The 72089-nt window shown below is 44.3% G+C and overlaps 1 long non-coding RNA gene across 1 annotated transcript; it reads right to left on the reverse strand.

Moving 5' to 3' along the window:
* Window positions 1-22708: 22708 nt before the first annotated feature.
* LOC119315158 lies at window positions 22709-23294 on the reverse strand. The gene is made up of 2 exons (XR_005152602.1): window positions 23158-23294; window positions 22709-22981 (listed from the first exon to the last, which is right to left on the reverse strand). It is a non-coding gene; the product is annotated as an uncharacterized LOC119315158 (long non-coding RNA).
* Window positions 23295-72089: the final 48795 nt, after the last annotated feature.

The raw sequence follows: 72089 nt of genomic DNA on the forward strand, positions 1-72089 counted from the left end.
CAACGACACATGCATGTATAATTTTTCTAGCCATTTTGGTGAACTTGAGCATGTATTTGTAGTTCAGATTTGAATTATGGCATTAAATGTCTAGGAAACTCAATTATTGCATAAAAAGGCCAAACGAACCCTGAATAAGTTTAAATTTTAGCATGGATATCATGTAGTTCCATGTTGCCCGTAGAAGAAAATACAAGGCAAAAAGAGGCCGTGATTACGTTTTGACAACAAGGGGAACATGTTTCCTTATCAGAACCACAAGGCTTCTTGTTGAGAGAAGCTCCGATTTGTAAGAGGTTCGTAATAAAGCTTGGCCCAAATGGGACAATGTTTTTACCACGACATATATGTGCCATGACGTGACACCATGCCTTCGAAAGAGATTGTCCATTTTGCACATGAAGTGCATCCAGTTTTTGCCTTAACCCTCTCAACTTTTTAGAACATGCTATGAGGGTGAAATGATGATATATAGCATGGCAACTTTCAACCATTAGTTCATTTGAAGTGCTTTTCAATTTCAGGGTCATTTAGCTCAAAAAATCAGCAAATGCATGAAAAATACCAAATGAAGTCAGGAAGGGTTAAAAATTGATGACGTGGCTTTGAATGGTGCGTTTTGAACACACAAAAAGTCTGGAGTTCAAATAAGTTCAAAAAAGTGAAATCCCTTTGTAACAGATGAGTTTTCATTCAAAACCCTGATACTTCGAAAGAGATTGTCCATTCTGCACATGAAGTGCATCCAGTTTTTGCCGTAATCCTCTCAACTTTTTAGAACATGCTATGTGGGTGAAATGATGATACCGTGCCAACTTTCAACCTTTTCAGAGTTCATTTGAGGTTTGTATTAAAGCTTGGCCCAAATTGGACAATGCTTTTACCATGACATATATGTGCCATGACATGACACCATGCCAACTTTCATGACGTGACACCATGCCAACTTTCATGTATAATTTTTCTAGCCATTTTGGTGAACTGGAGCATGTATTTGAAGTTCAGATTTGAATTATGGACATTAAATGCCTAGGAAACTCAATTAGTGTATAAAAAGGCCAATCAAAAGTCGTGTGCCTACCAAACCGTGGCCGATGCCGCCCGCGATCTGAGTCGTGTGTTCTGATTAGCCAGAATCCAAACCCCACGAATTGTACGTCTGCACCGTTGGATGCTCCCAGATCGAACGGCAACCCTCAGCCCTTTCGACAGCACATGCAGTACATGGGTAAGCACTGTGTGCACGTGTCGTCTAGCTCACTCTTCCTTCTCTTGTATGTTTTCTAAACAGGCTACCGTTTCCCACAACCCCTCTCATTGGTTTCCCACCTCTTCTCCCATTGGTTTCCCGCTACCAGTGTCAGTGCTCATTGAAGGCTAGGCGGCGACACACCATCCATCGCACACAGTTTCTAAAAGAACAAATGTGTGTGATAGGAGGGAGTAGGTCCCATAGGGTGACCAGCGTGAGCAAAATTATGCAGGTACTGGCTTAGCCGTGTGTGATGCAAGTGCGTTGTAAAATCAGCACGACTACGCAAGCGCGAGCAAGTGGTGGACGTACTGGTTTAACCGTGTGCAATGCAAGTGCGCTGCGAAAACACCACGACTGCGCAAGCGCGAGCAAAATGGCGCAGGTACTGGCTTAACCATGTGCGATGCAAGTGCGCTATGAAATCACCGCGACTGCGCGATCTTGGCCACTCCCGCCCCGCATCAATTCCTTTACCCAAATTTTAGTAGGCGTCGTACTTCAACCGTCGCCCACACTCCTCCAGCACCAACCTTATAGTAAAATTGCAGTAGCCAAGGCATTTGAACCGTCACCCTCCCTCGTCCACCACCATCTCCGCCCACCATTTCTAAAATTTTCAGTAGCCGCAGTGTATCCTCAAACACCACAACCCCCCTCCCCACCACAGTCCCCCCACCCGCCCCTCCCCCTGGAACCCTATCTCACGGTCGTCGCCGGCTCAGCCGCCGCTGCCAACCCATGCTGGTCTGCCTGTTCCTCCTAGCTTAAATAATAAAGTTCAGGTTACCCAGCGATTCCCATACCGTCACCCCACTCCGTTGAGTTTTTAGATGAGGCCTGCGGTGTCCCTCCCCGCCAGATCCACATCCCCTGCTCCAGAATCTCAGAGACTAAGCTTGACCAGATATCCCGGGGAGCCCGACGAGCATTCAGCCAAGAAGTGGTTTATCATGGCCTCTCTGGCAGACGTTGGCGAGGTGGCCGTCATTCGCCCCAACCTGTCAATCCCGGGGCAACACGTCATCGTGGAAGACGGCAAAGACGTTGACTATGTTGCCATGTCGAAGGCTTCATGTCAGCGGGCTTGCGTATTACTGTATCTCGGAAAAGCTGGCTACAACATCAAGCTCGTCGACAGCGACGGCTTCACGCGGGCCATATCACAAGTTAGGTGGTCCATCCCCAACCCCTCTGGTTCAACCGCCGCTGATCTCTTCGACGGCCCTGCCGCTGATCTCCTCCGCCAAGCGGTCAAGGATTTTCGATCCTTATACGGCATCGAGCCTATTTTGTCATTTCTGAAGGACACGTTCTACGACGGTGGGTTGGAATGCTCATTGCCAAGTCAGATCTCATCAACCACGACCACGAGGAGGGCACCAACAAAGGTTCTTCCACCATGGGTCTGTGCTCTTCCAAATGAAAGGATCCGGTCCATGACATGTGAGTCAACATCCTTTTGTGGTAGTAGCATTTGTCGTGAGGTGCTATAACTGTGCCCTATTTAATTATTTCAGTTATGCAAAAATGTATTGTTCAATAGGCTGTGTGAAGTTTAAGTATGAATTGTCCACTTCAGTTTCACGAATGGCTATTTGGTTGTTTATAGTGAGTAGATGCCTTGTTTATCTGTGTTAGGTTGTTAGGTTGGTTGTAGTGAGCATTTTTCAGTTATTGAGACGATGCCTTGTTTATTTGTATTTTGTCTTAGTTTGGTTGCAGTGAGCATTTGTCCAGTTATCAAGCATATGCCTTGCTTATCTGCAATTTGGTTGTTAGGTTGCTTTTTTTAGCATTTGTCCAGTTTTCAAGCAGTTGCCTTGTTTATCTGTATTTGCTTGTTAGGTTGGTTGCAGTGAGCATTTGTCCATTTTTCAAGAATATGCCCTATTTATCTATATTTGCTTGTTAGGTTGGTTCCAGTGAGACTCTGTCCAGTTTTCAATGGCTATATTTGGTTGTTATACTGACCATTTATGCCTTATTTATTTCAGTCATTCACAATGTGTTGTTCATCATGTGCAAGTCGGAACTGTGCCGCTCGACAGCATCAATACCAGCTTGAACGACTATATTTGGTTCCAGTTATGTCTAGTGTAGTTAACATTTAACACATGCCCTTTATTTCAGTTTTACACATTTATCCAGTGATGTTTAAGCATTACCTATGTTCTATTCATTTTCAACAATACCAGTTTGAATTGCAATATTTGATGGATGTTAAGCCTGTTGTCGGTAACATTGCCTTCCATTTTATATATGCTTTAACAGCATGCTGAAACCAACACATTCAAGCTATCATTTGGAGATGATATTTTTTACCTTTGCAATATTTGTTTGATGTTAAGGTTGCCGTACTTATCATGCCTTTCCACTACTTATGCAAGACAACAATGGGAGTGGCCACCATTTTCCACCGAGGTTAGCTTCATCCCTCGGCTTGTACTCCCCCGTCGTTCCATAATGTAGTGCATATAGATCCATGCCTGGACACTTGTTAGCTTCTAATATTGACTTGTTGCTTGTAGGTACATATGCCCTTGGCAAGGATCCATGCATCGACCCTTTTTGCGTATGGGGCAATGAGATATTCATGAACAAGCATCAAGTGAGGAAACTGATAAGGATTATTAGCAAAAAGATATGAATGGTGGCAAGGAAATTATTTGTTATGCTCTATCCAACACAACAGTGAGCTGTAGGATGGTAACTACAAACTCTGCACCCTCCTCTTTTTACTTCCCATAATGAGTTGTTAGACAACAATGTCTGAATCTTTTTCGTTCGCGGTGGTTCCCAAAGCAGTTCACTCAAGATTACCTCGCAAAGTACATGATTGGTGGACACACAATGAAGGTTAAAGTATTTCATCCAGACTACAATGAGCATCAAGAAGTCGTAATGAAGACAGTGAAGGATGGACGGGCAACCATCACAAGGGGTTGGCGTAGAGTCGTGCACGCATTACGCATGGAGGAGAGCACAATATAGGCATTCCGCTTCAGCTTCCCCGGAACCAGAATTTCGTTCGCCTATCTCTATACAGTCTTTAATACAACTGTGGTCCATCATTCTTTACTTGGTGCTTCTGTAGTTATTCAGTATATATACTTGTGCATCAAATTATGCATTCGTGGTTTAACCTATATTTGTAATAAACCTGGTTGGATATGAAATAAGTGATTGCCTACTTTCAAATTCAAAAAAGTGATTTTTTTAATTAGGGATTAATTCAGGAGCAATTAGGGATTGGTTAGGGATTACACTGCACACGCTTTGCAAAAGCGAAACATCTGCGATAGACGTGGATATCAGACACGTTTCTAGGATCCACTACGTGTGCGATCAATCTCCATCGCACACACGATCAGCCAGGAAAAAATGTGTGCGATCAATCTGCACTGCACACACGATCCGACAAGAAAAAACGTGTGCGATTAACAACAGCATCGCACATAGTTCTTTCTTATTAAATGTTTGCAATAGTCACCTTACCACACAAGCTTCGACATTATTGACTGTTTGTGATGTTGTGCGCATCGCAAACGTTTGGTGCTTCTTGGATTAACTGTGTTGGTTGTACATACTAATGAAAACATATTCCTCGGATGGAATGTGTGGAATGTACATACGAATGGAAACGTTTAGCGGGGGCTGACTGTGTGGGATGTACTTACGACCGGAAATGATTTCTCCTGTATTATTGTTTTTTAGCACTACTATACATATAACCGCATTTTCTTGCTCGCCGATCGCACACGACCTCATTTTCCCGAGCATGTGTGCCAGGAGGGCATATCCCCGACGGTTTCTGGGTCATGTGGGAAGGGCCCCCCTATCGCCTACACTCACTTGGCGACGGTTCCAAATGCTATCGTGGAAAGGGGTTTAAAACCGTTTGTATAGCACCGATGCGTACCAATGGCTTCACCGAGGTCTTTCATTGAAAAACTTTTATTCATGTATCCTTTTATGCTATCCAGAAATTTTATATCATTTCCAATCAACAATATGCCATCCACATAAATATCAGAAATGCTACAGAGCTCCCACTTCACTTTCTTGTAAATACAAGCTTCACCATAAGTCTGTATAAAACCATATGCTTTGATCACCTTATCAAAGTGTATATTCCAACTCCGAGATGCTTGCACTAGTCCATAGATGGATCGCTGGAGCTCGCCCACTTAGTTAGCACCTTCAGGATTGACAAAACCTTCTGGTTGCATGATATACAACTCTTCTTTAAGAAACCCATTAAGGAATGCAGTTTTGACGTCCATTTGCCAGATTTCATAATCATAAAATGCGGCAATTGCTAACATGATTCGGACAGACTTAAGCATTGTTACGTGTGAGGAAGTCTCATCGTAGTCAACTCCTTGAACTTTTCGAAAACCTTTTGTGACAAGTCGAGCTTTATAGACAGTAACATTACCATCAGCATCAGTCTTCTTCTTAAAGATCCATTTATTCTCTATGGGTTGCCGATCATCCGGCAAATCTACCAAAGTCTATATTTTATTCTCATACATGGAACCTATCTCAGATTTCATGGCCTCAAGCCATTTATCGAAATCTGAGCTTATCATAGCTTCTTCATAGTTCTTAGGTTCATCATGGTCAAGTAACATGACTTCCAGAACAGGATTGCCATACCACTCTGGTGACCGTGCTCTGGTTGACCTACGAGGTTCTGCAGTAACTTGATCTGAAGTTTCATGATCATTCTCATTAGCTTCCTCTCTAGTTGGTGTAGGCATCACGGGAATGGATTTCTCAGATGAGCTAATTTCCAAATTGAGAGAAGGTATAATTACCTCATCAAGTTCTACTTTCCGCCCACTCACTTCTTTCGAGAGAAACTCCTTCTCTAGAAAGGTTCCATTCTTGGTAACAAAGATATTGCCTTCGGATATGTGGTAGAAGGTGTACCTAATTGTTTCCTTAGGGTATCCTATGAAGACGCACTTCTCCGATTTGGGTTCGAGCTTATCAGGCTGAAGCCTTCTGACATAGGCATCGCATCCCCAAATTTTAAGAAACGACAACTTAGGTTTATTGCCAAACCATAGTCCATACGGTGTCGTCTCAACAGATTTAGACGGTGCCCTATTTAACGTGAATGTAGCTGTCTCTAATGCATGACCCCAAAACAATAATGGTAAATCAGTAAGAGACATCATAGATTGCACCATATCTAATAAAGTACGGTTACGACATTCAGACACACCATTACGCTGTGGTGTTCTAGGTGGCGTGAGTTGCGAAACTATTCCACATTGTTTTAAATGAAGGCCAAACTCGTAACTCAAATATTCACCTCCGTGATCAGATCATAGAAACTTTATTTTCTTGTTACAATGATTCTCTACTTCACTTTGAAATTCATTGAACTTTTCAAATGTTTCAGACTTGTGTTTCATTAAGTAGATATACCCATATCTGCTCAAATCATCTATGAAGGTCACAAAATAATGATACCTGCCACGAGCCTCAACACTCATCGGACCGCATTCATCAGTATGTATTATTTCCAATATGTCATTGGCTCGTTCCATTGTTCCAGAGAATGGAGTTTTAGTCATCTTGCCCATGATGCATGGTTCGCAAGTATCAAATGATTCATAATCAAGTGATTCCAAAATCCCATCAGCATGGAGTTTCTTCATGCGCTTTACACAAATATGACCTAAATGGCAGTGCCACAAGTATGTTGCACTATCATTATCAACTTTGCATCTTTTGGCATCAATATTATAAATATATGTATCACTATGATTGAGATTCAATAAACCATTAACATTGGGTGTATGACCATAGAAGGTTTTATTCATGTAAAGAGAACAACAATTATTCTCTGACTTAAATGAATAACCGTATTGCAATAAACATGATCCAATCATATTCATGCTCAACGCAAACACCAAATAAAATTTATTTTGGTTCAACACTAATCCCGAAGGTAGAGGGAGTATGTGATGGTGATCTTATCAACCTTGGAATCACTTCCAACACACATTGTCACCTCACCCTTAACTAGTCTCTATTCATTTTGCAACTCCTGTTTCGAGTTACTAATCTTAGCAACTGAACCGGTATCAAATACCCTGGGGTTACTATGAACACTTGTAAAGTACACATCAATAACATGTATATCAAATATACCTTTGTTCACTTTGCCATCCTTCTTATCCGCCAAGTATTTGGGGTATTTCCGCTTCCAGTGATCATTCCCTTTGCAGTGGAAGCACTCAGTTTTAGGCCTAGGTCCAGCTTTGTGCTTCTTCACGGGAGTGACAACTTGCTTGCCATTCTTCTTGAAGTTCCCTTTCTTTCCCTTGCCCTTTTTCTTGAAACTAGTGGTCTTGTTAACCATCAACACTTGATTCTCTTTCTTGAGTTCTACCTTCGCCGATTTCAGCATCGCGAAAAGCTCGACAATCATTTTCATCATCCCTTGCATATTATAGTTCATCACAGGGATCTAGTAGTTTGGTGATAGTGACTAGAGAACTCTGTCAATCACTATCTTATCTAGAAGATTAACTTGCACTTGATTCAAGCGATTGTAGTGCCCAGACATTCTGAGCACATGCTCACTAGCTGAGCTATTCTCCTCCATCTTGTAGGCAAAGTACTTGCCAGAGGTCTCATACCTCTCGACATGGGCATGAGCCTGAAATACCAATTTCAGGTCTTCGAACATCTCATATGCTCCGTGGCGTTCAAAACATCTTTGAAGTCCCGATTCTAAGCCGTAAAGCGTGGCGCACTAAAATATTAAGTAGTTATCATATCGAGATTGCCAAATGTTCATAACGTCTGCATCTACTCCTGCAATAGGTCTGTCACCTAGCGGTGCATCAAGGACATAATTCTTCTATGCAGCAATGAGGATAATCTTCAGATCACGGACCCAGTCCGCATCATTGCTACTATCATCTTTCAACTTAGTTTTCTCTAGGAACATATCAAAAAATAAACGGGGAGCTACAACGCGAGCTATTGATCTACAACATAATTAGCAAATACTATCTGGACTAAGTTCATGATAAATTAAGTTCAATTAATCATATTACTTAAGAACTCCCACTTAGATAGACATCTCTCAAGTCATCTAAATGATACGTGATCCAAATCAACTAAACCATGTCCGATCATCACGTGAGATGGAGTAGTCATCAGTGGTGAATATCTCTATGTGGATCATATCTACTATATGATTCACGTTCGACCTTTCGGTCTCCAGTGTTCCGAGGCCATGTCTGTACATGCTAGGCTCGTCAGGTTTAACCCAAGTATTCCGCATGTGCAAAATTGGCTTGCACCCGTTCCATGTGAACGTAGAGCCTATCACACCCGATCATCACGTGGTGTCTTAGCACGAAGAACTTTCGCAACGGTTCATACTCGGGAGAACACTTATACCTCGAAATTTAGTTAAGAGATCATCTTATAATGCTACCGCCGTACTAAGCAAAATAAGATGCATAAAGATAAACATCACATGCAATCAAAATATGTGACATGATATGGCCGTCATCATCTTGTGCTTTTGATCTCCATCTCCAAAGCAGCGTCATGATCTCCATCGTCACTAGCTCGACACCTTGATCTTCATCGTAGCGTCGTGGTCGTCTCACCAACTATTGCTTCTACAACTATCGCTACTGCTTAGTGATAAAGTAAAGCAATTACATGACGTTTGCATTTCAAACAATAAAGCGACAACCATAAGGCCCCTGTCAGTTGTTGATAACTTCTACAAAACATGATCATCTCATACAACAACGTATATCACATCATGTCTTGACCATATCACATGACAACATGCCCTGCAAAAACAAGTTAGACGTCCTCTACTTTGTTGTTGCAAGTTTTACGTGGCTGCTACGGGCTTCTAGCAAGAACCGTTCTTACCTACAGCAGAATACCACAATGGTGATTTATCAAGTTTGCTGTTTTAACCTTCAACAAGGACCGGCCATAGTCAAATTCAATTCAACTAAATTTGGAGAAACAGACACCCACCAGCCACCTTTATGCAAAACTAGTTGCATGTCTGTAGGTGGAACCGGTCTCATGAACGTGGTCATGTAAGGTTGGTCTGGGCCGCTTCATCTAAAAATAGTGCCGAATCAAAATAAGACATTGGTGGTAAGCAGTATGACGATCACCGCCCACAACTCTTTTGTGTTCTAACCGTGCATATCATCTATGCATAGACCTGACTCGGATACCACTGTTGGGAAATGTAGCATGCAATTTTCAAAAAAATTCATACGCTCATGCAAGATCTATCTAGGAGATTCACAGCAATTAGAGGGGGGGAGTGTGTCTACATAGCCTCGTAGACTGAAAGCGGAAGCGTTTTACAATGCAGTTGATGTAGTCGAACTTCTTCTCATTCCGACCGATCAAGCACCGAACGTACGACACCTCCGAGTTCTACACACATTCAGCTCGATGACGTCCCTCAAACTCTTGATCTAGCAAAGTGTTGAGGGAGAGTTGCGTCAGGACGACGGCATGGTGACGGTGATCGTGAAGTGATCCACCCAGGGCTTCGCTTAAGCACACGTGAATATGACCGGAGGCGTAAACTGTGGAGGGGGGCGCCACACATGGCTAGGAATCAATATTGTGTGTTCTAGGCGCCTCCCCCCTTCATATATATAGGTGGGAGGGAGAGGGGGCAGCCAAGGGGGCACCCAAGTAGGAGGAATCCTACTTGGGGCCCTAATCCTATTCGCCCCCTTACCATAATTCCCTAAGGGGAAGGAAGCAGGAGAGGGAGAGAAGGAAAGGGGAGGCCGAATCCCTCCTCTTCCTTTCTCTCTTCTCCTCTTTCCTCCCCCTCTATTTCTGCCTACATGGGGCGCACCAGCCCCTTAGGGGCTGGTCCGTCCCACTCTTGGCCCATTAGGCCCATGTAGTTGCCGGGGCGATGCCCGGAACCCCTTCCGGTGACCCGATACGTACCCGGTACCACGGAACACTTCCGGTGTCCGAAAACTTGTGAAAGCTAAAGGCGGGTGAGTTTATTTAGAAATTAGGACGAACCGTGTGCGATAGACCAGCTAGCTAGAAATATAAAAACAAACTACCTGCCGTGAGCGTTGCAAAAATCGGCAGTTCCACCACTTTTCCTTATTATTATTATCATACACGCATATTCTTATTGGACCGTGCGCGATCTTGGGCACTCCCGCCCCGCATCAATGCATTTACCCAAATTTTAGTAGCTGCCGTACTTCAACCGTCGCCCACACTCCTCCAGCACCGACCTTATAGTAAAATTGCAGTAGCCGAGGCATTTGAACCATCGCCCTCCCTCGTCCACCACCATCTCCACCCACCATTACTAAAATTTTCAGTAGCCGCGACGTATCCTCAAAGACCACAATCCCCACCAGAGTCCCCCCACCCGCCCCCTCCCCCCTCGAACCCTAGCTCGCGGCCGCTGCCGGCGCCGCCGCCAACACATGCTGGTCTGCCCATTCCTCCTAGCTTAGATAATAAAGTTCAGGTTACTCAGCGATTCCCATACCGTCTCCCCACTCCCCTGAGTTTTTAGACGAGGCCTGCGGTGTCCCTTCCTGCCAGATCCACATCCCCTGCTCCAGAACGTCACAACCTAAGCTCGACCACGTATCCCGGGTAGCCCGATGAGTGTTCGGCCAAGAAGAGAGTTATCATGGCCTCTCCGGCGGATGTTGGCGAGGTGGCTGCCGTTCGCCCTGACTTATCGATCCCGGAGCAACACGTCACCGCAGAAGCCGGTGAATACGTTGACTATGTTGCCATGTCGAAGGCTTCATGTCAGCCGGCTTGCGTATTACTGTATCTCGGGAAAGCTGGCTACGACATCAAGCTCGTCGACAGCGATGGCTTCATGCGGGCCATGTCACAGGTTGCGTGGTCCATCCCCAACCTCTCTGGTTCAATCGTTGTCGATCTCTTCGACGGCGCTGCCGCTGATCTCCTCCACCAAGCGGTCAAGGATTTGTGATCCTTATATGCCATCGAGCCCATTTTGTCATTTCTGAAGGACACGTTCTACGGCAGCGGCTTGGAATCCTAAATTGCCAAGTCAGATCTCATCGACCATGACCACGACCATGACGAGGGCACCCACAAAGGTTCTTCTACCATGGGTCTATGCTCTTCCAATTGGAAGGGTCCCGTCCATGAAATGTGAGGTAACATCCTATCAGTAAATCTTACCTTTTCTAGCTTGCCAACCCGTACCCTTTGTTGTACTAGCATTTGTCGTGCGGTGCTATAACTGTGTCATGTTTAATTATTTCAGTTATGCAAAATGTACTGTTCAATAGGGCTATGTGATGTTTAAGTGTGAATTGTCCACTTCAGTTTCACGAATGGCTATATTTGGTTGTTTATAGTGAGTAGATGCCTTGTTTATCTGTGTTTGGTTATTAGGTTGGTTGCAGTGAGCATTTTTCCAGTTATTGAGCCGATGCCTTGTTTATATGTATTTTGTCTTAGTTTGGTTGAAGTGAGCATTTGTCCAGTAATCAAGCACATGCCTTGTTTATCTGTATTTGGTTATTAGGTTGCATTTTTTTAGCATTTTTCCAGTTTTCAAGCAGATGCCTTGTTTATCTGTATTTGCTTGTTAGATTGGTTGTTGTGAGCATTTGTCAAGTTTTCAAGCATATGCCCTATTTATCTTTATTTGCTTGTTAGATTGGTTCCAGTGAGACTCTGTCAAGTTTTCAATGCCTATATTTGGTTGTTATACTGATCATTTATGCCTTGTTTATTTCAGTCATTCACAATGTGTTGTTCATTATGTGCAAGTCGGAACTGTGCCGCTCGACTGCATCAATACTAGTTTGAATGGCTATATTTGGTTCTAGTTATGCCTGGTGTAGTTAACGCATGCCCTTAATTTTAGTTTTACACATTTATCCAATGATGTTTAAGCATTATCTATGTTCTATTAATTTTCAACAATACCAGTTTGAATTGCACTATTTGATGGCTGTCAAGCCTGCTATTGGTAACATTGCCTTCCATTTTATATGTGCTTTAACAACATGCTAAAACCAACACATTCAAGTTATCATTTGGAGATGATATTTTTTACCTTTGCTATATTTTTTTGATGTTAAGGTTGTCGTACTTTTCATGCCTTTCCACTACTTATGCAGGACAATAACGGGAGTGGCCACCATTTTCCACCGAGGTTAGCTTCATCCCTCGGCTTGTACTCCCCCATCGTTCCATAATGTAGTGCATATAGATCCAGGCCTGGACACTTGTTAGCTTCTAATACTGACTTGTTGCTTGTAGGTACATATGCCCTTGGCAAGGATCCACACATCAACCCTTTTTGTGTATGGGGCAATGAGATATTCATGAACAAGCATCAAGTGAGGAAACTGACAAGGATTATTAGCAAGAAGATAAAAATGGCGGCAAGCAAATTATTTGTTTATGCTCTATCCAAGACAACAGTGAGCTGTAGGATCGTAACTACAAACTCCATAGCCTTCTCTTTTTACTGCCCATAATGAGTTGTTAGACTACAATGTCCAAATCTTTTTCATTCGCAGTGGTTCCCGAAGCAGTTCACTCAAGATTACCTTGCAAAGTAAATGATTGGTGGACACGCAATGAAGGTTAAAGTATTTCGTCCAGACTACAATGAGAATCAAGAAGTCATAATGAAGACAGTGAAGGATGGACGGGCAGCCATCACAAGGGGTTGTCCTAGAGTCGTGCGCGCATTACGCATGGAGGAGGGCACAATATGGGCATTCCGCTTCAGCTTCTCCAGTAACCAGAATTTCGTTCGCCTCTCTCTATACAGTCTTTAGTACATCTGTGGTTCATCATTCTTTACTTGGTGTTCCTGTAGTTCTTCAGGTATATGTACCTGTGCATCGAATTATGCATTTGTGGTTGAACCTATATTTGTAATAAACCTGGTTGGATATGGAATAAGTGATTGCCTACTTTCAAATTCAAAAATGTGTTTTTTAAATTAGGGATTAATTAGGGATCAATTAGGGATTAATTAGGGATTACATTTCACACGGTTTGCAACAGCAAAACGTTTGCGATAGACGTGGGGATCAGACACGTTTCTAGGATCCACTATGTTTGTGATCAATCTCCACCACACACACGATCAGCCAGGAAAAAATGTGTGCGATTAATCTCCACTACACACACGATCAGCCTAGAAAAAATGTGTGCGATTAACAACGGCATCGGACACAGTTCTTTCTTATTAAATGTTTGTGATAGTCACCTTATCACACAGGCTTCAAAATTATTGATTGTTTGTGATGTTGTGTGCATCGCAAACATTTGGTACTTCTTGGATTAACTATGTGGGATGTACATACTAACGGAAACATATTCCTTGGATGGACTGTGTGGAATGTACATGCGAACGGAAACGTTTAACGGGGGTTGACTGTGTGGGATGTACTTAAGACCACAAACGATTTCGCTTGTATAATTGTTTTTTGAGCACTATTGTACGTATAACCGTATTTGCTCACTCGCCGGTCGCACATGACCTCATTTTGCTGAGCGTGTGTGCCAGGAGGGCATATCCCTGACGGTCTCTTGGTCGTGTGGGAAGGCCCCCCCTATCACAATCACTCGCTAGGCGACAGTTCCAAATGTCGTCGCGGAAAGGGGTTAAAAACCGTTTGTATAGAAGCACCGACGCATACTAGTGTAAACTAGTGGTAAAACAAGAAACTAAAAGATTCAATGGCAAGATCTAAGATATACCTTCAAGCACTAACCTCCCCGACAATGACGCCAGATAAGAGCTTGATGTCTACTATGCAACCTTCTTCTTATAGACTCGTGTTGGGCCTCCAAGCACAGAGTTTTGTAGGACAATAGAAAATTCCCTCAAGTCGACAACCTAAGGTTTATCAATCCGTGGGAGGCGTAGGATGAAGATGGTCTCTCTCAAACAACCCTGCAACCAAATATCAAAGAGTCTCTTGTGTCCCCAACACACCCAATACAATGGTAAATTGTATAGGTGCACTAGTTCGGCAAAGAGATGGTGATACAAGTGTAATATGGATGGTAGATATAGGTTTTTGTAATATGAAAAATATAAAAACAACAAGGTAACTAGTAACAAAAGTGAGCGAAAACGGTATTGCAATGCTTGGAAACAAGGCCTAGGGTTCATACTTTCACTAGTTCAAGTTCTCTCAACAATGATAACATAATTGGATCATATAACAATCCCTCAACGTGCGACAAAAGTCACTCCAAAGTTCCTATCGCGGAGAACATAAGATGAAATTGCTTGTAGGGTACGAAACCACCTCAAAGTTATTCTTTCCGATCAATCCATTGAGCTATTCCCATAAGTGCCACAAACAACCCTAGAGTTCGTAGTAAAATAATGCCATATGACACACATCAATCAAACCCTAATGTCACCTAGATACTCCAATGTTACCACAAGTATCCATGGGTCAGTTATATGACATGCATCAAACAACTTCAGATTCATAATATTCAATCCAACACAAAGAACATCAAGGAGTTTCCCAAGATTTCAACCGGAGAAACAAGGACGAAAACATGCATCAACTCCTATGCATAGATTACCCCAATGTCACCTTAGGAATCCGCAGGTTGAGTGCCAAAACATACATCATGTGAATCAATAGAATACCCCATTGTCATCATGGGTATCCCACGCAAGACATACATCAAGTGTTCTCAAATCCATAATAGTATTCAATCCGATAATACTGAAACCTCAAAGGTAAAACTCAATTCATCAGAAGAAGGTAGAGGGGGAGAAACACCAAATGATCCAACTATAGTAAGAAAGCTCGCGGTACATCAAGATCATGACAAATCAAAAACACGGGAGAGAGAGAGAGATCAAACACATAGCTACTGGTACATACCCTCAGCCCCGAGGGTGAACTACTCCCTACTCGTCATGGAGAGGGCCACAATGATGAAGATGGCCACCGGTGATGATTCCCCCCTCCCACAGGGTGCCCGAACAGGGTCCCAATTGGTTTTTGGTGGGTACAGAGGCTTGCGGCAGCGGAACTCCCGATCTAGGTTTATTCCTAGGGGTTTCTATACTTACAGGAATTTTTGGCGTCCAAAAGAAGTCAGGGGGGTCCACGAGGAACCCACAGGACCGGAGGGCGCCCCCAGGGGGTAGCGAGCGCCCTCCACCCTTGTGGAGGCCTCGTGGCTCTTCTGGCCCAACTCTTTTGCTTCGGGGGCTTCTTCTGGTCCATAAAAATTCACCGTAAATTTTCAGGTCAATTGGACTCCATTTGATATTCCTTTTCTATAAAACTCAAAAAGAAGGGAAAACATAAACTAGCACTGGGCTCTATGTTAATAGGTTAGTCCCAAAAATCATATATAATAGCATATAAATGCATATAAAACATCCAAGATGGATAATATAATAGCATGGAACAATAAAAAAATTATAGATACGCTGCAGACGTATCGGTATGAGCCATAGCAAAGTTGGAATACAATAGATATAATGCAATAATAAAATATGAACGTGTTTGCAATAATGCTTAGAGTGGATATTTGCTTTATTATACTATCAAATCTCACTAAGGTTTTGTTCAGTTTTGTGTGATTGAAGTTTTCAAGTTTTGGGTGAGATCACGATGGATGAAGGAATAAGGAGTAAGAAGAGCCTAAGCTTGGGGATGCCCATGGCACCCCAAGGTAATATTCAAGGAGAAACAAGCAACTACGCTTGGGGATGGCCCGTGTGGCATCCCCTCTTTCTTATAATGACCATTCGTATTTGACTTGGTGCTATATTTTTATTCGTCACATATCATGAGTTTTGCTTGGAGCGTCTTGTATTATATGAGTATTTGCTTGGTTTGCTTTTTGTTTTGTGTCAAGTATCCTTGCTGAAATCACCTAGTTGAGAGAGCCGAAATTATGCTATGATTTGTTAGAATTTCTCTACGTGCTTCACATAAATCTTTTGAGCTATGGAATTGCTCTAGTGCTTCACTTAGATTTATTTGAGAGTTGGTAATTTTTGAATAAATTCTCTCATGCTTCACTTATATTATTTTGAGATACGAAATTTTTTATGCTCATGTTCTTCACTTAGATTTGTTTGAGCTATCAAAATCAACTAATGAAACTAGTACTGAAGTGATGGATATTCAAGAGGGATATAATAAAAAAATTCATGAACATATCATTGGTAAAAATAAACTTGATTCTTTGTAATAGTTTTGTGATATGATGATAGTGATATGTGAGTCATGTTGATGAGTAATTGTGCTTTAGTAAGAATATTGGTGTTAAGGTTTGTGATTCCCTATGCAAGAACGAAAGTCAATAGTTATGCAATGAAATTACATCCTACTTGTGGTGCATTATTCGGTGTTAGTTATGCTTAATGCTCGCTTATGAAATTTTTCGTTTCTTGGTTGGATGCTTCTCAATCTTTTTTCTAGCCTTCACTTGTTCTAAGTAAGAATACTACTTGTGCATCCAAAATCCTTAAACCCAGTTTTGCTATATGAGTCCACTATACCTACCTATATGCGTTATTTCCGTGCCGTTCTAAGCAATTTGATTGTGCCATCTCTAATTTTCAAAATAAAATTCTTTTATGTGTGCTCGTACCGCTCATGAAACGGTAGGGGGCGGCTGATATTTTTCGATGCTAGATGTGTTATTCTCAAGATGAGTGTTTATTCACTTGTCATTGCACGAGAGTATGGCAAAGGTATTAGGGATGCCCTGTCCCAAAATGAAAAATGAATTTACTTTATGTTGTCAAATAATAAATTCCTTGGAAAGTGTTGGTATGGACGACACCCGTGGATACGGCTAGCCGTGGAATGTGAAAGTATGGTGGAAAAAGGAATAAACTTTATTTTCTGTTTGGGAACCTCCTATGATATATCTAGCATGGAAAGTATTGGGAACTACTCGATCGTTTTTGTAGATAGGAAAAGCATGCCACCCAAAATGTTTTATCTCTATCTTTTTCGCATTGAGCTCTGGCACTTCTACAAATCCCTACTTCCCTCTACGAAGGGCCTTTCTATTTAATTTATGCAATTTTTATTTTTTTTGAGTATCCATCTTCTCTTATAAAGCACCAACTAAGGGGCATTATGATCGTACTTGAGCATTGGGTGTAGCCAATATGCGAGTGTGTTTCATGAATGGATCAATGATTGAGCATAATGGGCTTCAGATAACTTGCTTTAGTGTTGTAATTTTGGAAGACATGGTTGCTTTGTTGATATGCTTGAGTATTGAAATCTTCATGTCAAAACTAGACTATTGCTTTGAATCATATAGAAGTCCAAATGTTCATGCTACAAAAGAAAAGAATATGTGATGAACATGTTAGGCAACATTTCACATCAAAGATTCAGTTTTTATCATTTACCTACGCGAGGACGAGTAGGAATTAAGCTTGGGGATGCTGATATGTCTCCAATGTATCTATAATTTTTACTTTTTCCATGTTGTTATATTATCATTCTTGGATGTTTTACAATCATCTTATAGCAACTTTATATCATTTTTTTGGACCTACCTATTGACATAGTGCCCAATGGTAGTTGTTGTTTTTTGCTTCTCTTTTACTTCGCAGAAAAACAATACCAAACGGAGTCCAAACGCACCGAAAGTTTTTGGAGATTTTTTCTAGACCAGAAGACACCTATTGGGACAAAGAAGTACCATAGGGGTTCTCCGAGGGGGGCACAACCCACCTGAGCGCGTCTGGGGGCCCAGGCGTGCCCTGGTGGGTTGTGCCCACCTCGCCCACCTTCCGTGCCGCCTCTTTGCTCTATAAATACCCCGAAAATAAAAAACCCTAGGAGAGTCAACGAAACACAATTCCAGCCACCGCAAGTTCCAGAAACACCAAATCCAATCTAGACACCATCACGAAGGAGTTCATCATCCTCATTGGTGCCTCTATGATGGTGCGTGAGTAGTTCATTTTAGACCTATGGGACCGTAGTTAGTAGCTAGATGGCTTCCTCTCTCTCTCTCTCTCTTGATTCTCAATACAATGGTCTCTCGGAGATCTATTTGACGTAACGCTTTTTGCGGTGTGTTTGTTGGGATCCGATGAACTTTGAGTTTATGATCAGATCTATTTTTATCCATGAAAGTTATTTGAGTTTTCTTTTGATCACTTATATGCATAATTACTTATAGCCTCGCATTTTCCTTCGAATCTTTGGTTTAGTTAGGCTGGCTAGATCGATTTTTCTTGCCATGGGAAGAGGTGCTTTGTGATGGGTTCGGTCGTGCGGTGTTCTTTCCCAGTGACAGAAGGGGCAGCAAGACTTGTATCGTTCGTTTCCATTAAGTATAATAAGATGGGGTCTATTCCTACATGAATAGATCTTGTCTACATCATGTCATCGTTCTTATTGCATTACTCCGTTTCTCCATGAACTTAATACACTAGATGCATACTGGATAGCGGTTGATGGGGGGAGTAATAGTAGTACATGCAGGCAGGAGTCGGTCTATTAATCTTGGACGTGATGCCTATATAATGATCATTTCCTGGATATCGTCATAATTATTTGAAGTTCTATCAATTGCCAAATAGTAATTTGTTTACCCACCGTATGCTATTTTTCTTGAGAGAAGCCACTAGTGAATTCTACGGCCCCCGGGTCTATTCTTCTTCATATTTGCTTTCTGATCTATTATTTGCCACTTTTATTTTTCAGATATATATTTCCCAAAACCAAAAATACCTTGCTGCATTTTTTTATTTTTTTATTGCGAGATCTATTTGTCCAATCTACCACAAATTTATCTATCTTTTTACCGTGGAGGTATTGACAACCCCTCTTACGCGTGGGGTTGCAAGTATTTGATCTTTGTGTGGAGGTACCATTTACATAGTGTTGCTTGGTTCTCCTACTGGATTGATACCTTGGTTTCATAACTGAGGGAAAGACCTACCGTAGTTGTGCTGCATCATCCCTTCCTCTTTGGGGAAATACAGACGTATTTCAAGCGACATCTCATTGCCGGAGACTTGGCTATTCGAATAGTTTCAACACACACACTCTGTATAGGTGGTACACTTTACCCACATTATAGAATTTTGCAGTCTAACGAATCCTATTCATAGGGCGACCCTCTCACCATGTCTCCGACCTCCCATAGGCTAGCCTTGGGAGAAAGGTGTCGGATTCAGGGCTCCGTAGACCCAAGAAAGGTTCGAACTCCAGGGCGTGTGCGAAGAACCAACCTCTCTTGCCAACTAGCTCGTCGCTCCACGACCTAGCTCGATGAACGAGGAAGAAGATGGACACAACAGTTTAACTAGGTTCGGGCCACCTTGCGGTGTAAAACCCTACTCCTGCTTTGTGGTGGATTGGCCTCACGAGGGGCTGAGGATGAACTAGTACAAGCGATGAACAACCTCGCGAGGTCTGCTTTGGTTAGGGTGGAAAGGAACCGATCTCCTCTATGGTGGTGGCTAAACTATACTTATAGTGGCCTCGGTCCTCTTCCCCCAAATCGTAGGCGGGAAGGGAGCCCACAGTGGCCAATTTGAAAGGGGACAAGTAGTACATCTTATCCTGATGAAAGGTGTTCTTTGCCTGCAGAGCTTCTGGTCGTGACGCTGTTCCGTCCTGCCGTCCTTGCAGTCTTGGTCGTGTTGCCCGGGAATGGAAACCTTTGCCAGATTCGTTGGGAACCCACGCATGTGCTTGCCTCCTTAGCACCAAAGAGGAAACTGCCCCATCTACGCCCATTGGCGCCCGCCTGGCCTTGGTCGTCATGGCTTGCTCCATGGTACCCTCATGAGGTCGGGCACCTACATAGGAATTTCCGCTCCTCGGGAGGTCGCTGGAGGAGGCCGCTCCCTCTGGAGGTCTTTGGTGTCGCCCACCTCACGAGTATTGGCCCCTGGCAAGGTCTTGTCTTGGTGGTCTTGTAGATGGGCAATACCAGGCCATTGATGGAGCCACGCCATGGGCGCCGGCTGGCAAGTCTGGGTACCATGGTTCCCAGAACGCCGACAAAAGGATCTGAGTCCTTGCCACCACGTGGCACTACTTTCTTCCCCCCAGGAATTTTTACTCTTTATCTCATCCGCTGACACAGTCTCTCTTTACTGAATGGAGAGTTTCTGGCCAAAGGAAGTCTACTCACTCCAGTTTCCCTCTTTGGAGACACATGGAAGAGATATAACTATAAAGTAAACAAGGCCATCCTATTCAGGAAAATGTGGCTGTACCAAGAAGTGTCGGTTCTGTGGCATTTGTATTAGCCAACTATTAAAGTTGGTTTAACCAAAACTATTTATATGGAAGATTTGAGTAACTACATTAATAATATACAATCTTTCATACAACGAGGAAAGATTCACGTGAGATCATTGTTTGAACTAAAGTCTTTCCCCCATATTCTGTGAATGTTGCCATTATAATGCTTGATGGTTCATGTTGTCAAAGTAATTACCGATTAACAATTACGTTAAAATATTGGTTCGAATACTACTTAACCATAGTGTTTCCTTAGTGACTGTATAACTCTGCTAACTATATTATGACACCAATTCTACCACAAGAAAAGTGAAACAAAATAAGACCGAAAGTAAATGCGGAAAAAGTGGAAGTTGAACCCATGGCCTCGCAATTCCATCAACAAATGGAGGTGGTAACTTACCTTGCTCAAGTGGAGTATCAAAGAACTCCTCGCCTTCACGTCCTAGATTATTTCCTTCTAGAAATAATTATAAAAAAATCAAAAAATAAAATAAATCAAATTCTCTCCAGCAGTATCTAGGCAATTAAAATAAATATCAAACTATTCCCACTAAATGAGAATAATATTAGAAAAATAATGCAAAATGTATAACCTCATTGGGACTTATGGTTTAGGAGTTATTCCTGGTCAAACCTTAGTCAATAGAATAAAGAAAAATTAGAGAAGTAACATAAATTAGAAAATTCACCGAGGGCCACAGCGAAGGCGTATTTTAGAATTATGCCTCCACTTACGTACCGGTTCGGCAGCGACTGGGCCGCTGACGGGTGTGGTCAGTGGAGTGCTCTACAATGCCACCCCTTCTAGCCAATGCGTGTGCCGTCTGCTCGGGCATTCATTCCCTGAATACGTCATGGTTATTGTCAGGGGCCTCTTCGGGGATCTTCTGCGGTCGATTTCTCCTGTCATATCCTATGGCTTGTACTTCCTTCACTAAGCTTTTTATCGAGGTATACCTTTAGGTTTGGTTAGCATTTCCCCACACTAAATAATTTTTGATGAGGCACGTATACACAACACTTTGCGTATACCATGGTATTCAATGTTCCATTAGTATGTGTTGAATAACTACATTGAGATTCTGCCTTATACCAAGTAGGTGTTAAGTACTACAACTTATACAACATAATGTACTACACTTGCAGCACATTCTTATATACTTGATGTTTGACACGACCACTATGTTCTGCAGCATCTACGAAGAGGAGTTACTGGCACAAAATCCAAGAAACAATGAGAAATGGGTTAGGAAAGGATTTGTGAAATGGTTTAAGAGCCGTGTATGCATTTGAATTGCACTATAAGTTTTTATATATATTGAGTACAACAAGGTGATCAACTTGTCTATTTTCTAACCATAGGTTAAGAAGATGCGAGAGGAGGGGCAGGCAGGTAGTGATACCCTTTATGCACTAGCAATGGGTCCTGGTACTCGGGTAAGTCATTATGCATCTTGCATTGTTGATGATGTGTGCTCTACAACACCCTTAGACACGACAAAGGCAAGAAGACACCAAACATTGTTGTGATGAGCACGAATACGCTTGAAAAGGTGGGAACTAAAATGTGTGCTATTATAGCAGACATTGTTCTGTTGCAGTATGTATCTCTAATTTGGAGATTCATCCGTGCGTGGTTCTGTTATGTTGTCGTTCGTATAACCAATTTATCATGATCTCAAAACCCAAATCTGGTGAATTTTATGAAGCCATCAATGTCAAGGTGTCGTACTGCACCGACGAGCCTATATTTTGGCAAATCAAGCAACACATATATTTTTATTGGAAGACACCATTGCAGGTAAGCCATACTGGAGAGTATTAAAATAGTTTGAGCAGAGTAATTCGTTTAACAAAGTTGCACAACCAGATGATTCTTACACTTCTACTAATGGAGTGTGTGCCATAGATGTTTATGATATGTTAGAGGGCAAACACACCTATGAGCTTGGAGAAAAGATTGTCTATCGGTGTGTGCAAGTATATGAGTTGATAAAAAAGAAGCCAACGTTGAAGGACATTGATAGTGAAGATTCATACTGACGCATATGGTGAAGATGTTGACGTTGGTGCTGCGGATCATGATTAGATTGCTTTTGTTCTATTTTCATGTGAGCATTCCTAGTTGTACTTTAAGACTAAGTAAGGAATAATAGACTCAACTTCTATCATTTCTCATTATCAATTCATCATACTACCCAACCTTATTATTTGTTACATCACACATCCTATGTGAATTGCAACGTTTTCTTTGTTCAACACTCTTTTTCGCAGATATAAAGAATTGTAAATGGTGGGTATATGTAATATAACCCATTGGTAAAGCCCTCCTTGTGGCAGGCTTTAGCACATGGATCCACCCCGCATGCTATTGTCAGATAGGTACTGCTAGCTACCTCGCAGGTCTTGGCTTCTGAGCCTACAAAAATACACATAATATGGTGTACAAAAGATTAAGATCCTATGAAGTTCCATCCAAAAAGAGGATAAAATTAGTTTGCATGAAGTAGGAATTCCACATATTAGTGGGAAATTCTTTTAGACAAATTTAGGAAGTGCCTTGTGCTTCATGTGAAGTTTCCAGATAATACTTACAAGGAACTAAAAGAAGTGGAATGAGTAGTAGAACGCATAACAGTCTTGGCACCTTGATGTCGCCCATTTCTTCAGGAATGAAAAACCACAAAAGCAAGTACACGAGAATGGAATAGATGCACATCAGAATAGGCTACGCGATATCTTATAACATGGAAAGATGAGACCTAAAAATAGTCAAATACAAGATTGTGTGATGCTATCTAGAAGATATGCATGTTGGAATTTTGATATTCTATCTGAAAGATGTGAATATATCAGCGAGAAATCTGCTCCCAAGGAGGATATAAACCAACATATTTATGGAGTATAATAGTACAGAAATTTAACATGTCCATGCACACTACAATTGTGATGTTCTATGTAGAAGATGTGGCTTTATATGCATTAAATCCATTTTAATAGAGGATATGAACCAAAAACTTTATTGAGTATAATAATGCACACATTTACATTCTACCTATTAAAGTTGTTGCATAAATGCATATTGATTTTCTAAGATGATCGGATCGTCGCCACCTAATATCGGACAAGCTGTTTTGTTTTTGATCCATCACACAAGGGAGAATATTACCTATTAATAGGCCATCATGTCTTACAACTTGATAGTTAACACATAAAAATACATTTGTAAAGAACAATTTTTGTGTGGTCTTCGCCTGCAGAGCTTCTGGTTGTGATGCTGCGGTGGGATCGGCGATGACATCCTTCCTTCTGTCCTAGCGGTCTTGGTCTTGTTGCATGGGAATAGAAACCTTTGCTAGATTCCTCGGGAAACCATGCATGTGCTTGCCTCCTGAGCACTAAAGAGGAAACTGCCCCTTCTATGCCCGCTGGCGTCCGACTGGACATGGTCGTCATGGCTTGCGTCATGGTAGCCTCATGAGGTCGGGCACCTGCATAGGAATCCCCGCTCCTCGATAGGTCTCCTGAGGAGGCCGCTCCATCTGGTGTTCTTGGTGTCGCCCACCTCGCGAAGCTTGGCCCCTAGCAAGCTTGTCTTGGTGGTCTTATAGATGGGCCGTACCAGGCTGTCAATGGACCCATGCCATGGGTCATAGGAAGGCAAGTCTGGGTACCCTGGTTCCCAAGGCGCACTCAGACTTGGCTTCGAGACGAAGCGCCGCGGGCCCCAGTCACCTGCGGGCTAGGCTGATGCATTGCACTTGATGGGACGTGGGCGTCTTCACTTCCCCACGTGCCTCGGCAACTGTTGGACTTGACAACTGCCCAGTGCCTGCACCTTAGCCATCATTGCCTTGCTGTGCTCTTACCTTCTACTCCTCCTCCTCTTCACAAACTTGTGCCCTCTTCGCTAGATTCTGGGACAGCTCAGATCCACCTCACCGCCGTGGCTCCTAGGAAGAAGATGGGCAACACCCCTGCGGCCGCGGAGCCCTCGCCGAGGCCGGAACCAGTGCTGAACCAGTCCACGATGATCAACCGGGAGGGGCTGGACAAGGTCCAGCACGCAATCGCCGCCGATTCCAACGAGTGGAAGGCAATGAAGGTCTGGCCTGCCTCCCGGACCTTAGCTGACATGGAGGCCATCGAGATCCCGCTTTATCTCCACGCTCTTTTTGCCGGCCTACTTCCTCTGTTCTTCAGTTTCTTTAACCTCGTGCTCTCGCACTACCAGATCCATGCGCTACATCTGGATCTCGGATCTATCATCCTCCTCTTCGCCTTTGCCTTCTTGTGCAAGGCCTTCCTGGGCATTGCCCCGTCCATGGCCTTACTTCGCCATTTCTTCTCACTCCACTTGGTCGACAGTAGGCAGCGCTCGGGGTGCGTGTCGCTTCAGGCAGTGGTAATGACTACAGGCTCCGGCATCGACTTCATGCTCCACCCGGATGCGAGGGGCTTCCGAAAGCACTGGGTGTATGCGGACATCACCGCACGCAACCCCTGCTGCTCATCCCATCGGCGCAGGCGGAGCCGAGCACTGACTGGGGGCTCGCGGAGCTCGCTGACCCGCATCTCGCACATGTCTTTTCCGGGTTGGCCAAGCTGAAGGAGGCCGGGTAACGACATCGATGGTGGTGAGGGAATTCGTCAAGCGGCGCATTGCTCCGCTCTAGTGCCATACTCGCCCAATGTGGGCCCTCACCAGCCCTGACAACCCCATGAGGCTCCAAATGCCTTCGCTCCCCTCCAACACATTGTGCGGGGTGCTCCAGCTCCTGACTGGTGAGGCGCCCATCGCGCTTCCCCCCGAGGGACGTCATTTGTACAACTGCCTAAACGGGAGGGCTTTCGCCGAGAAAATGCCATGCTTCGACTATAACATCCCAATTTTCAATTTGGATGTTATACACAGATCATCATATGCATATCATATTTATTTTGCATTTTGGGTGTGATCCTAGAAATCTTAAGAAACTCAAGGACCCAAGGAGAGAGTTGGAGGTTTCACAAAATTTTCATATTTGAATTTAGTTCAAATTTGAAAAGAGGGTCAATTTGATTTTAATTTTTTTCTCTCCAATTATTTCCAATAATAAAAATAAATGAGAGAAGATAATATGATTTCTTCGACAGAAGAGAAATATCGGAGAAGAAATTTTAAAATCGAATTATTATTTTATTTGTATTTTATTGGCTTGAATTAGAGAAAACTTGCATTTTAAAAAATTGCATTTTAGGCTAGGTCTGCTCACCGGCAGCGTTCGCAACGTGCAGGTGTGCAATGGGCGATGGGACCAGACCCCTGCGTGCACAGGATTTGAACCGGCATGCTGACGTCTCTGTTCTGCCTAGGTTGGGCGGCAACGTGTTGATCTTCTGAGGCCGGGCATGACCCAGGAAGTGTGTCGGACCAGAGCGATCGAGCGTGTTGGGTTATGTGGTGCACCCCTGCAGGGAAGTTTATCTATTCGAATAGATGTGTCCCTCGATAAAAGGATGACCCGGAGTTGTACCTTGACCTTATGACAACTAGAACTGGAAACTTAATAAAACACACCCAAACAAGTTCCAAAGACATCCCGGTGATCGCTTTCCCACAGGGCGACGAGGGGAGGATCTCCGGGTAGGATTATGCTATGCGATGATACTTGGTGAACTTCCATCTAATCTCTTCTACATGCTGCAAGATGGAGGCTGCCAGAAGCGTAGTCTTCAATAGGACTATCTATCCCCCTCTTATTCTGTCATTTTGCAGTTCAGTCCACCGATATTGCCTCTTTACACATATACCCATGCATATGTAGTGTAGATCCTTGCTTGCGAGTACTTTGGATGAGTACTCACGGTTGCTTTGCTCCCTCTTTCCCCCCTTTTCCTCTTCTTCCCGGACATCGCAACCAGATGCTGGAGCCCAGGAGCCAGACGCCACTGCCGAGGACGACCCCTACTACACCGAGGGTGCCTACTACTACGTTTAGGCCACTGACGATCAGGAGTAGTTTAGGAGGATCCTAGGCAGGAGGCCTGCGCCTCTTTCGATCTGTATCCTAGTTTGTGCTAGCCATCTTGTGGCAACTTGTTGAACTTATGTATGTAGATATTGTTGCTTCCGCTGACTCATTTCTGTTCGAGCACTTGTATTCGAGCCCTCGAGGCCCCTGGCTTGTAATATGATGCTTGTATGACTTATTTTACTTTTAGAGTTGTCTTGTGATATCTTCGCGTGAGTCCCTGATCTTGATCGTACATGTTTGCATGCATGATTAGTGTATGATTGAATCGGGGGCGTCACAAGTTGGTATCAGAGCCAACTGCCTGTAGGAATCCCCCTTCCAAACTCCTTGGCCGAAGTTGAGTCTAGTCATTGCAAAACTTTTACTAACATGGTTGTGTGGCTTACGGGCCCACGTCACCATTGGGTGGTATTATGATCTTTTATTTCTCATCTATACTCTGGTACTCTGATCTCTCTTCTATTCGCTTTAAATGATTTCACTTACTCTGACTTTAGGTTCTCGTAACTACTTCCTCCCGGCGAGCCCCTTACTAGAGATGATCGCCTGCTACACCAGAAGATTCCAAAGATACTCTATGATGTTTTCTCAAGAGTTTATACCATCTCTAATGCAATTCCCTTCCATCTATGACCCCCTATGAATAAGCACATAAACTTTCCATTCAAACAATCACCCCCCATTAATCTTGTTATTACAAGATACCCCAAAGTTTTCTATATTGTTCCGAGAATACTTTGTGCCTACTCCCTTGCAGTTCTTTGCCACATGAATGCCCCTACGGATAGATCCTCGCACTTATCTAGTATCCGCTCATCCCCAGTTGATTCATGTATTTCACAAAAGTCTTTGAAATACCATTTGATCTTCCGAAAATCCTCAGCAACCTATTGCTCTTGAAATTCTTGCTTGCTTACATTATGTTTAATCCCATAAGTCTAGTAATCTTATTGGCATTCTATGTCATTAACATTTTGAGTCCATGATTCGATATGTTGGGAATGGACGCAATCATCAGTCAATCCTTATAAATTATCTTTCTGTCTCACACGTCTTCCGAACATGAGGTGGTTCTCGAACAATCAAATTGCCGTCGATTGTACCCCTACGGCTATTCAACTTATCCATCCCTAAACAGAGTGTTGCTTCTGATCCCTTGACTTGGAGTTCATAATTCCTTTTCAATTGAGCTTTGAATTAGTCAGTTGCTTCTATCTTCTGATCTCCTTCCATTCTTCTTCTTCTTCTTCTGGTTGAGTAACGATACTCACATCATCTCCGTTATGAACCGTCAGATCCTTTGTTGAATTTTCATCTGACAATGTCCTTTGTACACAAAAACCTATAGAAGTTCTTTCCCTGATAAATAATTCCATTGGTAAATCCTATTCTCTGAAATGGCCAATGATGCTCTGCCTTCGAGCTTGAGTTATTTACTTCTGAACTTTGTAGTATATGTTCCTAAGATACTCGGAGGGTTGGACCAATGCCTTCCCTAATTTGTGCAAACCCGAAAGATTTCACAGGTCAAACTTATCTGGTATTGCACCAGGTAAAACTTTCAACAACTAATGTCATTTCGAAAAGAAATGAGAAGTGAATGGAAGGTTATAGATTGAAGTAGTGGGAGTCGACCTTGAACTTTCCGTTCATGGCCGTGGACACGATGTAGATCCTATCATAGAAGCTTCTTGTAATAATAACTATTTCCTTGATTAATATTATCTGGTATGTATGAATTGATCCTTTGCAATCGTGGTTCCGACCATATTTTCTCCTTGATTCCATTTCTTAGGCAAGTGAAAACACTTGCCTTGTACAGATCAATACGCCGGCCCAACCTCTATTTTGATCTACCCTCGAGTATTACCCCCCTGGTATCTCGAGGATATCAACCCATTGCACTACATCTTATGAAGTAGTACCTTTCCGTGTCATAGTCACTCCATGGTTTCTGGGTTGTCATCAACCGAGAACACCGATTAGTGAATCGAATCAACATTGTGATTTATTACTCCTAGTACTTTGCTGTTGAGAAGTTTAATACTCCCTCACGTCATTCCTTGCCTGATCGGCTACACCATTATTGTGCTAAATTTTAAATGTGCTGCCTAGTCCTTCCTGGAGCACAAATTTCGACGATGAGCTAATCTTACGTCGATCTTCCATGTCATATTATTTCTCCTTGAATGGCAAACTTGTTTTCGAGTTTGGGTCATATCCGTGGTGCCAATAACCTTTCACTTCATCATTTCTATGACTGGATGCCATCGCCGATCGATTACATCTTCATGAAATCCCTCGACAAATGTGTCGTGATCATCAGCAGCATTCCGAGCTTTCCAGGATATCAATTGAATTCATGATGAGAACTACCATCCTTGCCCTCGGTGAATTGTGTTATTATCGACCACTTTAGTGTCTTCCCTCCAACACAAACTTGTTCATGTGTAGTGTTACACCTTGAGTTCCTTGCTATCTATTATTTGTTCTTCTTTACTTTGGAGTATTTATGTCAAGGATGTTGTTAGGATTACTCCACCTCTTAAGAATTATTGATATAGTGATACTTCTCACCATCACCATTCTTTCTTGGTCCCCGTGTTGTTTCTAACCGGAATGCCGACAATTGAACTATGATGTGCGAATTCAAATCTTCTAGAAACCCTATTGCTTGTAAGTAATGAATGATAGTTTCATTCTTCATGTGTTGGTTATGGACTCATCATCCTAACAATGATCGTGCTACTTAGCCCATATTTTTGGGTGCATTTTTCGATCAATGTCTAAATTGTGGATGTTTTCCTCGAGCATACGTTAGTATATCATTTGATCTAACAAATGTTATCTCCTTGTTCACATAATTGTGGAAATCCATCTTGTTGGAATTCCATCAGCCACATCCTCATCTTCTGCTTGGTCTCTTATTTCGGAACTCGCTTCCATAGTTCAAATCCCGAGAATATTGCAATGTCATCTCGTCAATTTGTGTCGCACCATTTCTTCTCAGGCATCCTGACTCTGTGGTATCCTGACACCAATCAGATCTGAATCTCGGTCAGATATGATCATTGGAACATATTCCCAAGAGGTATATGACATTGATCTTTGACTTGATAGCGTGATGTCATTCCTAACACCTGACCGGAGGACCTATTCACTACTGGAATCAGCTTCTTTGTTGTCCGCCATGGCGGACGGCAAAGGCACAGATCCCGGACGGCAAAGTCCTTTGCCGTCAGCCAGCAGACGGCAACAGGTCCGGCTGAATAAGCTACGGCAAAGGGCACTTTGTCGTCTGCTGGCGGATGGCAAAGATGAAATCGTCTTTGCCGTCCACCAGCAGACGGCAAAGATGCCCTCCCTTTGCCGTCTACCAAACGCAATATTTTCCATTAGCCTCGTAAAATCACAGACAGCAAAGAAGTTAGTAAATATTAAAAAAACATTCGACGAGCAGCCTGTCCGGCATCCTGCGTTTGGCGTGTCCGGTGCCCGGCGAGCAGTACTCCAACAATACAAACCGACGAGGAACGAACGGACGAAGATAAACACTACAGTACCATTAACACTTGGTCCAAGAATCGACGAATGAATTTCACAATACATTACCCACAAACACTACAATATACACGAACAAATTACAAGAGATTTGATTTAACGAGGAGCTCCAATCCGCCCATGGCTGCACCAGAGCTAACCACGCTCATATGGGCACTGGATCCGTTGCGACCCCGCCCTTCGATGTGGGCCAGCACCCAGCACCCTTTGTTGCGGGCAGAGCTGCCGCAGGCCGCCGCTGCTCGAGGTGGGGGTGGTGTAGTGTCGGGTATTGGGCCGGCGGGGGCAAACAGAGACCAGGCCGGGCACGGCGGTGTCGAGGGCGAAGAGAGAAGGGGCCGGCATCGGTGGGCGAGGTGGTGGCCGGAAGGGACGATGGGGGCCGGGGCCTGCGGGGGCAAATGGGATGGGGCCGGGCACAACGGCATCATGGGCGAAGAGAGAAGGGGCTTGCGCCGGCGGGCGAGGTGGTGGCCGGAAGGGGGCGATGGGGGCCGGGGCCGGCGGGGGCAAACGGGGCCGGGCACGGCGGCATCGGGGGAGAAGAGAGAAAGGGCCGCGCCGGCGGGTGAGGTGGTGGCCGGAAGGGGGCGACGGGGGCAGGGGCCGGCGGCCGGCTGGGGCGACGTGAGGCGGCGAGCAGAGGTGTACGAGAGAGAAGGGAGACAGATCGTGGTGGGGTGGCTCTCAGGAGGATAAGGGAGAGAGAGTGGGTGGTGGGGGCGTGGGATGGGCCGCATCAGTTTTGCGTTGTGGAGATGCATGTGTGGAGCAGATCATGCCATGTCATTGATCCATGTGATCGATCCATGTGGTGTGCTTTCTCTTTGCCGTCTGCTGGCGGACGACAAAGAATTTTTGCCATCCGCCAGCAGACGACAAAGAAACTGGCCATTAGGTTGTCCTCGTAAGCCCGCCACCCACCCTCTTTGCCGTCAGCTAGCAGACGGCAAAGCTTCTTTGTCGTCCGCTAGCAGATGACAAAGATATGGATGATGGCAAAGCCTATCTTTGTCGTCCGCTGCCTCTTTGTTGTCCGCTTTCTGGTGCCAGATGGCAAAGCCTTCCTTTTCCATCCGTTGGCTGACGACAAAGAGTTGGCAGACGGCAAATCTGCTGATTCCAGTAGTGATTGTTATAGTTTCCTTTTTAGCAAGGTTAGTCGTTCTTCTGTGAGGGAATTGTAAGACTTATTCTATAAGATGTTCCTGATGGATCCTTTGTGCAACCAAAGTTTGATCTTTACTTGATGACCATGCCAATGCTATCATGATGCATGTCTATGGTACTCCGATTTTCAATAAAAACATTGGAAGCACAATGCTAAATTCTCCTTATCAATTATCCAAACACCATTGTATGGGTAATGTCATGAAGTTTCTCTCCCCTTACCTAGAGGGTTTTCTACTTTATATCCTGTCATGGATATCATGCTCTACTTGTCCGTGGGAAGGATATACCCAAGAATTATGTGTTTAAACACATTTTCCTTTCCATTGTATTGTTTAATCTGATGATCACATTTTCCTTTTCATTGTTTTGTTTAACCTTTGTTGTGATCTATATGATCTAAGCAGTAATATTTTTCTGGTTATGTAAACACCTTGGTGTACAACCATGTCAGTAAGACCCTGCTGCTTTTGTTGAAGACATTAAGGTAGCTACCGATGGATGAGAACATTGCCAATTGGTCTGCCTTGTTCAATGAGCAGGAAAATGGTTCTCTTCGTCCCTTTCCCTTGGTACCGATGTTGTTGCCGACATAACTGACAGGCTATCCCCTGACATGCCTTGCTATCACGATAGTGCAAGATGTCAACCCCATTTCTACTTCTAACACACATGGTGGGCCCATAACCCACAGTTCCACAGGATCAAAACCTGACTCTCCTATACCCCTTGATTCGAGTGTTATTCCTCACGCTTGGCTTCGTAGGTAATTCACGAGCCACCTTCCTATAGATCTATTTTGGTATCTGATGCAATATTGTTCCCGTTGCTCTGGGTCCCTTTCACTCTCTGTTTCAGGCATCAAACGACTGTCTACCTACTTGAAACTTCTTATTGTGCCTTCTTATTTTGCTCTCGATGTTTTTCTTAATTTCAACTTGAGAGATACTTTCTGCCATCATTCCTCAACTATCTACCATATATCAACCTTGTTAGGTCCGTTCTTCCGAACTTACCCTTTGTTTCCTCGTAACTACATGATAATCCGGAGGGAAGAATGAAAACTTCATCATGATGCATTGATGCAAAGAAATGAAGACATCAATGTGGAGGATCAACTACTTCGCGAAGAGCAACCAAGACCGAGAAGATTCGTTAGATTTTCATAACCAAATCTTTCCCCCTTACTCCACATCTTAAAATCTAGGGACGAGATTACTTGTAGTGGAGGAGAATTGTAACGCCTGGATAATTAAGCTATAGTGAATCTCTGCTAATGACGCCACATCACCTCGGTTACAGTTGTTAATCTCGCGTTAGTTCCAAAACCAAAACCAAATTCAAATTTAATTAAAGTCAAATAATTTATTTCCTCAAACTACAAAACTAAAATGTTCACAGTACTCCACAATTTCTTCGGATCATTGTCATGTTGTAACCAACATTACTTGACTCACAAAATAATCCCTGTTAATTATAAAGTGGTCCAACAACAACTAAAATGGCCTTTTTGAATTAAACAGTTATTGAAACCTCTCCTATTTATCCCCAACCTTGTGTCCACCCTTAATGTATGGCCTAGAATTTATGTGCCAAATACCATGATGAAGAAAATTCAGTTAGTATTTATAATAGATTGCAAAACAGTCAAGAAGAAAAGAAAAGAAATAAAGAAAACTAAAGAAAAGAAAAAGGATCCCCCTCGACCCAACTGGGCCTTGGCCCAGCAGGCCACCGGGACGCCAGGACAACCAGGCCACCCCCTGCCTATACCACCCCACCACGGTAACCCTAACCGATCCCCCCTCCCCACTCTCCACACTTCCTCCTGTCTCCCCCTCACCCTACCCGATCTGGATCGCTGGATCAGGGGAGCAGCCCCGACGACCGCGCCTCGCCGCCCGGAGCCGCCCCGTCGCCGGGCCGTCCTCATCCTCCTCCCCGCCAGCGCTGCCCCGTCCCCAGACTCCTCCTAACCGGCCGACCCCGACCCTCGCCGACCCCCTTCGCTTCATTTCCATTGGCAAGGATTTTTAAAAGAGGGTTTTTTTTAAAAAAAAAATCTTTTCCAGAAATCCTTCCTCTTAAAAACTTCCTTTCCATTGGCAAGGATTTTCTTTTCCCTTTCAAATTTGGTGTTGAAGTTTTGGGAGCTTTTCCTTCTGGTTGTTACCCTCTCAAACTTTTTCATTTTCTTTTAAAATAAAGAAACCCTAGGAGTTTTGGGACTTCTTTCTTTTTCAAACCACCCATGGTTTTACCATGTCTCCTATAGTAAATCTTCTCAAAACCCCTCTCTCCACCTTTGAGCAATTTAAATCCTCTGTCTCATCAAGTCCAAACAAGTTTTTGGATTTTATTTCAATTATTTTATCTCCCAAAACATTTCTGCCAATTATTTTGAGCCTAAGTGATTTTCAAAGAAGGGGCCATTTTGCCTTTGAGTTTTTGTCCCAAACCAACTTCCCTGGATTGTCTTTAGTACCCACAACCTAGAACCATCTTGATCCACTCTTCTTCTTTTCAAAAATTTCAAATTTCACTCACTGCAAGTTTGGACCAGATTTGCCAAATTTGGTGAAATTCATATCTACACTCCTCCAAAAATTCCACCAAAAATCATGCAGCCTACTAGAGCAATGAGAAGCCACTCCACCAAATTTCAGCTCAAGGAAAAATCCCTAGATGCCAAAAGCATTCTGTCGAACACCTGAGCTGCACTGTTCTTTGCATTTTCAGTAAAGTTCAGTAAAATTCAGTTTTACAGTGTCGTTTTCTTCAGAGTTCAGTCACAAGCTCACAGTACGCTTGGCTCGATGCTCGCAGCCCCTCCCTCTTGTCCGGAGCTTCACCCGCGTGCGTGGAGCCTTCCTGGCGTCGGTGGCGCGCTAGCCCGCCCTCGCCGGCGTCTTCTGCGGCGTCGGGACCTCCCGTGGCGGCCGACAGAAGGCACACCACGGCAGAACGCCGTTCAGCGCCGCCCAAGCCATCTGGTAGCTCCGCGTGGCCGTCTCCCTTGCCAGCGCACGCGTGCAGCACCGCCGCCGTGGCCTGGCACGCGCAGGGCGCGCTCCCTGCCGCCGACGTGCCGCACGGCCGTTCCATTGGGACAGGCCGTAAAACCCCCTCCCGTTCTGAGCTGGACCCTGGAATGGCACCACTACTCCACCTAGGCGATGCCCAAACTCCTAATTCCACTGCCCAACCGCAGCGCCACTGTAATCGCTCGCCGGACTTGTCCCGTTCACGGCAACCACCTCGGGCTGGCTATATATAACGCCCCCAAGCTCCCTCTCGCCCCTGCACACCTCCAGCACCTCACTGGACCCCGACCAGCAACTAGAAGAGCCTCGAGGGGCCCTTCTTCCTCGACTTCGGCCGCCTCGCTCCGCCTCGGCCTTCAGCTCGATTCACTCCAGTGAGGCCACCTCCGGCGCCGAAACCTCGTCCGTAGCCTTCTCTCACACCCAGTACTCTAACCCCCTCATCAATTTGTCCTTTGCAGTCCTCTCCGACGAGCTCCATCCACGCCCGAACCACCGTCCGCCGGAGTTGAGACCGCCGTCGACGTGGTGCTCCCCGGCGACCAACACCACCACCCACCATTGCGGAAGGACACGGTGAGCACGTTGATAACCTCCGATCCCCTTACCTCGCCGTGGATCGCCGCCGGTGACCACCGCAGCCCTCGGGCGCCGACGAGCCTCGTCCCTCCCATTTGAAAGTTTAAACATGACAAGTGGGACCCGTTGTCAGCCTCTCTGTCCTTTCTAAACGAAGCGTTTTCTGAAAACGCCTTCTGCCAAATGCGCTTTCCCTCTGGGCTGGCGTAGTTTCTGCCGAAGCATTTTCTGTTTTTATAAGCTAGCCCCTGGAAACTTTCTGTTTCATTACAGATAAATCCCTGGACAAAAACCTTTATAACTTTTAAACAGAATAGTATTTTTGATTGATTCTTTTTCTGTCCTCTTCAAAATTTTGTCTAGTTTTTTATCATATTTATTTGAAAATAATTTGGTATAACTTTCTGTGCACCTCTTGGTATTTACGATAGCGCATGTATTTCTTTATACCGTAGATACCGAAGGAGGAAACCGAGCCGCGAACTTCACCGAGCTAGGCTCCGACTACTCCGAACCAGGCAAGCATGTTTGAAATTTTGATATGATGAGTGTCTTGGCATGTTTTGCATTTTAGTTAGTCTCATGGCATGTTGATGAGCACACCGATGAACGTTATTTCCATGCATTGTCGAGGTAAGTGAGTTCGATGAACCATAAGTGGATGGATGCGAATATGAATGGCCATGTGTTGGCATGAGGATGGGTAAGATGGCAGTGTTGTAGCATGCCAGTCTTATGCCAGGCTAAGTGACTGCAGTGTCAAGCCGTATCGGTCCAGTTCCTCCCATTTCCTTCCCGGTACTACCATATGTTTTCCGCAAGGAATATGGTTTAGTAAGTTGCGAACCGCTTTCCTGGTACACACCAAAAGGAGAGGCCGGGATGATGGTTCCATGGCCCTGGATTAAAGCCAGTCATCCGGTCAGGGGGCATGGGTGTTTCCGGTTGGGACCGAGAGGGGGGCACCCCTTAGAGCGCGCGTATATAAATTTGATCCCATGCCATTCGAGATTGTGATCTCCCCGTCTCAAAAGTTTTTCTTGGACGATGTCTAGGGTGATTCCTAGCATCGAGAGGTAGGATGGGTGTGTACTGGTTAGTTGTGTTTCTTCCGAAATACCGTAAACGGAACTAGTCCTTCGTGACTACGGAAATCCGTTGGCTGTGGGAAATTTTTGTACAAACTCTGCAGAGTCATATATTCCTTGAATCATCTATTCTATGTCCAAGATCAGTATCATCTTATCCTGACAAGTGCCATTTTTGATGACAGAGACTCCGGTGAATTGTATGAGTGCTAATTTCGGCTAAATGATTATTCCTGTGGATGGACTAACCCGTTTAATTTCATGAATTGAATGTTGATTATGAGAATTATTTACTTGTGAATAAAAGCCCTTTCTGTGATGTCGCTCAGACGTCCGACTGTGTCATTTCCTTTAAAAGCCCTTTCTGTGATGTCGCTTAGACGTCCGACTATGGCATTTCTTTTAAAGCCCTTTCCGTGATGTCGCTTAGACGTCCGACTGTGGCATTTCTTTTAAAGCCCTTTATGTGATGTCGCTCAGACGTCCGACTGTGGTATTTCTTTTAAAGCCCTTTATGTGATGTCGCTCAGACGTCCGACTGTGGCATTTCTTTTAAAGTTCCTTCTATTTATTTGTTCACCCTTCGAGGCGTCGCTTCAGACACCCGATCGGTTTTCATTTATGTTTTGTTGGGATTTCAGGCGGATTACCGCCGTTTCCCTTTTTACTTACTTCGTTATGCCAATTTTTGAATTTACATTGGTGAATTAATCGTGACGCATTCATGCATGCATTTGTTATATCTTACGTCCGAACTGTCTTGCGAGTACTTTCAAAGTACTCACTGGCTTGTTGATTTGGCCAGATGCTGACGAAGGCGATCTCATGGATGAAGAGTTCGATAGCGAGTCCGACGCCTAGAGGAATCCCAGTCAGTCTTGTGCGACCCTGGATTTGGTCACTATATTATATCCGCTTCCGCTACCAAATAAATTCATTGAGCCTCACCTTGACGCTCGATGAGAGGCCAGTTTTAGAGTCATGTATCTCACTCCCCGCTGTGTTTTTCCACCATCGCCCTATCCTCGAGTCAGTAGTATGCCTCCACACCACTGTGTCATGTCCGCCTTTATGTATAATTATTGGCGTGCTTGTAATAATTTGGTTGTGCAACCGTAGCTCGACCCTGTAATATATTTTATGTTACTGGCTTATTGTATCAAGAGATTGTCCACCGGTAAGGAGAATTTTTTTCCATACTGGACACAAAAGATTGGTTTCTCAATAAATATTTTTATTGGAAAACCGGTCGTGACATCCCCTCTATCCCCGTCTAGCACCACCGCACAGGTTCACCATGATGCAGCGCCCTCCTGCGCCTATGCGCCGCTCGCTGCGACCCTGCCAGCGCTCGGCTCGTCCTGGCCGCGCCCGGCCACAACCCGTGCATGCTCGCTTACGCGAGGCCGGGCCGTCGCCGCGCTTGCGCCGCCCTGTCCTTCCCTCCCCGCTGCCCTGCTCTGTGTTGGCCGTGCCCGCCTCTGCTCGCTCGAGCACGCACGCTTGCAGCCCCCCGCGCACGACCCCAGCCCCTCGTTGAGATCGCCGGAGCTCCCCCCACCTCCCAGCCTCCGCCCACCTACGTGCTCGTGCTCGCCGCTGCCCCTCACCCTGCTCACCTCTCATCCACGGCCGTGCATTGGAGCCATCACTGTTGCTGTTGCCGCCATCCATGGCCGCTCGCCAGCGGCCGCCCTCACCTAACCTCCCCCTTGTGAGCCTCTTGCTCTGGCCGTCGGCGCTGGTGTGCGTCGTGCGTGCTCATCGCCCCCTCGGGCACGCACATGTTCGGGTGCCCGTAACCATTGCCTAGTGCCCGCTAAGGCCCTGGGGCCACTGACAGTGGGGCCCCACCCTCCTAGAACAAAATTAAAATAAAGGAACAAAATATTAATAAATAAAAAAATAAAAAATAATCTAATCTATCCTGTTAAGTAACCTAATTAATATTGTTAATCAAACCTAATAATTTGTCAGTTAAACTGTGTCAATGACAAACGGCCCCACATGCCAGGGTTGACCTATTCAACCTGTGGACCGGCTGACATCGTGATGTTGTTATGCTGGCATAATATTCGCTTTTTCTAATTAATTTAAATCTGGTAATTCTGGAATATTATTAAATCTTTGAAAAATAATATAAAATAATCTGTAATTCGGATGAAAATACTTTGAACATGAAAGTTGCTCAGAATGTCGCGGCAAATCGGAATACGCAGCCTGTTCGTCCTTCACACATCCCTGGCATAGCAAACGTGCAATAATCCAACTCTGGTTCATCTTTCCGAAAACGTCAAACACCGGGAAAGCTTTCCCGGATGTTTTCCCTTTCGCTAGTAGCTCGTAGTACTGCGCTAGGTCACCCCTAGCACCGCGTATTGCCATGTTACGCTTTGTGATGCTTTGATTGCTCTGTTATTTATTGTGTTTCCCCTCCGTTACTTCTTTTCGGTAGACCCCGAGACTGTCGGCGACCCACAGTTCGACTACGGTGTTGACGACTCGTCCTTATTGCCAAAGCAACCAGGCAAGCCCCCCCTCCCTTGATCACCAGATATCGTCTATTCCTTCTTTCTATTGTTTGCATTAGAGTAGTATAGCATGTTACTACTTTTGGTTAATCCTATTCTGATGCATAGCTTGTCATTGTTGCTACAGTTGTTAATACCTTACCTGCAATCCTAAATGCTTAGTATAGGATTCTAGTTTATCATCTGTGGCCCTACATTCTTGTCCGTCTGCCATGCTATACTATCGGGCCATGATCACTCGGGAGGTGATCACGGGTATATACATACATACATACATACATACATATCATATCTAATATTCGGACGGTGACTAAAGTCGGGTCGACTCGTAGGGTACCCGCAAGTGATTCGGAGATGGGGGCTGAAGGGGCAGGTGGTTCCATCCAGGTAGTGATGGGCCTAGGTTCCCGACAGCCCCCTGATGGTTACTTTGTGGCGGAGCGACATGGCAGGTTGTAACCACCTAGGCGAGAGGTGGGCCTGGCCCTGGTCGGCGTCTGCAGTTACTTCAATATAACACGCTTAATGAGATCTTGGTATTTGATCTGAGTCTGGCCACTGGCCTATACGCACTAACCAACTACGCGGGAACAGTTATGGGCACTCGACGTTGTGGTATCAGCCGAAGCCTTCTTGATGTCAGCGATTGAGCGGCACACGCCGGGTTGGACTGGAACGCCTGCTCTTGTATAAGGGAGGCTAGGTCCGCTCACCGGCCGCGCTTGTAACGTGCAGGTGTGCAATGGGTGATGGGCCCAGACCCCTGCGCGCATAGGATTTAGACCGGCGTGCTGACCTCTCTGTTGTGCCTATGTAGGGCGGCGACGTGTTGATCTTCCGAGGCCGTGCATGACCCAGGAAAGTGTGTCCGGCCAGAGGGAACGAGCGTGTTGGGTTATGTGGTGCACCCCTGCAGGGAAGTTTATCTATTCGAATAGCCATGTCCCTCAGTAAAAGGATGAACCGGAGTTGTACCTGGACCTTATGACAACTAGAACCAGATACTTAATAAAACACACACCCAGACAAGTTCCAGAGACATCCCGGTGATAGCTTTCCCATAGGGCGACGAGGGGAGGATCACCGGGTAGGATTATGCTATGCGATGATACTTGGTGAACTTCCATCTACTCTCTTCTACATGCTGAAAGATGGAGGCTGCCAGAAGCGTAGTCTACGATATGATTAGCTATCCCCCTATTATTCTGGCATTCTGCAGTTCAGTCCATCGATATTGCCTCTTTAGATATATACCCATGCATATGTAGTGTAGATCCTTGCTTGCGAGTACTTTGGATGAGTACTCATGGTTCCTTTGCTCCCTCTTTTCCCCCTTTTCCTCTTCTTTCCGGACGTCGCAACCAGATGCTGGAGCCCAGGAGCCAGATGCCACTGTTGACGATGAACCCTACTACACCGAGGGTGCCTACTACTACGTTCAGGCCGCTGACGACCAGGAGTAGTTTAGGAGGATCCCAAGCAGGAGTCATGCGCCTCTTTCGATCTGTATCCCAGTTTGTGCTAGCCATCTTATGGCAACTTGTTTAACTTATGTCTGTACTCAGATATTGTTGCTTCCGCTGACTCATTTATGTTTGAGCAATTGTATTCGAGCCCTCGAGGCCCCTGGCTTGTAATATGATGCTTGTATGACTTATTTTACTTTTAGAATTGTGTTGGGATATCTTCCCGTGAGTCCCTGATCTTGATGGTACACGTTTGCGTGCATGGTTAGTGTATGATTGAATCGGGGACATCACACATTTCCCGCCACTCCTCTCATCGGTTTCCCGCCTCTTCTCCCATCGGTTTCCCGCTACCAGTGTCAGTGCTCATTGAAGGCTAGGCGGCGACACACTAGCCATCGCACATAGTTTCTAAAAGAACAAATGTGCGTGATAGGAGGGAGTAGGTCCCATTAATTGGGTGACCAGCGTGAAATGCCTCAAAGGCAAGGAGGCAATTCCTATCTGCAAGGTGCCGCTTCCCATCCGCTAGCCTAGTCGAATAGAACGCAGAAGTTAAGCGTGCTCGGGCTGGAGTAGGCCAAGGATGGGTTACCCCGTGGGAATTTGCATATTATATAAACCCTGGGGTCATCCTTGTTTTGCTAATTTGTAGACTATGTTTTATAAGTTATTTTTTTGCTGTAAAGTCACCACAACTGCGTAGGCACGAGCAAAATGGTGCAGGTACTAGCTTAACCGTCTGCGATGCAAGTGCACTGTAAAATCACCACAACTGCGCAAGTGAGAGCAAAATGGTGCAAGTACTGGCTTAACTATGTGCAATGCAAGTGCGCTGTAAAATCCCCAAGACTGCGCAAGCACGAGCAAAATGGTGCAGGTACTGGCTTAACTGTGTGCGATGCAAGTCCGCTGTAAAATCACCACGACTACGCAAGTGCGAGCAAAATGGTGAAGTTACTGGCTTAACCGTGTGCGATGCAAGTGCGCCGTAAAATCACCATGACTGCGCAAGTGCGAGCAAAATTGTGCAGGTACTGGCTTAACCGTGTGCGATGCAAGTGCGTTGTAAAATCACCACGACTGTGCAAGCGCGAGCAAAATGGTGCAGGTACTGGCTTAACCGTGTGCAATGCAAGTGCGCTGTAAAATCACCAACATTGCACAAGCATGAGCAAAATGGTGCAGGTACTGGCTTAACCGTGTGCGATGCAAGTGTGCTGTAAAATCACCACGACTGCGCAAGGGTGAGCAAAATGGTGCAGGTACTGGCTGAACCGTGTGCGATGCAAGTGCGATGTAAAATCACCATGACTGTGCAAGCTAAAGGCGGGTGAGTTTATTTAGGAATTAGGACGAACCGTGTGCGATAGACCAGCTAGCTAGAAATATAAAAACAATCTACCCGCCTTGAGCGTTGCAAAAATCGGCGGTTCCACCACTTTTCCTTATTATTATTATGATACATGCATATTCTTATTGGACCGTGCGCGATCTTGGGCACTCCCGCCCCGTATCAATGCATTTACCCAAATTTTAGTAGCCGTCGTACTTCAACCGTCGCCCACACTGCTCCAGCGCCGACCTTATAGTAAAATTGCAGTAGCCGAGGCATTTGAACCGTTGCCCTCCCTCGTCCACCACCATCTCCACCCACCATTACTAAAATTTTCAGTAGCCGCGACGTATCCTCAAACACCACAATCCCCCCACCACAGTCCCCCGACCCGCCCCCTCCCCCCTCGAACCCTAGCTCGCGGCCGCTGCAGGCGCCGCCGGCGCCACCGCCAACCCATGCTAGTCTGCCCATTCCACCTAGCTTATATAATAATGTTCAGGTTACCCAGCGATTCCCATACCGTCGCCCCACTCCGCTGAGTTTTTAGATGAGGCCTGCGGTGTCCCTCCCCGCCAGATCCACATCCCCTGCTCCAGAATGTCGCAACCTAAGCTCGACCACGTATCCCGGGTAGCCCGATGAGCGTTCGGCCAAGAAGTGGTTTATCATGGCCTCTCCGGCGGATGTTGGTGAGGTGGCCGCCGTCGCCCTGACCTGTCAATCCTGGAGCAACACGTCACCGTGGGAGCCGGCGAATATGTTGACTATGTTGCCATGTCGAAGGCTTCATGTCAGCCGGCTTGTGTATTACTGTATCTCGGGAAAGCTGGCCACGGCATCAAGCTCATCGACAGCGACGTCTTCACGCGGGCCATGTCACAGGTTACGTGGTCCATCCCCAACCCCTCTGGTTCAACCGCTATCGATCTCTTCGATGGCTCTGTCACTGATCTCCTCCACCAAGCGGTCAAGGATTTGCGATCCTTATACGCCATCGAGCCCATTTTGTCATTTCTGAAGGACACGTTCTATGGCGGCGGCTTGGAATCCTCAATTGCAAAGTCAGATCTCATCGACCATGACCAAGACCACGATGAGGGCACCCACAAAGGTTCTTCCACCATGGAACTGTGCCGCTCGACTACATCAATACCAGTTTGAATGGCTATATTTGGTTCCAGTTATGCCTGGTGTAGTTAACACATGCCCTTTATTTTAGTTTTACACATTTATCCAGTGATGTTTAAGCATTATCTATGTTCTATTCATTTTCAACAATACCAGTTTGAATTGCAATATTGGATGGCTGTTAAGCCTGCTGTCGGTAACATTGCCTTCCATTTTATATGTGCTTTAACAACATTCTTAAACCAACACATTCAAGCTATCATTTGGAGATGATATTTTTTACCTTTGTCATATTTGTTTGATGTTAAGGTTGCTGTACTTTTCATGCCTTTCCACTACTTCTACAGGACAATAACGGGAGTAGCCACCATTTTCCGCCGAGGTTAGCTTTATCCCTCGGCTTGTACTCCCCCATCGTTCCATAATGTAGTGCATATAGATCCAGGCCTGGACACTGGTTAGCTTCTAATACTGACTTGTTTCTTGTAGGTACATATGCCCTTGGCAAGGATCCACACATCGACCCTTTTTGCGTATGGGGCAATGAGATATTCATGAACAAGCTTCAAGTGAGGAAACTGATAAGGATTATTAGCAAAAAGATACAAATGGTGGCAAGCAAATTATTTGTTCATGCTCTATCCAACACAACAGTGAGCTGTAGGATGGTAACTACAAACTCTGTAGCCTTCTCTTTTTACTGCCCATAATGAGTTGTTAGACAACAATGTCTGAATCTTTTTCGTTCGCAGTGGTTCCCGAAGCAGTTCACTCAAGATTACCTGGCAAAGTACATGATTGGTGGACACTCAATGAAGGTTAAAGTATTTCGTCCAGACTACAATGAGCATCGAGAAGTCATAATGAAGATAATGAAGGATGGACGGGCAGCCATCACAAGGGGTTGTCCTAGAGTCATGCGCGCATTACGCATGGAGGAGGGCACAATATGGGCATTCTGCTTCAGCTTCTCCAGCAACCAGAATGTCTTTCACCTCTCTCTTTACAGTCTTTAGTACATTTGTGGTTCATCATTCTTTACTTGGTGCTCATGTAGTTCTTCAGGTATATGTACCTGTGCATCGAATTATGCATTTGTTGTTGAACCTGTATTTGTAATAAACCTGGTTGGATATGAAATAAGTGGTTTCCTACTTTCAAATTCAAAAATGTCATTTTTAAATTAGGTATTAATAAGGGATTAATTAGGGATCAATTAGGGATTACACTGCACATGGTTTGCAAAAGAGAAACGTCTGCGATAGGCGTGGGGATCAGACACGTTTCTAGGATCCACTATGTGTGCGATCAATCTCCACTGCACACACAATCAGCCAGGAAAAAACGTGTGCGATTAATCTCCACTACACACATGATCAGCCAAGAAAAAACATCTGCGATTAATAACAGCATTGCACACGGTTCTTTCTTATTAAATGTTCGTGATAGTCACCTTATCACACATGCTTCAAAGTTATTGATTGTTTGTGATGTTGTGCGCATCGCAAACGTTTGGTACGTCTTGGATTAACTACGTGGGATGTACATACTAACGGAAACATATTCCTTGGATGGACTGTGTGGAATGTACATACGACGGAAACGTTTAACGGGGGCTGGCTGTGTGGGATGTACTTATGACCAGAAACGACTTTGCCTGTATAATTGTTTTTTGAGCACTACTGTATGTATAATCGTATTTGCTCACTCACCGGTCGCACATGACCTCATTTTGCCGAGCGTGTGTGCCAGGAGGGCATATCCCCGACGGTTTCTTGGTTGTGTGGGAAGGTCCCCCCTATCGCAATCACTCACTAGGCGACAGTTCCAAACGCCGTCACGGAAAGGGGTTAAAAACAGTTTGTATAGCAGCACCGACGCATACCAGTGTAAGCTAGTGATAAAACAAGAAACTAAAATATTCAATTGCAAGATCTAAGATATACCTTCAAGTACTAACCTCCCCGGCAACGGTGCTAGATAAGAGCTTGATGTCTACTATGTAACCTTCTTCTTATAGACTCGTGTTGGGCCTCCAAGCGCAGAGTTTTGTAGGACAATAGAAAATTTCCCTCAAGTCGACGACCTAAGGTTTATCAATCCGTGGGAGGCGTAGGATGAAGATGGTCTCTCTCAAACAACCCTGCAACCAAATAACAAAGAGTCTCTTGTGTCCCCAACACACCCAATACAATGGTAAATTGTATAGGTGCACTAGTTCGGCAAAGAGATGGTGATAGAAGTGTAATATGGATGGTAGATATAGGTTTTTGTAATATGAAAAATATAAAAACAATAAGGTAACTAGTAACGAAAGTGAGCGAAAACGGTATTGCAATGCTTGGAAACAAGGCCTAGGGTTCATACTTTCACTACTGCAAGTTCTCTCAACAATGATAACATAATTGGATCATATAACAATCCCTCAACGTGCGACAAAAGTCACTCCAGAGTTCCTATCGCGGAGAACATAAGATGAAATTGCTTGTAGGGTACGAAACCACCTCAAAGTTATTCTTTTTGATCAATCCGTTGAGCTATTCCCATAAGTGTCACAAACAACCCTAGAGTTTGTAGTAAAATAACGCCATATGACACACATCAATCAAACCGTAATGTCACCTAGATACTCCAATGTTACCACAATTATCCGTGGGTCAATTATATGACATGCATCAAACAACTTCAGATTCATAATATTCAATCCAACACAAAGAACATCAAGGAGTGCCCCAAGATTTCAACCGGAGAAACAAGGACGAAAACGTGCATCAACCCCTATGCATAGATTACCCCAATGTCACCTTAGGAATCCGTAGGTTGAGTGCCAAAACATACATCATGTGAATCAATAGAATACCCCATTGTCATCACAGGTATCCCACGCAAGACATACATCAAGTGTTCTCAAATCCATAATAGTATTCAATCCGATAATACTGAAACCTCAAAGGTAAAACTCATTTCATCACAAGAAGGTAGAGGGGGAGAAACACCATACGATCCAACTATAGTAACAAAGCTTGCGGTACATCAAGATCGTGCCAAATCAAGAACACGGGGGAGAGAGAGATCAAACACATAGCTACTGGTACATACCCTCAGCCCCAAGGGTGAACTACTCCCTACTCATCATGGAGAGCACCGGGATGATGAAGATGGCCACCGGTGATGATTCCCCCCTCCCAGAGGGTGCCTGAACAGGGTCCCGATTGGTTTTTGGTGGGTACAGAGGCTTGCGGCGACGGAACTCCCGATCTAGGTTTATTTCTAGGGGTTTCTATATTTATAGGAATTTTTGGCGTCGAGAAGAAGTCAGGAGGGTCCACGAGGAGCCCACAAGGCCGGAGGGCGCCCCCAAGGGGGTAGGGAGCACCCTCCACCCTTTTGGAGGCCTTGTGGATCTTCTGGCCCAACTCTTTTGCTTCGGGGGCTTCTTCTGGTCCATAAAAATTCACCGTAAATTTTCAGGTCAATTGGACTCCATTTGATATTCCTTTTCTATAAAACTCAAAAACAAGGAAAAACATAAACTAGCACTGGGCTCTAGGTTAATAGGTTAGGCCCAAAATCATATAAAATAGCATATAAATGCATATAAAACATCCAAGATGGATAATATAATAGCATGGAACAATAAAAAATTATAGATACGCTGGAGACGTATCGGTATGAGCCATAGAAAAGTTGGAATACAATAGATATAATGCAATAATAAAATATGAACGTGTTTGAAATAATACTTAGAGTGGATATTGTCTTTGTTATACTAACGGATCTCACTAAGGTTTTGTTAAGTTTTGTGTGATTGAAGTTTTGAAGTTTGGGTGAGATCACGATGGATGAAGGAATAAGGAGTAAGAAGAGCCTAAGCTTGGGGATGCCCATGGCACCCCAAGGTAATATTCAAGGAGAAACAAGCAACTACGCTTGGGGATGGCCTGTGTGGCATCCCCTCTTTCTTCTAATGACCATTCGTATTTTACTTGGTGCTATATTTTTATTCGTCACATATCATGAGTTTTGCTTGGAGCATCTTGTATTATATGAGTATTTGCTTGGTTTGCTTTTTGTTTTGTGTCAAGTATCCTTTCTGAAGTCACCTAGTTGAGAGAGCCGAAATTATGCTATGATTTGTTAGAATTGCTCTACGTGCTTCACTTAAATCTTTTGAGCTATGGAATTGCTCTAGTGCTTCACTTAGATTTATTTGAGAATTAGTAATTTTTGAAGAAATTCTCTCATGCTTCACTTATATTATTTTGAGATACGAAATTTTTTATGCTCATGTTCTTCACTTAGATTTGTTTGAGCTATCAAAATAAACTTATGAAACTAGTCCCAAAGTGATGGATATTCAAAAGGGATATAAAAAATCATGAACATATGATTGGAAAAAATAAACTTGATTCTTTGTAATAGTTTTGTGATATGATGATAGTGATATGTGAGTCATGTTGATGAGTAATTGTGCTTTAGTAAGAATATTGGTGTTAAGATTTGTGATTCCCTATGCAAGAACGAAAGTCAATAGTTATGCGATGAAATTACATCCTACTTGTGGTGCATTATTCGGTGTTAGTTATGCTTAATGCTCGCTTATGAAATTTTTCGTTTCTTGGTTGAATGCTTCTCAATCTTTTTTCTAGCCTTCACTTGTACCAAATAAGAATACTACTTGTGCATCCAAAATCCTTAAACCCAGTTTTGCCATATGAGTCCACTATACCTACGTATATGTGGTATTTCCGTGCCTTTCTAAGAAAATTCGAATGTGCCATCTCTAATTTTCAAAATAAAATTCTTTTCTGTGTGCTCGTACCGCTCATGAAATGGTAGGGGGTGGCTGATATTTTTCGATGCTAGATGTGTTATTCTCAAGATGAGTGTTCATTCTCTTGTCATTGCATGAGAGTATGACAAAGGTATTAGGGATGCCCTGTCCCGAAATGAAAAATGAATTTACTTTATGTTGCCAAATAATAAATTCCTTGGGAAGTGTTGGTATGGACGGCACCCGTGGATACGGCTAGCCGTGGAATGTGAAAGTATGGTGGAAAAAGGAATAAACTGTATTTTCTGTTTGGGAACCTCCTATGATATATATAGCATGGAAAGTATTGGGAACTACTCGATCTTTTTCATAGACAGGAAAAGCATGCCACCCAAAATGTTTTATCTCTATCTTTTTTGCATTGAGCTCTGGCACCTCTACAAATCCCTACTTCTCTCTACAAAGGGCCTTTCTATTTACTTTATGCAATTTTTATTTTTATTTGAATATCCATCTTCTCTTATAAAGCACCAACTAAGGGGCACTATGATCGTACTTGAGCATTGGGTGTAGCCAATATGCGAGTGTGTTTCATGAATGGATCATTGATTGAGCATAATGGGCTATGGATAACTTGCTTTAGTGTTGATATTTTGAAAGACAAGGTTGCTTGTTGATATGCTTGAGTATTGAAATCTTCATGTCAAAACTAGACTATTGCTTTGAATCATATAGAAGTTCAAATGTCCATGCTACAAAAGAATAGAATATGTGATGAACATGTTAGGCAACATTCCACATCAAAGATTCAGTTTTTATCATTTACCTACGCGAGGACGAGTAGGAATTAAGCTTGCTGATGCTCATATGTCTCCAACGTATCTATAATTTTTACTTTTTCCATGTTGTTATATTATCATTCTTGGATGTTTTACAATCATCTTATAGCAACTTTATATCATTTTTTGGACTTACCTATTGACATAGTGCCCAATGCTAGTTGTTGTTTTTTTGCTTCTCTTTTACTTCGCAGAAAAACAATACCAAACGGAGTACAAACGCACCGAAACTTTTTGGAGATTTTTTCAGGACCAGAAGACACCTATTGGGACAAAGAAGTACCATAGGGGGTCTCCTAGGGGGGCACAACCCACCTGAGCACGTCTAGGGGCCCAGGCGCACCCTGTTGGTTTGTGCCCACCTCGGCCGCCTTCCGCACCGCCTGTTTGCTCTATAAATACCCCGAAAATAAAAAACCCTAGGAGAGTCAACGTGAAAGTGCGTTATATCGACTAGAGGGGGGGTGAATAGGCGATTTTTATGAAAGTCTTCAAAACGTGGGAGTTATGAAGACAAACAGTGAAGATTTTGCCTATTACTATGCAGCGAAAGTTAGATTACACTAGGCAAGCCATGGTCAAGTATTCAATAGAGTGAAAGCACAAAGACAAACAGCTGCAGTGTAATAAGGATCAGGTAGGAAGAAGTTATGAAACCAAACAGATCATACATTCACATTGTGAAGACAAAAGATAGAGCAAGCATGCAATGGCTTCACAATGAGTAACAGTAAGAAAAAGGAAGTGAAGATGAAACCGGCGACTCGTTGAAGACAATGATGTGTTGGACCAGTTCCAGTTGCTGTGACAACTGTACGTCTGGTTGGAGCGGCTAGGTATTTAAACCTTAGGATACACAGTCCCGGACACCCAGTCCTGAACACGCAGCTCAGGACACCAAGTCCTCACCGTATTCTCCTTGAGCTAAGGTCACATAGTCCTCGCCCAATCACTCTGGTAAGTATTCAAGGTAGCCAAACCTTCACAGACTTCGTTCACTAGCAATCCACAATGTCTCTTGGATGCTCTGAACGCGACGCCTAACCGTCTGGAGGATTCACAGTCCTCAAGTGTAATAAGTCTTCAGATCACACAGACAAGAAGACTTAAGTGATTCCCAACGTTCTCTGGCTCTGGGTGGTTAGGGCTTTTCTCCTCGCTAGGAATTTTCTCTCAAAGGCTTTGAGGTGGGTTGCTCTCAAACGACAAAAGTCGTGCACTTAAATCTGAGCAGCCAACCATTTATGGTTGTAGGGGGTGGGCTATTTATAGCCACTTGGCAACCCGACCTGATTTGTCCGAAATGACCCTGGGTCACTAAGGAACTGACACGTGTCTCAATGGTCAGATTTCAAACTCTCATGGCAACTTTACTTGGGCTACAAGCAAAGCTGACTTGTCCGGCTTTGGACAAGATTCGCTCTCATTGTCTTCACTCGAAGACATATGTTTTTGGTTTAGGCATCACTTCAGTCATTCTGACTGGTTCTCCTAGACCCCACTTAACAGTGTGGTGGTTCCTATGACTCAACACAAAAGAAAAAGAACTACGAAATATCTAAGTCTTTGAGCTCCATAGGCTTCATAATGTGTCTTCTTTTGTCATAGTCTTCAATGTGAATATCTTCATATACCACCTTTGGCATCAATGTCTTCATACATTTTTAGGGGTCATCTCTGGTAGTAAAACCGAATCAAAGAGGGACTTCTACCTGTGTTATCCTGCAATTCTCACTAACACATTAGTCCCTCAACTAGGTTTGTCGTCAATACTCCAAAACCAACTAGGGGTGGCACTAGATGCACTTACAATCTCCCCCTTTTTGGTGATTGATGACAAACTAGTTGAAGTTTTCAACGAGGAACATAGTCTGTGAAATTGTAAAGGATAAGGAATTGTCTTCATAAGTTGCAAGGGCTCCCCCTGAAGATGTGCATATAAGTTAATTTGCTTTTGGAATGCAAATGCACATGGCAGGTTGTACTTGAGGAGATCCACTTCAGCTTATGATGACAATCCACTATGCATGTGAAAGTATATGAAGATAATGACATGCATAATAGAAAATGGACGTCTGTAGAATGAGATAAGTGCGGAATTTATCGTTGCACATGCGGAATTTATCTTCGCAAACAGGGTGGCAAACAAGTAGCAGACGACCATCGAGTTTTAGTGTTACAACTCAAAGAAACTCAAAGAACCAAATGAAGCAAAAACGAGAGTTGTAAGCACGAAGCAAAGTATAGCAAAACATAAAGCACCCGCCCATATGGACCCATTTGAAGACTATCAACCCATATGCTTCTCCCCCTTTTGTCAGCAAGGACCAAAAAGGTTTGAAGATATAGAGTGTCTACTCGTTCCCAGGAGCAGCAGGGTCGTTGGAGGTGTTTGGCGGTGCAGAGGAGCTTGGAGGTGCTGAAGCAGGTGGCGGTGATGTAGCATCGTCTTCTTCATCAATGATTCTGGCAGTGACTGTGGCAGCAGATGAAGAAAACTCACAGTCTTCAAGTGATGGTGTGTTGCGCATCACATCCCTTCTAGGAGGTGTGGTGTCAAACTTGAATCGCTCAGTGAAGCCATCCTCTTCATGTTCAGCTTCAGTACACATCATTGATAGCCCTTTCCATGTACGACGACAGGTTTCATGAGTGACGAAAGCATTCTTGGTGGCAAGATTTCGAAGACGATTAACATCCACCAAGAGGCTTTTCATCTGACGCTTTAGCCAGTCGTGATGCCTATCTTGTTTTTGATGAAGGGCCACAAGAAGCTCTCGGTCATTGAGAACCCGAGCGCGCTTCTTGGGTCTTGAAGAAGTTGCCCTATCAGTGGCTTCAGTTGAAGCAGGGTGTGGCGCACGTGTAGTGCCAGCCAAAGGATACACCCTGGAGATGGCTTCAACACCTTCATCGTTTTGAGTGAAGCTCTGGTGTTATGCATTCTGAAGACTCAAAGGTTGCTTGGCAGGCTCAGGATATATAGCTTCAGCAGAGGTATCCACATCTGGCAAGAAGATCCGATGGTTGCGGGCTGAGGGCTGATATGAGATCGCAGAGTGAAGCTTGATCGGTCTCATTACCCAAGGAGCATAGAACTTTAAACCAAACAGATCTGAGCCTGATGCAGCGAGTTGGCGTATGAAGAAATCCTGTGCGTTGAAGCATTTGCCATGAAGGATACAGAATATCAGAGTCTTCATTGCACCCTCAATCTTGGCATTTGGAGAGTGCCCTTTAATAGGCCAGAGAGTCCGCCGGATAATGTGATAGATTGTTCTGGGCATGTACTCAAAGTCTTCAACGAAGAACTCTGTTGGATAAGGAGCATCGAGAGGCAGTGGCTTCATCATGGAGAGCATCTGACTCATATTTGGTTCAGGTCTCTGGAATATGCTCTCAAGAGCTTCAGTGTGTAGTGGACAACCTTCCTCGAAGAGTTCGCCAGGAGTGGGCAGGCCGGTGAGCTCAATGATATCGAATGCATTGGCTTCGTGATGGACATTGCCGGTCATCCACTCCAGGGCCCAAGTCTTCGGATCTCTGTTGTATCCCTTGATGTGTAGGGTGGCATAGAATTGCAACAGAAGCTCTTCATTCCAGTGCTCTTCATCAGTTATAAACTGCAGCAGACCCACTTGCTTGAAGCAATCCAGCGCTTCCTCTAAACAGGGCAGACCAGCAATAGCTTCAACATCAAGGCGCTTGTGCGGGAAGATGCGACCTTGGTTGTATAGGATGCATGAATAGTAGCTGCGCTGAGGATAGCTCCAGAACTGATGAAATCCTTTCCCTCGAATAAGGGTTCTTGGAGCTGTTGAAGAATGTATTGTCTGCCTTGAAGCTATTGATGTCGAAGGAGCCAGGTGCTGATGCAGGACCTGGGAACCTTGGCAGCCTTGGGACTGGCTTCTGAACATGAGGCCTATGCTCAACATGATAATAAAATTGAGGACCAGCAGCAGACTTAGGAACAGAAGTGTCTGGATCAGTAGCTTCGCTGTCTGCTGAAGCTTTTGGTGGGGAGGGCTCTACATTGGCTTCAGTGTTGGTTGTGGCAGCCTCAAGTTTTTCAGCCTCCGCTTGACTAGCTGGAGGGTCAGTCACAAGCACGTTCTCCTGGAGAACTGCTTCTTGGTGGAGCATTGGAGTGGGCTCTTGTGGTGCTTCTTCTTCGGCTGATGCAGCCGAAATGTCTTCAGCATAGACTTGAGGCCTTGGACCTTTGCGAAGCCTGCGGAATGCAGACGATGCCTGTGGTGTTGGAGTGGGATGGGCCTCATTGTCTTCTTCCTCTTGAGGGCGATCCGCCCATGACGCATCTTGTGCAATTGGCGTCAAAGGACGACCAATGCTGATGAGTTCGCTTTGTTCATACTGAGGAAGGGCTGCATCATCTTGTACATTGTCCTGACGACCAATGTCTTCAACAGCAATGGGGTCGGCTGCGGGTATGTCTTCAGCTTCAGGAGCCTCTGTGGAAGCAGGCTCATGAACTTTCCGTTGTCGTTCTGCATTGGGGTGAACCATAGAAATAGGTTCAACTATCAAGGGCTCTGTGGGAGCAGCCCGAGATTTCTTGATATTTTGCTTCTTCTTGCTGGGGGCAGTAGGAGAGGCTTCAGAGCTTTTCCTCTTCCTGGCTTCAGCCTCAGCAGTTCTTGTCTTCTTGAGCTCTGAAGCTGTTGACCGGCTCTTTGGCTTCGAGCCAGTCGTTGCAGTTGGGAAGACAATTGGAACTGGTTCTTGCCTTGATGCCTCTGGTTCAGCCATAGCAGGCTTCTTCTTCTTCTTCGCGGCCATCTTGGGGTCGATGCCAGGACGCCCAAGTGCCTTGCGCTTCTCGGCCTCATTGTAGGCTTGCACACATCGTTCTGCTAGAGACTTCATCCGCTCACGTGAACCTTGAGCTTCTGCACGCTTCTTCAGAAAATTTTCCTTTAGCTCATGCAACATGGTCTTGAAGCTCTTCACTTCTTGCACGCTGAGCTTGGCCATATTCTTCTTGAACTGAGCCTTTTCATGATCAATTTTCTGCTTCAGTTCAACAATGCGCTGGGCAATGGCAAGTTCTGAAGCAATTGCGCCTTGGAAGGCGACGCTGAGGCCAACAGGCAGCTGCAGATCTTCGAAGCTTATGTTCGGTGTGGCAAACCATTCGTCGATGAAGTTGTGGATGATGGCGACATCAAAGAGAGGCAAATTATTGAAGATCTCAGCTTCTTCTTTGCTCTTGATGAGCTGCTCTAGAGCGTCATCTCCAAGATCTTCATCACTTGACAGATCAATGGCTTTGCTGCGCAGAATGGCAGCAGCTGTGAGCTCTTTGCCGGTGTGTGGCTGAGGCACCTTGGCCTTCTGGGTCTTGGAGACGCGGGATACGTATTCAGACTGCACACTGTCTTCAAGAGGTGCAGTTGCCAATGGCTTCACCCTTGAGATTTTTGATGAAGGGGCCGGCTTTGAAGCTTTTGGCTTCTTTGACTGCTTTGGCTTCGGTACAGCAGGAGCTCCATCAGACTCAGAGTCAGCTGGAGGGTCATTCACGGCAGTCCCTTGGACTAAGATGCGGGTGATGAGGCCCTCAAGATTGGCATACGGACCGATGATATTGGGTTCTGCGTAGCGTGTGCCATCTGCCCTTAGAGCTGAGGGACCAGGGTTGAAGTCTAACCCAAATTTCTTCTTGTTCTGCTTTGCTGATTGTTGGGCAAAATGGAAGTTGCGCTTGAACAGATTTTCGTCACGACACCAAAGGAGTGATGACGGATGCGCATCATCCGGCTGTGGTCCTCGGACCATGCATGGGTAGACGCCTTGAGCAATGGCTTCATCTCTGGTTCTAGGTATGAGATTCTTGTAAAGGATGTCCCCCCATGGTCTCTTGATGGCACTTTTCTCAGCATACTCCTGGGTGACGAAGCGGTATTTGAACCATTGTTCTGCCCAATAGCGTCGAATCCATTGGATTCGGGTCTTGCGCTGCCCATAATTCTCTTCTGGATCTGTTTTATACATTTCTGCCAGGTCTTCAGGCAGATCTTTGGAAGTTCCTTCACGTCGCTGTCTGCCCCCCTTCCTTGCTGCTGCTTCTGAAGCCATAAACTTTAACTTGAAAGGCTTCAAAACTTTCAAAGGCTTGAAAGGCTTTCTTTTGCTGGACCAATAGGAACTGGCTTCAGGAGAATTTATGTGATGCTATAGGAATTCTGCAAATGAATGCAGACTATGAGAACCGAAGGACTCTCCCACGGACAGGTACCTGTGACAGCATTAAGGTGTGAGGGAAGGGGAAGAGGTCATATGCATTCTCAGAAGGTTTTGAAGATTAATCAGTTTAGAAGACATTGACCTCATCGTGCGAAGACATTCACTCATAGATAAGAAGTTGGTTCCAGATTTATACGAACCCACAGATCAGTACAAGTGAGGAATCTAACTACTTCATGAAGCACAAGTGAATATACTAGGCATGTTATGAGATGCAGATTGAGAGATCTAACTTGTGTGAAGATAAACTTCTTATGGTAGAAAGTGACAGAACCATGAGATCAAAAGGGGCTGTAGAAAGAAGTTTTATTTACCACACTTGGAACTGCTAGACGGAAGTGGGAGATGATGCCGAGCAGTTCAGTCCTCCGTGCCCTAACTTGGCGACGGAAGACACCTACGGCGACGGCGGAGAGAACGATGTCCGCGGTCGGTGTGAGGAGGGCGTCGGAGAGGTTGCGGCAGCGAAGCGCTTCGTCGCCGGCGTCGTCGAGAGCTAGCGGTGGCGCTAGGGTTCGTGCAAGGGTGGAAGAAGGAGATAATGACCGTGGTAAGTGTGAATTTATAGGCACAGGGGCGGCACTGTGCTATTACACAGGTGCCCCTAGCAATTCGCATCTGAGGAACGCGTGGCCTGTTTGCGGAAGTTTTGGGTTTGTTCCACGTCCCACGCACGCCTGGATTGTCGGGCGGTCGTTCCTGCTTCTCCGGATTTTATGTGGAGGAATGAGCATTGAAAACGGACTTTATGGTTGTCTCTATATCTTCTGCTGACAAGGACACAGCGAAGACATTCGACAGTTTCAATAGAATGCATATGACTTGGAGAGATAGAATTTGAGATAGAAAGCATAGAGAGATTAGGGTCCGATCACATTCACTCAGTTCAAAAGATTCAACCAAGAAGACATAGCTATAAGTGAATGCTGTAGAGGACAGAACACTAGTATGTATACATCTATATAATCAACGTAGTGAAGATAATCATGAAGACATGTTGAGTTCGAAGACAAACCAAATGTGAAGATATTGCAAGGTAACGCCTTGAGTGAAACACTTCAAAACAGAACATTTGGTGGTGGCGTTACCCACCGTATAGGAAGTATTAGACCCAGAGACGGCGCACAATTATCGTGGCGCTCTGAAGTCAAATTCCACATTAATGTATTCACACTTAGAATGTATGTCTTCATTGATTTAAAGATATACTTCACTTCATGTGTTGCACATCTAAGTCATCATATGCATAAGTGCTAGGATGTGTGCCTGATCACAGGACATTTGAGGATTCCAGGATATTTAGCTCACACCGTAACTTGCAAAACCTCTTCTCATCCAAGGGCTTGGTGAAGATATCTGCCAGTTGTTCTTCAGTGTTAACGTGTATGATATCAATGTCTTCCTTCACAACATGATCTCTGAGAAAGTGATGATGAATTTCAATGTGCTTTGTCTTCGAGTGCTGAACTGGGTTGTTCGCAATCTTGATGGCGCTTTCGTTGTCGCAGTAAAGTGGGCCTTGCTTAAGATGAATACCATAGTCCTTGAGTGTTTGCTTCATCCACAGAAGCTGAGCGCAGCAAGATCCAGCAGCAATGTATTCAGATTCAGTAGTGGAGAGAGACACACAGTTCTGCTTCTTTGAAGACCAACATACAAGTGATCGTCCCAGAAAGTGACATGTGCCTGATGTAGACTTGCGATCAACTTTGTCACCAGCATAATCAGCATCCAAAAATCCAACCAAATCAAACTCTGAGCCCTTTGGATACCATAATCCTAGAGTTTGGGTGTGAGCCAAATATCAAAGAATTTACTTCACAACTAAGTGATGCGACTCCTTTGGTGCCGCTTGAAATCGAGCACACATGAAAACACTAAGCATAATATCTGGCCTAGATGCACATAAATAAAGCAAACAACCAATCATGGAGCGGTATACCTTTTGATCGAACTCTTTACCATTGTCGTCAGGACCTAGATGATGTTTGGCTGGCATTGGTGTTGTGAAGCCTTTGCAGTCTTGCATACCGAACTTCTTCAGGCAATCTTTGAGATACTTCTCTTGAGATATGAAGATGCCATTGCGTTGTTGTCGTATTTGAAGACCAAGGAAGAACTTCAGCTCCCCCATCATGGACATCTGATATTGCTCTTGCATCATATATCCAAACTCTTCACTGTACTTCTGATTGGTGCAGCCGAAGATAATGTCATCCACATATATTTGGCACACAAACAGTTCACCATCATATGTCTTCGTGAAAAGAGTGGGATCCAGGGAACCAGGTATGAAGCCTTTGCTCTTCAGGAAGTATTTGAGTGTGTCATACCAGGCCCTAGGGGCTTGTTTGAGGCCATACAGTGCCTTGTTGAGCTTGTATACCATGTCAGGATGTTTTGGATTTTCAAAGCCAGGCGGTTGTGCAACATACACTTCTTCTTCAATCTTGCCATTGAGAAAGGCACTTTTCACATCCATTTGATATAGAAGTATGTTATGATGATTTGCATAAGCCAGCAGAATGCGTATGGCTTCAAGCCTAGCCACGGGAGCAAATGTTTCATCGAAGTCAATGCCTTCCACTTGAGTATATCCTTGAGCAACGAGACGAGCTTTGTTTCTGACAACTTGACCATGCTCATCTTGTTTGTTGCGGTATATCCATTTGGTGCCTATTATGTTGTGCTTCTGTGGATCAGGACGCTTAACCAATTCCCATACATTATTCAGCTCAAACTGTTGAAGCTCTTCTTGCATAGCTTGAATCCATTCAGGTTCCATGAAGGCTTCTTGAACTTTCTTGGGTTCTGATATTGAGACGAATGCGAAGTGCCCATAGAAATTTGCTAGCTGAGTTGCCCTTGAACGAGTGAGTGGACCAGGTGCATTGATGCTGTCAATTATTCTGTCAATCTGTACTTCATTGGCAACACGAGGATGTACAGGGCGAAGACTTTGCTCTTGCTGATCTTTGTTGTTGTTGGGAGGAATGTCTTCAGGCTGAGCATTGTCTTCATGTTGATTAGGTGCTGAGATGATAAGTTCTTCTTCAGGATGAGCTTCAAAAGGTATAATCTCTCCAGTTCCCATTAGCTTGATTGATTCACTAGCTGGAATCTCATCTAGCACATTTGGCAGTTGCTCTCTTTGTGAACCATTTGTCTCATCGAACCGCACATCCACTGTTTCAACCACTTTATAATGAAAGAGATTGAAGACTCTGTAGGAGTGCGAATCCTTTCCATATCCAAGCATAAAGCCCTCATGTGCTTTTGGTGCAAACTTTGAGGTGTGGTGTGGGTCCTTGATCCAGCACCTTGCGCCAAATACTCTGAAGTAACTGACATTTGGCTTCTTGCCAGTTAGGAGTTCATAAGATGTCTTGTTCAGAAGCTTGTGAAGATAAACACGATTGATTGTATGGCATGCAGTGTAAATGGCTTCAGTCCAGAATTTTCTTGGAGTCTTGTATTCATCTAGCATTGTTCTGGCCATCTCAATGAGTGTTCTGTCCTTGCGTTCGACGACGCCATTCTGCTGTGGCATGTACGGAGCTAAGAATTCATGTGTGATGCCCAAGGTATCAAGATATGTATCAAGGCCAGTGTTTTTGAATTCAGTGCCATTGTCACTTCTGATGTGTTTTATCTTGGCGCCAAAATTGTTCATAGCACGATTGGCGAAGCGTCTGAAGACATCCTGCACTTCAATCTTGTAAAGGATTATGTGCACCCAAGTATATCTAGAGTAATCATCAACAATGACGAAGCCATAGAGGCAGGTAGTAGTAGTAAAAGTTGAGTAGTGAGTGGGGCCAAAAAGATCCATGTGGAGCAGTTCGAAGGGTTGAGTAGTAGTCATGATTGTCTTCGAAGGATGTTTTGCCCTTGTCATCTTCCCTGCTTCACAGGCACCGCATAAGTGATCTTTCTTGAACTTGACGCCCTCGATGCCTATGACATGCTTCTTCTTCGCAAGGGTGTGGAGGATCCTCATGCCAGCATGCCCAAGCCTTCGATGCCAAAGCCAGCATTCTGAAGCTTTTGCAAGAAGACATACTGCAAGTTGTGGCCCTGCTGAGAAATCTACCACGTACAGATCATCTTTTCGATACCCTTCAAACACTAGAGACTTGTCAAATTCCATTAGTACTAGGCAACGATATTTTCCAAACATTACGATCATGTTCAAATCGCAAAGCATTGAGACAGACATTAAGTTGAAGCCAAGGGATTCAACAAGCATGACTTTATCCATGTGTTGATCCTTTGAGATTGCAACTCTACCTAGACCCAATACCTTACTTTTACCAGTGTCAGCAAATGTGATGTGGCTCTTGTCGGATGGACGTAAGGTTGAGTCCATAAGAAGGCTTCTTTTGCTAGTCATGTGATTTGTACACCCACTGTCAATAATCCATTCTGAAGACTTTGAAGATGCTGGTGTCGTACCCTACAGTGTAGTTAGGGGGATAGGCTTCACGAAGAGAATTGTGAAGCAAAAACATTTGACGAACCAGTGGGTTATGAAAACTTAGATCCAGATTAGGACTAATAGGGAGAGTAGCATGCGATTCAGGAACGAAGTACATAATGATGCCATTCGGGCATTTTATCTTGCGCCCTACAAGATTTTTAAGGTCCCCAGCAATAGCGTCAGAAGATTTCGGTTTTCTGCTGGAGACCTTTCCCTGCAAAAGAGAGTTAAGCCTTCTTAACCACCCACATCTTCAAGGGTGGCTTAGAAGCAATAAGTCTAAGTGCAGCATCTGAGAATTTTGGCTTTGAAGCCTTAGCAAACAGTCTTGCAGGTGGACAATAGTACTCATAAGAATAAGTAGAATAATTTTTGGTCATATGAACATGACGGTTTGATGAACCGCTCTCATATTCATATGCCTGAGTATGGTTCCCCTGCAAAACATTTGCATTAGTGCGACTTAGGTGAGTCCTTTGTCTGTATGAAGCCTTTGGACCGTATGATGCCTTTGGTCTGAGGTTTGTCTTCTTCATGTGAGGTGTCATGAAGACATTCACAGGAAGAATTTCCAGACACGTTTTCGGAACCCAGATCTTCTTCATAGGCGGTCCATTCCTGCAGTTAGTACCAATGTACCTGGCAAACACTTCACCATTCTGATTCTTAAACATTTTATAGTTTGCATCAAAGGATTCATCAATAATAATGGGGTTAGCACAAGTGAAGCCAGATAAATTGGATGGATCTGCTGAAGGTTCCTTTGCAGCAACCCATGTGGTTTTGGGGTACTGCTCAGGTTTCCAGTAAGAGCCATCTGCATTTATTTTCCTTACTAACCCAACACCCTCTTTCCTAGGGTTTCGGTTCAGAATCTGCTTCTTGAGGACATCACATAATGTCTGATGTCCTTTAAGACTTTTGTACATCCCTGTTTCAAGCAATGTCTTCAACCTAGCATTCTCATCAGCAATAGCAGTGGTATCCTCAGCAGAGGGGTTAGTTACCACATCAACAGTTGAAGATATTGCAATAGCAGTAGCAGTGGAACATTCAGCAACAGAAGTAGCATTATCACGCTCAATGCATTTAAGACTTGGTGGTTCAAATCCTTCCTGAGCGGAACTGATCTGTTCGGCGCGAAGTGACTCATTTTCCTTTTGAAGATCTTCATGAGCCGCTCTCAATTTCTCAAGTTCTTGCTTCCTTTGAAGATAATCATAGGAAAGCTTTTCATGAGTTGTTGAGAGAGTATCAAGACGATCTTCAAGTTCCTGATACTTAACGTGAAGATTTTTTATGTCTTCAATTAAGGATTCAGATCGAGTCATTTCAGCACCCAACTGATCATCGCTTCTGTCTAACAGTTTTTGAATATGTTCCATAGCTTTCTGTTGTTCAGTTGCAATTTTAGCAAGTGTTTTGTAGCTGGGTTTTGAATCACAGTCAGAGTCATCGTCACTAGATGTTTGATAGCGAGTAGTGCGTGTGTTTACCTTGGCACCGCGTGCCATGAAGCAGTAGGTAGGAGTGGAGTCGTTCTTGTCATTTGCATCGGTGTCGGTGATGAAGTCATTGTCTTCAGTGTTGAAGATGGACTTGGTGACGTATGCTGTAGCCAGACTCGCAATGCCAGAATCAGACTCCTCCTTAGACTCCACCTCTGCCTCCTCAGAAGCGGACTCCTCCTCTGAATCCATTTCCTTGCCAACAAACGCACGTGCCTTGCCAGATGAGTTCTTCTTGTGTGATGAAGACTTTGAGGAAGACTTGGAAGAAGACTTTGAGTATTTCTTCTTCTTTTTGTCATCAGAATCATATTCCTTGCTCTTCTTCTTCCTTCTGTTCTCATTGTCCCACTATGGACACTCTGAGATGAAGTGTCTAGTTTTCTTGCACTTGTGACATGTTTTCTTCTTGTAGTCATGAGCAGAAACTTCATCATTCCTTGAGCTTGATCGTGAAGATTTTCTGAAGCCTTTCTTCTTGGTGAATTTTTGGAACTTCTTCACTAGCATTGCAAGTTCCCTTCCAATGTCTTCGGGATCATCAGAACTGCTGTCAGATTCTTCTTCAGATGAGGAAACAGCTTTTGCCTTCAAGGCACGAGTTCGCCCATAGTTTGGACCGTAGATATCTCTTTTCTCAGAAAGCTGAAACTCATGTGTGTTGAGCCTCTCAAGTATGCCAGACGGATCGAGTGTCTTGAAATCAGGACATTCTTGAATCATCAGGGCTAGGATGTCAAATGAACTATCAAGTGATCTCAGCAGCTTCTTGACGATTTCATGTTTGGTGATCTCAGTGGCGCCGAGGGCTTGAAGCTCATTTGTGATGTCAGTGAGCCGGTCAAATGTGTGCTGGACATTCTCATTGTCATTTCACTTGAAGCGGTTGAAGAGGTTGCGAAGAACACTAATTCTCTGATCTCTCTGGGTTGAGATGCCTTCATTGACCTTGGAGAGCCAGTCCCAGACCAGCTTGGATGTCTTCAAGGCACTCACACGACCATACTGTCCTTTTGTCAGATGACCACAGATGATATTTTTGGCAGTAGAGTCTAGTTGAGTGAACTTCTGGACATCAGCTGTAGTGACAACTTCTCCAGCCTTGGGAACGCCGTTCTCGACGACATACCATAGGTCGACGTCAATGGCTTCAAGATGCATGCGCATCTTATTCTTCCAGTAGGGATATTCAGTTCCATTGAAGACGGGGCACGCAGCGGAGACTTTGATTATCCCTGCAGTCGAAATAGCTAAAACTCCAGGTGGTTAAACCGAATCACACAGAACAATGGAGCACCTTGCTCTAATACCAATTGAAAGTGCGTTATATCGACTAGAGGGGGGGTGAATAGGCGATTTTTATGAAAGTCTTCGAAACGTGGGAGTTATGAAGACAAACAGTGAAGATTTTGCCTATTACTATGCAGCGGAAGTTAGATTACACTAGGCAAGCCATGGTCAAGTATTCAATAGAGTGAAAGCACAAAGAAAAACAGCTGCAGTGTAATAAGGATGAGGTAGGAAGAAGTTATGAAGCCAAACAGATCATACATTCACGTTGTGAAGACAAAAGATAGAGCAAGCATGCAATGGCTTCACAATGAGTAACAGTAAGAAAAAGGAAGTGAAGATGAAACCGGTGACTCGTTGAAGACAATGATGTGTTGGACCAGTTCCAGTTGCTGTGACAACTGTACGTCTGGTTGGAGCGACTAGGTATTTAAACCTTAGGACACACAGTCCAGGACACCCAGTCCTGAACACGCAGCTCAGGACACCAGGTCCTCACCGTATTCTCCTTGAGCTAAGGTCACATAGTCCTCGCCCAATCACTCTAGTAAGTCTTCAAGGTAGACTCCCAAACCTTCACAGACTTCGTTCACTGGCAATCCACAATGTCTCTTGGATGCTCTGACGCGACGCCTAACCGTTTGGAGGATTCACAGTCCTCAAGTGTAATAAGTCTTCATATCACACAGACAAGAAGACTTAAGTGATGCCCAACGTTCTCTGGCTCTGGGTGGTTAGGGCTTTTCTCCTCGCTAGGAATTTTCTCTGAAAGGCTTCGAGGTGGGTTGCTCTCAAACGACAAAAGCCGTACACTTAAATCTGAGCAGCCAACCATTTATGGTTGTAGGGGGTGGGCTATTTATAGCCACTTGGCAACCCGACCTGATTTGTCCGAAATGACCCTGGGTCACTAAGGAACTGACACGTGTCTCATCGGTCAGATTTCAAACTCTCATAGCAACTTTACTTGGGCTACAAGCAAAGCTGACTTGTCCGGCTATGGACAAGATTCGCTCTCATTGTCTTCACTCGAAGACATAGGTTTTTGGTTTAGGCATCACTTCAGTCATTCTGACTGGTTCTCCTAGACCCCACTTAACAGTGCGGTGGTTCCTATGACTCAACACAAAAGAAAAAGAACTACGAAAAATCTAAGTCTTCGAGCTCCATAGGCTTCATAACGTGTCTTCTTTTGTCATAGTCTTCAATGTGAATATCTTCATATACCACCTTTGGCTTCAATGTCTTCATACATTTTTAGGGGTCATCTCTTGTAGTAAAACCGAATCAAAGAGGGACTTCTACCTGTGTTATCCTGCAATTCTCACAAACACATTAGTCCCTCAACTAGGTTTGTCGTCAATACTCTAAAACCAACTAGGGGTGGCACTAGATGCACTTACACAACGTAACACAATTCCAGCCGCCGCAAGTTCCAGAAACACTAGATCCAATCTAGACACCATCACGGAGGGGCTCATCATCCTCATTGGTGCCTCTCCGATGGTGCGTGAGTAGTTTATTGTAGACCTACGGGTCCGTAGTTAGTAGCTAGATGGCTTCCTCTCTCCCTCCCTCTCTCTCTCTCTATCTATCTATCTATCTATCTCTTGATTCTCAATACAATGGTCTCTTGGAGATCTATTTGACGTAACGCTTTTTGCGGTGTGTTTGTTGGGATCCGATGAACTTTGATTTTATGATCAGATCTATTTTTGTCCATGAAAGTTATTTGAGTTTTCTTTTGATCTCTTATATGCATAATTACTTATAGCCTCACATTTTCGTTTGAATCATTGGTTTAGTTAGGCCGGCTAGATCGATTTTTCTTGCCATGGGAAGAGGTGCTTTGTGATGGGTTAGGTCGTGCGGTGTTCTTTCCCAGTGATAGAAGGGGCAGCAAGACACGTATCGATCATTTCCATTAAGTATAACAAGATGGGGTCTATTCCTACATGAATAGATCTTGTCTACATCATGTCATCGTTCTTATTGCATTACTCCATTTCTCCATGAACTTAATACACTACATGCATGCTGGATAGCGGTTGATGGGGGGAGTAATAGTAGTAGATGCAGGCAGGAGTCGGTCTATTAATCTTGGACGTGATGCCTATATAATGATCATTGCCAGGATATCGTCATAATTATTTGAAGTTCTATCAATTGCCCAATAGTAATTTGTTTAGCCACCGTATGCTATTTTTCTTGAGAGAAGCCACTAGTAAATTCTATGGCCCCCGGGTCTATTCTTCTTCATATTTGCTTTCCGATCTATTATTTGCCACTTTTATTTTCAGATATATATTTCCCAAAACCAAAAATACCTTGCTGCATTTTTTAATTATTTATTTATTTTATTGCGAGATCTATTTGTCCAATCTACCACAAATTTATCTATCTTTTTACCGTGGAGGGATTGACAACCCCTCTTACGCGTGGGGTTGCAAGTATTTATTCTTTGTGTGCAGGTACCGTTTACATAGTGTTGCTTGGTTCTCCTACTAGATTGATATCTTGGTTTCATAACTGAGGGAAATACCTACCGTAGCTGTGCTACATCATCCCTTCCTCTTTGGGGAAATACAGACGTAGTTCAAGCGACATCACGTTGTCGGGGACTTGGCTATTCGAATAGTTTCAACACACACACTCTGTAGAGGTGGTACACTTTACCCACATTATAGAATTTTGCAATCTAACGAATCCTATTCATAGGACGACCCTCTCACCATGTCTCCGACCTCCCGTAGGCTAGCCTTGGGAGAAAGGTGTCGGATTCAGGGCTCCATAGACCCAAGAAAGGTTCGAACTCTGGGTGTGTGCGAAGAACCAACCTCTCTCGCCAACTAGCTCGTCACTCCACGACCTAGCTCGATGAACAAGGAAGAAGATGGACACAACAGTTTAACCAGGTTCGGGCCACCTTGCGTTGTAAAACCCTGCTCCTGCTTTGTGGTGGATTGGCCTCACGAGGGACAGAGGATGAACTAGTACAAGGGATGAACAACCTCGCGAGGTCTGCTTTGGTCAGGGTGGAAAGGATCCGATCTCCTTTATGGTGGTGGCTAACCTATACTTATAGTGGCCTCGATCCTCTTCCCCCAAATTGTAGGCGAGAAGGGAGCCCATAGTGGCCAATTTGAAAGGGGACAAGTAGTACATCTTATCCTGATGAAGTGGCCAAAGCTTCTGGTCGTGACTCTGCGGTGGGCTCGGTGATGACATCCGTCCTGCCGTCCTTGCAGTCTTGGTCTTGTTGCACGGGAATGGAAACCTTTGCCAGATTCTTCAGGAACCCACGAATGTGCTTGCCTCCTTAGCACCAAAGAGGAAACTGCCCCTTCTACGCCCATTGGCGCCCGCCTGGCCTTGGTCGTCATGGCTTGCTCCATGGTAGCCTCATGAGGTCGGGCACCTACATAGGAATTTCCGCTACTCGGGAGGTCGCCTGAGGAGGCCACTCCCTCTGGAGGTCTTGGTGTCGCCCACCTCGCGAGGCTTGGCCCCTGGCAAGGGTATTGTCTTGGTGGTCTTGTAGATGGGCAATACCAGGCCATTGACGGAGCCACGCCATGGGCGCCGGCAGGCAAGTCTGGGTACCATGGTTCCCAGAACGTCGACAAAAGGATCTGAGTCCTTGCCACCACGTGACACTACTTTTTCCCCTAGGAATTTTTACTCTTTATTTCATCCGCTGACACAGGCTCTCTTGACTGAATGGAGAGTTTCAGGCCAAAGGAAGTCTACTCACTCCAGTTTCCCTCTTTGGAGACACATGGAAGAGATATAACTATAAAGGAAACAAGGCCATCCTATTCAGGAAAATGTGGCTATACCAAGAAGTGTCGGTTCTGTGGCATTTGTATTAGCCAACTATTAAAGTTGGTTTAACCAAAACTATTTATATGTAAGATTTCAGTAACTAAATTAATTCTATACAATCTTTCATACAACGAGGAAAGATTCACATGAGATTATTGTTTGAAGTAAAGTCTTTCCCCGATATTCTATGAATGTTGCCATTATAATGCTTGATGGTTCATGTTGTCAAAGTAATTACCGATTAACAATTACGTTAAAATATTGGTTCGAATAGTACATAACCATAGTGTTTCCTTAGTGGCTATATAACTCTGCTAACTAAACCATATTATGACAACAATTCTACCACAAGCAAAGTGAAACAAAATAAGACCGAAAGTAAATGCGGAAAAAGTGGAAGTTGAACCCATGGCCTCGCAATTCCATCAACAAATGGAGGTGGTAACTTACCTTCACGTCCTAGATTATTTCCTTCTAGAAATAATTATAAAAAACAAATTAAAAAATCAAATTCTCTCCAGCAGTATCTAGACAATTCAAATAAATATCAAATTATTCCCACTAAATGAGAATAATATTAGAAAAATAATGCAAAATGTATAACCTCATTGGGACTTATGGTTTAGGAGTTATTCCTGGTTAAAGCTTAGTCAATAGAATAAAGAAAAATTAGAGAAGTAACATAAATTAGAAAATTCACCGAGGGCCACAGTGAAGACGTATTTTAGAATTACGCCTCCACTTACGTACTGGTTCGGCAGTGACTGGGCCGCTGACGGGTGTGGTCAGTGGAGTGCTCTACAATGCCACCCCTTCTAGCCAAGTTGTGTGCCATCTGCTCGGGCATTCAACCCATGAATACGTCATGGTTATTGTTAGGGGCCTCTTCGGGGATCTTCTGGGGTAGATTTCTCCTCTCATATCCTATGGCTTGTACTTCCTTCACTAAGCTTTTTACCGAGGTATACCTTTGGGTTTGGTTAGCACTTCCCCACACTAAATAATTTTTGATGAGGCACGTATACACAACACTTTGCGTATACCATGGTATTCAATGTTCCATTAGTATGTGTTGAATAACTACCCTGAGATTCTGCCTTATACCAAGTAGGTGTTGAGTACTACAACTTATACAAGATAATCTACTACACTTGCAGCACATTCTTATATATTTGATGTTTGACGCGACCACTATGTTCTGCAGCATGTATGAAGAGGAGTTACTGGCACAAAATCCAAGAAACAATGAGAAATGGGTTAGGGAAGGATTTGTGACACTACAGGAATCCAGTATTTTGCCGTCTGCCACGGCGGACGGCAAAGGCACGGACGGCGGACGGCAAAGAGCTTTGTTGTCCGCGGCTGACGGCAAACAGGGACGACAAAGACTGGGTCGGCAAACAGGTCCTTTGCCGTCTACTTTTTATGGCGGACGGCAAAGAGTCCTTTGCCTACAGCGGAGGACGGCAAAGAGGAGGGACGGCAAAATACTAGACGTCCGCCAGCGTTAGTCCGTTAGGCGGCTAACGGCGGCCTTTGCCGTCCACCAGCGGACGGCAAATTTGAGCGCCTCTTTGCTGTCCGCCAGTTGACGTCAGCAATGCGTCAGCGCCCGCTGTGTTTTGCCGTCTGCCACGGCGGACGGCAAAGGAACGGACGGCGGACGGCAAAGAGCTTTGTTGTCCGCGGCTGATGGCAAACAGGGACGGCAAAGACTGGGTCGGCAAACAGGTCCTTTGCCGTCTACTTTTTATGGCAGACGGCAAAGAGTCCTTTGCCTACAGCGGAGGACGGCAAAGAGGAGGGACGGCAAAATACTGGACGTCCGCCAGCGTTAGTCCGTTAGGCGGCTAACGGCGGCCTTTGCCGTCCGCCAGCGGACGACAAATTTGAGCGCCTCTTTGCCGTCCGCCAGTTGACGTCAGCAATGCGTCAACGCCCGCTGTGTTTTGCCGTCTGCCACGGCGGACGGCAAAGGCAAAGTCTTTGCCATCAGCTTAGCTTTGTCGTCCGCCACGGTAGGCAAATTTGCCAAATGGCCCATCTCTCAGGAAGCACAGGTGGGCGCCATGTGCCCCCTTTGCCGTCTGCCGTGGACGGCAAAGAGCCTGCACCGCCTCTTTTTTATTCTGTTTTTCTTATATCCAACAATTATCATAGCAAATATATCACATGACTCTTTCAGAATAAATATCCAGCACATATATATCCAACATAATAAATATCCAGCACATATATATCCAACATAATAAATATCCAGCACATATATATCCATCCATACATACATAGTAGGTTGCACATAGTTCCATCGATCCATACATATTACAATATGCAAAGTTTCATCATAGCAATCTAGTTTCATCATAGCAAGTTAATTCCATCATAGCTAGCGAGCAGAATACAAGAAGTGCATCAAAGGAAAAAACAAGCAATCCATCATAGCAAGCTGGCTTCCGTGAAGTGAATGAAACCTGCAAAATGACAAATAAGAAAGTTAGAAAAAGAAGAGTAGAAGAAGAATTAGACTAGAAGAAAAAGAATAGAAGAAGAAGAAGACTAGAAGAAGAAGTATATGCCATTTATTAGCTAACTTAGGTGAACTGGATCATTTATGAGCTAAATTAGTTGAAATGGATCGTTTATGAGGTAACTTAGGTGAAATTGATCGTTTATTAGCTAACCTAGGTGAAATGGATCGTTTATGAGCTATCTTAGGTGAAATGTATCGTTTATGTGCTAAGTTGGGTGAAATAGATCGTTTATGAGCTAACCTAGGTGAAATGGATCGTTTATGAGCTAACCTAGGTGAAATGGGTCGTTTATGAGCTAACCTAGGTGAAATGGGTCGTTTATGAGCTAACCTAGGTGAAATGGGTCGTTTATGAGCTAACCTAGGTGAAATGGGTCGTTTATGTTGTCAAATAATAAATTCCTTGGAAAGTGTTGGTATGGACGGCACCCGTGGATACGGCTAGCCGTGGAATGTGAAAGTATGGTGGAAAAAGGAATAATCTTTATTTTCTGTTTGGGAACCTCCTATGATATATCTAGCATGGAAAGTATTGGGAACTACTCGATCGTTTTTGTAGACAGGAAAAGCATGCCACCCAAAATGTTTTATCTCTATCTTTTTCGCATTGAGCTCTAGCACTTCTACAAATCCCTACTTCCCTCTACGAAGGGCTTTTCTATTTAATTTATGCAATTTTTATTTTTTTGAGTATCCATCTTCTCTTATAAAGCACCAACTAAGGGGCATAATGATCGTACTTGAGCATTGGGTGTAGCCAATATGCGAGTGTGTTTCATGAATGGATCAATGATTGAGCATAATGGGCTTCGGATAACTTGCTTTAGTGTTGTAATTTTGGAAGACATGGTTTCTTTGTTGATATGCTTGAGAATTGAAATCTTCATGTCAAAACTAGACTATTGCTTTGAATCATATAGAAGTCCAAATGTCCATGCTACAAAAGAATAGAATATGTGATGAACATGTTAGGCAACATTCCACATCAAAGATTCAGTTTTTATCATTTACCTACGCGAGGACGAGTAGGAATTAAGCTTGGGGATGCTGATATGTCTCCAACGTATCTATAATTTTTACTTTTTCCATGTTGTTATATTATCATTCTTGGATGTTTTATAATCATCTTATCGCAACTTTATATCATTTTTTTGGACTTACCTATTGACATAGTGCCCAATGCTAGTTGTTGTTTTTTGCTTCTCTTTTACTTCGTAGAAAAACAATACCAAACGGAGTCCAAATGCACCGAAACTTTTTTGGAGATTTTTTCTGGACCAGAAGACACCTATTGGGACAAAGAAGTACCATAGGGGTTCTCCGAGGGGGGCACAACCCACCTGAGCGCGTCTGGGGGCCCAGGCACGCCCTGGTGCGTTGTGCTCACCTCGGCCGCCTTCCGCACCGCCTCTTTGCTCTATAAATACCCCGAAAATAAAAAACCATACGAGAGTAAACGAAACACAATTCCAGCCGCCACAAGTTCCAGAAACACCAGATCCAATCTAGACACCATCACGGAGGGGTTCATCATCCTCATTGGTGCCTCTACGATGGTGTGTGAGTAGTTCATTGTAGACCTACGGGTCCATAATTTGTAGCTAGATGGCTTCCTCTCTCTCTCTCTCTCTCTTGATTCTCAATACAATGGTCTCTTGGAGATCTATTTGACATAACGCTTTTTGCGGTGTGTTTGTTGGGATCTGATGAACTTTGAGTTTATGATCAGATCTATTTTTATCCATGAAAGCTATTTGAGTTTTCTTTTGATCTCTTATATGCATAATTACTTATAGCCTCGCATTTTCCTTCGAATCTTTGGTTTAGTTAGGCCGGCTAGATCGATTTTTCTTGCCATGGGAAGAGGTGCTTTGTGATGGGTTCGGTCGTGCGGTCTTCTTTCCCACTGACAGAGGGGCAGCAAGACACGTATCGATCATTTCCATTAAGTATAACAAGATGGGGTCTATTCCTACATGAATAGATCTTGTCTACACCATGTCATCGTTCTTATTGCATTACTCCGTTTCTCCATGAACTTAATACACTAGACGCATACTGGATAGCGGTTGATGGGGGGATTAATAGTAGTAGATGCAGGCAGGAGTCGGTCTATTAATCTTGGATGTGATGCCTATATAATGATCATTGACTGGATATCGTCATAATTATTTGAAGTTCTATCAATTACCTAATAGTAATTTGTTTACCCACCGTATGCTATTTTTCTTGAGAGAAGCCACTAGTGAATTCTACGGCCCCCGGGTCTATTCTTCTTCATATTTGCTTTCCGATCTATTATTTTCCACTTTTATTTTCAGATATATATTTCCCAAAACCAAAAATACCTTGCTGCATTTTTTTATTATTTTATTGCGAGATCTATTTGTCCAATCTACCAAAAATTTATCTATCTTTTTAACGTGGAGGGATTGACAACCCCTCTTACGCGTGGGGTTGCAAGTATTTGTTCTTTGTGTGGATGTACCGTTTACATAGTGTTGCTTGGTTCTCCTATTGGATTGATACCTTGGTTTCATAACTAAGGGAAATACCTACCGTAGTTGTGCTGCATCATCCCTTCCTCTTTGGGGAAATACAAACATAGTTCAAGCGACATCACATTGCCGGGGACTTGGCTATTCGAATAGTTTCAACACACACACTCTGTAGAGGTGGTACCCTTTACCCACATTATAGAATTTTGCAGTCTAACGAATCCTATTCATAGGGCGACCCTCTCACCATGTCTCCGACCTCCCATAGGCTAGCCTTGGGAGAAAGGTGTCGGATTCAGGGCTCCGTAGACCCAAGAAAGGTTCGAACTCCAGGGCGTGTGCGAAGAACCAACTTCTCTCGCCAACTAGCTCGTCGCTCCACGACCTAGCTCGATGAACGAGGAAGAAGATGGACACAACAGTTTAACTAGGTTCGGGCCACCTTGCGGTGTAAAACCCTACTCCTGCTTTGTGGTGGATTGGCCTCACGAGGGGCTGAGGATGAACTAGTACAAGGGATGAACAACCTCGTGAGGTCTGCTTTGGTCAGGGTGGAAAGGATCCGATCTCCTTTATGGTGGTGGCTAGCCTATACTTATTGTGGTCTCGGTCCTCTTCCCCCAAATCTTAGGCAGGAAGGGAGCCCATAGTGGCCAGTTTGAATGGGGACAAGTAGTACATCTTATCCTGATGAAAGGTGTTCTTCACCTGCAAAGCTTCTGGTCGTGACGCTGCGGTGAGCTCGGTAATGACATCCATTCTGCCGCCCTTGCAGTCTTGGTCTTGTTGCACAGGAGTGGAAACCTTTGCCAGATTCGTCAGGAACCCACGCATGTGCTTGCCTCCTTAGCACCAAGAGGAAAATGCCCCTTCTAGGACCATTGGCGCCCACCTGGTCTTGGTCTTCATGGCTTGCTCCATGGTAGCCTCATGAGGTCGGGCACCTACATAGGAATTTCCGCTCCTCGGGAGGTCGCCTGAGGAGGCCGCTCCCTCTAGAGGTCTTGGTGTCGCCCACCTCGCGAGGCTTGGCCCCTGGCAAAGGTCTTCTCTTGGTGGTCTTGTAGATGGGCAATACTAGGCCATTGATGGAGCCACGCCATGGGCGCCGGCAAGCAGGTCTGGGTACCATGGTTCCCAGAACACCGACAAAAGGATCTGAGTCCTTGCCACCACGTGGCACTCTTTCTTCCCCCCAAGAATTTTTACTCTTTATCTCATCCGCTGACACAGGCTCTCTTGACTGAATGGATAGTTTCTGGCCAAAGGAAGTCTACTCACTCAAGTTTCCCTCTTTGGAGACACATGGAAGAGATATAACTATAAAAGAAACAAGGCCATCCTATTCAGGAAAATGTGGTTGTACCAAGAAGTGGCGGTTCTGTGGTATTTGTATTAGCCAAATATTAAAGTTGGTTTAACCAAAACTATTTATATGTAAGATTTCAGTAACTACATTAATTCTATACAATCATTCATACAACGAGGAAATATTCACGTGAGATTATTGTTTGAAGTAAAGTCTTTCCCCGATATTATGTGAATGTTGCCATTATAATGCTTGATGGTTCATGTTGTCAAAGTAATTAC

This window comes from Triticum dicoccoides, chromosome 6A (genome assembly GCF_002162155.2).
Source record: "Triticum dicoccoides isolate Atlit2015 ecotype Zavitan chromosome 6A, WEW_v2.0, whole genome shotgun sequence".
In the NCBI taxonomy this organism is placed as follows: domain Eukaryota; kingdom Viridiplantae; phylum Streptophyta; class Magnoliopsida; order Poales; family Poaceae; genus Triticum; species Triticum dicoccoides.